Raw genomic sequence first — 72,089 nt, 5'->3', positions numbered from 1 at the left:
GGGGGTCATCAGTTGGGAAAGGGAAGCAGACAGCCCCGGGGGTGGCAATGACATTGCAGGAGGTAAATTGGATAGGGGTAGGGGCAGGGGCAGGGGCAGAGGTGAGGTTCCGGGTTTCGGGAGGCAAGCAGCTGGATGGTGGCACCTCCCGATCAGGCTCAAGGGTTAAGGGGGTGGGGAGGGAGCTCTCAGTGACACTGGGCACGTGCTCTGTGGTGGATTTAGCAGCCACAGCATCAGGAGGTGGATTATCTTCTGTAGGGCCCCCGCCTGGGAAGGAAGTCGATTGCTCCGCACCAAGGGGGGGGTGCCCCGGCGACTCATGTCCCAGCCATGTGGCACCAGCTGTCACCTGAGCAGGCTCGGTGGTCATCAGCTGGGTGCCATCAGCGGCTGGGTCGGTGGAGGAGTCCAGGGGCTCATCGGAGGTGGGAGTGGAAGCAGCAGTTAAGGGGAGGGAGCATGGGGAAAAGAGGGGTGAAGTGAGGTCACCCAGATTGAGATTTGCTGGCAAAAGGTCGTCCTCCCCTGGGCAACCGGGGTCAGATCTAAGGCCTCCATCTCCTCGAACATGGAGGAGAGGACACTTTCTGCCGCCCCGGGGTTCTCCCCGCCAGCACCCGCCACGACGGTTGCCTCGGGGTTCACGGGGGCTTTGGGTAGCATCAGGACAGAAGGGGCTTCCTCGAGGGTCTTGGAGGGGAGGGTCTCCCGTGGAGGGGAGACACTACCCTCCGGGGCTGCCGCGTCTTTCCCGGCTGACACTGGTGGATGGGACGCACTAGTGGGCAAAGCGGAAGGCTCAGCATCAGTGCCCCCCTTCCTGGTATTCCCGGGGGCCTCCGCCTCGGGTAGATGAGGTGGAGCTCAAGCCTTCCGCTTGCCTCATTTCCACTGGACTAGGGCCCAGCCCTCCATGGCATCATCTGGGGGCTGGTTAGCAGGGGTCATGTCAGGGGGTAAAGGCGATGGCTCAGGGACTTGGAGCAGGGGAACGGTGGGGCAGCATAAGGGAGGGAGGATTCTTCCTGGGGCACGCTCTCTCCCATGCCTGGTGGTATCTCTGCCACACCCTCCTCCATAGGCCCCGCTAGATTGTCAGCAGCGAGGGCGGGGCTCTCTCACTCCTCTGGGCGTTGTGGGGGAGGTGCCCCTTGGGCCTGAGCGGGAGTAGCGGTGATCCGAAGAGGAGGAGGGGGGCGGGCAGCTAGGGGTGTCAGCAATGACAGGGCCGATGTCCTGCCGGGTCTCGGGGATCCCAGATTGCCCCTCTTTGCCGGGCTAAGGGGCAGTCCTTCCGGACGTGCCCCGAAGTCCGGCAGAGGTAGCACCGGGCTTCCCTCGTGGGAAAGTACACCCAGTAACGGGCCCCATGATGGGGGACTAGGAAGGACCCTTCAAGTACCACTCCATCACGCGCCGCCAATGGCAGTAAAAGTTGCACTTGCCGGCGGAAGAAAAAAAATGTGACGGAGGGTGGGGTCTTTGCAGCTCAATGGGAGAGGGTTGATAACAGAAACAGGTTTCCCCGGGGTGTAGAGGGCGGGTAGCAGGGCAGCATTGGGGAGAAAAGGAGGGACAGAGGTCAGGACCAGGTGGACACCCAGGTCCTCTAGTGGCTCTAGGAGGACAGACACCCCCCCTCCACCTCCAGGCCCCTCTCCAGTGCTTCCTGGGCAGCAGCTTCTGATGCTAAGAAGAAGATGACCTTCCCGTACATTTTGGAGGCCGCCACAATGGCCGAGGTCCCCACCACCCTCGCCAACACCCGCACGTAGGTCTCCACGTGGGGCGAGGTGGGCACCAGGAGGCATTGGACACCGTGCTTCCTTGTCATGGTGGGGAAAGGGCCCTGGCCGCTATTGATGGTGCGGAGGTGGTGGGCAGGAGAGATGACAAGGCGGCAGGCGCGGGGGCTTCCGCCACCCGGGCATACATCCTGGGGGCTGAGGGAAGGACATCCGCAGAGCTGGTGGAGGGGACAGCGGGGGAGGATGCCGTGGTCGGTGGCGGGGCCGCAGCAGTGGGGGTGGGCCCTGCCATGAAAGGCCCGGTGGTTTTAGTGGGTCCCTTCTCCTTCTTCTTGCCCTGGCCTTTCCCACCGGCTGGGGGGGCTTCCCTAGAGTCTGGGGAGGCGATGGGTATGGCAGTGGCGGAGGTCACCCTGGTGCCCTCCATTGCGGATGCCCCAGCAGGGGTGGTGGCGGGTGATTAACAGGAGATGGGGTCAGGTAGAAAGGGACAAGCTGTGGGGTGGACAATTCGCGGGGAGGGGCACATGAACCACCGTACACTTGTCCAGAGAGTCCTGTTTGGTTGGCTGGTGCTTCTTGCTCACGCGGTGGAATCAGAGTGAGCAGCTGAGTCCAGAGGCAGATGTTAGACAGCCAGCAAAGATGGTGGAGTGGGGGGGTGAAGATCGTATTGTGGGGGTTGGGAGGACACAGATGGATCAGGGGGCAGCTCCGTGCCACACCCCTTGTGTCCCTACAAACACAGTTAAGACACAGTCAAGACCTCCCCCCACATGAGAGCACAGTTCAAAAGTTACTCAGTCTTAGGGCCCCTCTACAGCGATTTATAGATTCCCCGGGCGGTGTTCCTCCGGTGGACGGCTTTTTCTCTGTCTGTTCCGGGCTTTCTTTTTTGCAGCAGCAGCATTCCAGAAATGTCTGAGCAAGTGATAAGAGTCCTCTCGACCGGAGATGGGTCCGCAGACGAACAGCAAGCGGCTGGGTCTGGGGGCTGGGTCCTTCCACTCCCCCTCTCCAGGGAAGCAGGCTGGCAGGGATCCCCTCTCTCGGGGGGTGGGGGGGTTCAGCTGGAGCGGCAGCAGCATCCGAGGGTGGGCCAGGGGCAGGCAGGGGCTAATAGCCGGCCGGCAGCTGGCCAGCATTCTAGCAACAGCAGAAAAAGAAAAAAAGCAATGAAAAGAAAGAGGGGAGAGTGTCTGGCCCAGTCACGGGGGAAGCCGAAAGCAGGGGCAAAAAGCAAGGAAAGCCCAGGCCAGAGGGCAGCAGCAGGAAGCAGGCTAAGTAGGTCCTTTTTCCCTGGGTAAGGTAACAGGGAAGGTTTTTGTTTGTTTTTTTTGAAACAGAAAAGAATTTTATTTGTAACACTTACAAAGAATTACCAAAGAAAACAAAACAAACTATGCAACAAAACAACGCAAACAGACGGTATAACACAGCAGCTTTCAGGAGAGAGAAGTGTTCAGGCTAGCCTGGGCCCAGAACTGGGGGGCTTCCTTGACACTCGTGGTCTTCCACCCTCCTGAGTTACCTAGTGCCGTGCCCAGTGTCACCGATTATCCCTCTCCTGAGAGTGCCCGGCAAGATGGGCATGGCTGCGGGGTGGGCGGTTTAGGGTTGGGGGGGTAGACACCCATGTATTATAGGACCTCTCCTGATGACAGTAATGATGGTATCCACAGCGGCAATGGCTGGGGCTGGCATCTCTCTCTCTTCCCCTCAATCAAAGGGTCAGACGGAGGGAACCGGACTGGGTCACCGAGCAGAGAACCCCGGACAGCGCCCACCGCTCCTCAAAGGCGTCAAGGGAGTTGGTGGACGCCGCCCAGAGGAACTTCGCCCGGATACGTGAATGTACTGAGGATCAGAAAAAGGCCCTACAATCGCAGGACGCTTCATGGGCCAACCTCCCCTCTCTGGTTTTATAAATGGATGTTTTAGCCTAGGCTAGGAGGAGGTTAACCAGAAGATCCCGCAACTTTGTGGGGCCATGGATGGGAAGTGTATAGATAAAAAGGTGAAGGGAGAAATGAAGCCAAAAGCGCAATAGAATATTTGTGAGGAGCCAAAAAAGGGGCTGCAATCTGGCACACTCTAAATATACGTGTGCCAGGGTTTCCCTCACATTACAAAAAAGGCAAGTATCTGGGATGGGGTAAACCGTATCAGAAACACGCCCGTGCTCACAGCTCCGTGAAGGAGCCGCCAACTGATGTCCCCAACGGGTCTCGGGACCAAGGTGGAATACAGGCTGGCCCATCGAGGTTGCTCACCCTCCAAAGGTGGCAGGAGGTTCCGCCATTTTGTATCGGGGCAGGACACCAGGGTGTGGACGTGAAGGGGGTGAAGCGTAAGTGTGTATAAATATTTCTGTGCTGCGATTTGAAAACTGACCAGCTGCAGTTCATGCAGCCGGCTTGCAGTGAAAGGGAGAGGGTTTGTTGGGATCGGCAGGGTAGGGGCCCAATGGAAAGGTCTAGCAGGCCTGGGGTAGAGGATGGGCGGGGTGTGCCCTCGCGCAAGGCTCAGTTGACATAAGCCCGAGCAGCAGGGGTCAAGGCGGCCTTGACCTCCTGAAGTACGCGCCGGGGGGGTACGAGGGCTGGAGAGCCCCATGCACCGAGCGAGCATCAGGGGATCCAGCCAGTCTCTCCAGTCGTAGTCCAGGAGGTCTCCAACCCTCGTGACTTCCGCCAGGACCAACCTCTGGCGCACCGAGTGAGACTCCGCCACCTGCACACAGAGCTGGGGGTTGTGTAGCAGGGGCTCCGTGAGGAGATCTGCTCCCATGGTGGCCGCCACAGACCTGGTCGTTAGAAACAGTTTCTAGGTCCGAAGGAGGTCCTAGTAGAAGACCGGCAGCCCGGAGAGGTCTCGCGGAAAACCTCTTGGACAAAGATAAAAGAGCTGCCGGTCGTATCGGAGCCCTTGGAAGCGGCGCAGAAAGGCATGCGCCAATATGCTCCACGTCGAACTACCTGCACTATAAAGGAGCCTCTGCAGGGCCTGGAGGCGGAAACGCGGACCTGAGTATACAGACACTTCAGGCCCTGCCCTCCTTCCTTCGGGGTAAATGAAGAACTCCAACAGGGGCCGAGTGCATTCCTGACCAAAAGACCTCTAGAATCAATCTCCAGAGGTGGGTCAGGCAACCCGGGGCCGGGGCCAGGGTGTTGAGCCGGTACCAGAGCATGGACAGGACTAGTTGGTTAAGCACCAGCGCTCTCCCTCAGAGGGAGAGACATCTGAGTAGCCTTGTCCATTTCCGGACCCGCTCTATCACCCCGCCCTCTAAATTTTGCCAGTTCTCTGGCAGGGAAGGGTGCGTGGCGGAAAGGTAAACGCCGAGATAGAGCAGTGGACCCGCACTCCACCGGATGGTCTGAAGCGCGGGTGGGAGGGAGCTTACCTGCCGCCAGTCCCCTACCGCCAAGCCAGAGCTCTTGACCCAGTTGACTCGGGCGGAGGAGGCTGCCAAATAGATGGCCTGGCATGCCTCCACTCGCGCCAAGTCGCCCGGGTCCTGGACCTCGAGGTGTACGTCATCGGCGTACGCCGACAGGACTAGCCGCAGCTCTGGCTCCCGCAGCACCAATCCTGTCAACCTCCTGGAGAGGAGACAGAGGAAAGGCTCGATCGCCAGAGCGTATAGCTGGCCCGAACGGGGGCACCCCTGCCGCACTCCTTGCCCGAAGCTGACCAGTTCGGTGAGGGTCCAGTTGAGCCTAACCAAACACTCTGCGGAGGCACACAGCACCAGAGAAAACTCACAAACTGAGGTCCGAATCCAAATGCCTGCAGAGTGCTCAGGAGGTACCCATGGTCTACTCTATCGAACGCCTTTTCCTGATCAAGAGACAGGAGGGCGAACGACAGACCATCTCTCTGCCCGAGTTCCAAAAGGTCTCGGACTAGAAAGAGGTTGTCAAAAATGCTGCGACCCGGGACAGTATAGGTCTGTTCTCAGTGGATCACGTCCGCCATCACGGACCCTAGCCACAGCGAGATTGCTTTCACTACGATTTTGTAATCCGTGCTAAGGAGTGAGACGGGACGCCAGTTTCGTAAATCGCGGAGGTCCCCCTTCTTTAGCAACAAGGCGAGCACCACTCGCCTGCACGACAGAGGGAGGACCCCGCTCTGCAAGGACTCAGCCCAGACGGTGATTAGGTCTGGGCCGAGGATGTCCCAGAACGCGCGGTAAAACTCCACGGTCAGCCCGCCCATGCCCGGAGATTTATTGGTGGGCATGCGACGGAGGGCTTCCTAGAACTCGGCCAGGGTGAGAGGCAGCTCTAGTCGGTCTCGGTCGCCCACGCTGACTGTGGGGAGTTCCTCCCAGGGCATGCCGCAAGCGCCAGGATCGGTCGGATCAGGAGAGAAAAGGCTTGTGTAGAAGTCACAGGCCCTCTCACACATCTCCTCCGGATCCGTGAGGGGGGTGCCGTCTTCCGCAAGAAGGCAGGTTACGTGTTTCTTGGCCCCCCTCATTTTCCCCAGGGCATAGAAGAAGCGGGAGCCACAGTCCATCTCCCGAAGGAGGCGGATGCGGGACGAAACGAAGGCACCTCGGCCTGGTGGTCCTCGAGGGCCCGGAGCTCCTCCCGCTTCTCCCGGCACGCTCCGCAGAGGGACGGGTCCTCGGGGTTGGCGGCCAGGCACCTCTCCATCTCTAAGACCTCCCATTCCAACTGCTCTATCGCCACATTTCACCGTCGGCTGGTGCCCCGAGTGTAGTCACAGCAGAAGAGCTTGGCGCGCACCTTCCCGAGATCCCACCATCGCCGCACCGAGGGAAAAGCATGCCACTGCTCTCAGCAGGCCAGCCAAAACTCCTGGAAGGACATCACAAAGCTCTCATCTTCCAACAGGCTGTTATTAAAATGCCAATAGGCCGGCCCTGGTCTCTCTGCAAGGAGGGAGACCGTTACGGTGACTAAATGCTGATCGGACAATGGGGCCTGCCGAATGGCGGAGGAGTGGGCCTGTGAAAGATGGAAACGGGATAAGTAAATACGGTCCAACCGAGAGTGGTGTGACCGACGGGCCTCCACCCGGACAAAGGTGAACGTGGAAGTGTCATCTGGGTGATGGTCACGCCAGACGTCCACTAGGGAGTGATGTTCAACTATCCCTTGGAGAATATTCGCGGCGGCCGGGCTCGGCTCGGCCCCTCGGCTCGGTGTTAAAGTCCCCTCCTAGGACCAGGAACTCGTGCGAATCCAGGGTGCCGAGAAAGTCGGACACCCGCTGATAAAATTGTGGCCGCCTGGAGCTCATTTGCGGTGCACAGATATTAACAAGATTGACCACGAGCCCCTCCATACGGACTCGAAGGTGCAGCAGGAGGCCCGGCACGGCCTCAGTGACCCCTAGCACTTCAGGCCGTAGGTTGGGGGAGAACAGGGTCACCACTCCAGCTTGCCAAGTCATGAAGTGGCTAAAGGGTACCCCGTCCCCGCAACTCCAGCCGCCACCTGTCCTCGGCGACCGGGTCCGTATGGTTTCCTGCAGGAAAACTACAGAGTACCCCCCTTCCCGAAGGTAAGAGAGCACCTGGGACCTGCGGAGAGCCATCCAACAGCCCCTGGTATTCAGGATCGCAATAATAAGAGGCGTCATGTGGAGGGCTTGGGGGGTGGGGGTTTCTTGTTGGTGGGGGTGTTCAGGGCCCCCGGCAGGTTGTGCAGCAACCCGTGACCCATCCCGTGGATGAGTAGATCATTTCGGAAGCCAGGGGCTCTCTCGTAGGCCACAGCACCGCGCCTTCCTTGCCCCCTGCCCTCCTTTATAAGGGCCTTTCTGGCCTGGAGGATTTGGTCAAAGTCCCCCCATAGCTGAAGAGCCAGCTGTACCCTATTGCGGGCGCCACAGGTGTGTTCTAGGAACTTCCGTAGTGCATGCCGCAGCTCATGGGAGGGTGGGGTTACAATTTCCGGGGTGTTCCCTGGTGGGAACTCTTAATACAGCCTCGTGGTCCGCTAAGGCGGGTAAACAGGGTGTGGATCACCGACGGGGTGTCTGACAGGCTGGGGTTATTAAATTCATTTCACGCCTTGGGGTGGAGGGGGATGGCAGGGAAAAAATTGCAACTCCTAATGGGTCACAACTAGAAAGTGCAAAGACTGCTCCCTGGGGGGAATCTGCAAAAGGCGGGAAGGAAATAACCCCAGGGGTGGCATTAGCATTGCAGGAGGGGACTTGGGCAGGGACAGGGGTGGGGGCAGGGTCAGGGGTAAGGATCTGGGGTTCAGGAGGCAAGCAGCTAAAGGAAAGTGCCTCCTGAGCAGAGTCAAGGGTTAAGGGGTAAGGGAGGGGGCTCCCAATAATGCTAGGCACTGGCTCCATGGTGGTCTTAGCGGCCATGGCATCAGGTGGTGGACCACCTTCTGCAGGGTGCTCGCCCGGGAAGGCAATTAGGGGGAGGGAGCATGGGGAAAGAGGGGCTGGGGTAAGGTTGCCCAGCTCGAGGCCAGCCGGCAGGAGATCATCCCCTCCCTGGGTGACCGGGGTCAAATCTAGGGCTTTAATCTCCGCATACACGGGGGAGAGGCCAGCTCCTGCTACCCTGGAGGACTCTCCTCTAGGGCCCGACTCAACGATCGCCTCGGGGTCCAGGTGGTATCCAGGCAGAAGGGGTGTCCTCAGGAGTCTCGGAGGGGAGGGTCTCCTGTGGAGGGGGGATTCTGCCCTCCAATGCCAGTCCGTCTTCCCCTCCCGACACCAGCGGATGGATCTCACTCGTGGTCATAGCGAAAGGCTCAATATCAGTGCCTCTCTTCCTGGTCTTCCGGGGGACTTCCGCATTGGATGGGTGCAGCAGAGCTCGAGCCTTCCGCTTGCCTCGCTTCCCCTGGACTAGGGTCCAGCCCTCCATAGCGTCATCTGGGGGTTGGTTAGCAGGGGTCATGTCGGGGGGTGGAGCTGATGGTTCAGAGGTTCGGGGGGGTAGCGGTGAGGCAGCATGAGGGGCGGGGGTTTCTCCTTGGGGCGGGCCCTTTCCTATACCCGGTAATATCTGTGCCACACCCTCCTCTATAGGCTCTGCTGGATTGGTACTAGCAAGGGTGGAATTCCCTTGCTCGCCCGGGCGTTGTAGGGAAGGTATCTCTTGGGCCCAGAAGGGAGCAGCGATGGGTCAAGTAGGAGGAGGGTTGGTTTCAGGTGCCGGGCAGCCAGGGGCGTCAGCAGCGATGGGGCAGATGTCCTGCCGGGTCTCGGGGGTTTTGGGTGCCCCTCCCCCCTGAGCCAGAGGGCAGTCTCTGCGGACATGCCCCACTGAGCGGCAGAACTAGCACCGGGCCTCTCCGGTGGAGTAAAAGACCCGATAGCGGGCTTCCTGGTAGGGGACTAGGAAGGACTCCTCGAGCACCTCTCCATCACGCGCCCCTGCCGGCAGTAGAAGCTGCACTTGCCAGCGGAACGAAAGGATGTGATGGAGGGTGGGGTCCTTGCAACCCAACGGGAGAGGGCTGATGACAGATACAAGTTTCCCGAGAGTGGAGAGAGCGGGTAACAGGGCAACATCGGGTAGGAAGGGAGGAACGGAGGTGAGGACAAGGCGAATGCCCAGGTATTCTAGTGGCTCTGGGGGGACAAACAGCCCCCCCACCGCCAGGCCCCTCTCCACCGCCTCCTGGGCGGCAGCCTCCGAAGCTAAGAAAAAAACGACCTTCCCATACATCTTGGAGGCCGCCACAATAGCCGTGGGTCCTACCACCTTCGCCAATGCCTGCACGTATGTCTCCACGTGGGGCGAGGCGGGCACCAGGAGGCAATGGACACCGTGCCTCCTGGTCAAGGCGGGGAAAGGGCCCTGGCTGCTGGTGATGGTGGCGGAGGCGGGGGGGGGCGAGATGACGAGGCGGCAGGCAGGGGGGAGCCCGTCACCGCCCGGGCATATGTCCTGGGGGCCGGGGGAGGGACAATCACAGAGCCGGTGGAGGGAAACGCAGGGAGGGGCGCCACGGCTGATGACGAGGCCACAGCGGTGGGGGCAGCCCCTGCCATGGAGGGCTTAGTGGTTTTAGCGGGGCCCTTTCCTTTCATCCCGCCCTGGCCCTTCCGGCCAGCTGGGGGTGGTCCTAGAATCTGGGGGGGCGTTGGGCGCAGCAGCAGCAGTGATCATCCCGGTGCCTCCTGCTGCCGGTGCCCCAGCGGGGGGGGGGGGGTGGCAAGTATCTTAACAATAGTGGTGGGGGGAGGACCTTGGGGGTCGGGCATGGGAGGTGGTGGGGGAGGGACAACTGATTTTGTTGAAGGGGCCTCGCTCCTCTTATTCCCCGCCATTGTGAGCAGGGAGAGACGGGGAGACACCGGAAGGAGGAGGAGAGGAGGGGGAAGCAAAGTAACCGCTCCTCCCCGCTGGGCTGCAGGCGGCGGGGGGGAATGCCGAGGGGGGTTGGACTGGGGGGGGAACAAAATCGGGGTCCAGTAATAGGGGCAAGCTGTGGGATAAGCAATCCGGGGTGGGGTACAGACCCACACACATTTGTCCAAAGAGTCTCGGTTGGTCGGCTGTTATGTCCGGTCCGAAAGGCAAAGTTCAAAGCGAACAGCTGGATCCGAAGGGAGATGGCAGGTTGCCAGCAGGGACAGATGGCGCGGGGGGGGGGCCGTGACAGTTGTAGTAGGGGTGGGGAGTTAGCGGCACCGATGGATCGGGGAGGGGGGGGTCTCCACACCACACCCCCTGTGCCACCACAAACGCAAGTAACCACAGTCAAACTCCCCCCCATGAGAGTATAATTCAGAAAATTACTCAGTCTTATGGCCCCCTTCACGATGATTTATAGCTCTCCTGGATTATTTCTCCTGTCTTCTGAAATCTTCTTCTCCAGCTGTGTTGGCTGTGTTCCAAGGCTTCCGGCATGCTGAGAATGTTGTAAAGTCCGAGCTGCCAGCAAAACGGCTGGGTCTGGGGGTTTGCACTCCCCCCTCCGGACAGCAAAATCGGCAATCTTCCCCCACCTCCTCCAGGAGGCTCAGCTGAGGCAAATAGCTATGCCCGAAAGCAGGCGTCGGTGGGGCGGGGGGGGGGGGTTCTGGCGGCAAGCTAAGGGCCGACCAGCACATAGACGGAAAAAAAACCCCAAAGAATCAAAACAAAGCAAAAAAAGCATCTGGCCTGGTGGGGTGGGGCGACTAAGGCATGTTCAAAAAGTACGAAAAATTCAGGCCAGGGGGCTCTAGGAAAGAATAGAAAGCAGATAGCTGAGGAGCAAGCAAAGGACGTTCCGTTTCCCAACAGAGAAGGTTCCAGAATAATCAAGAACCTTCTGGAGACAATTAAGACAGACAGGCTGATTGGCTGCAGGTGTTCTAATCAAGAAGGTGCTAGAATCAATTAAGGCAGGCTAATCAGGGCACCTGGGTTTAAAAAGGAGCTCATTTCAGTTTGTGGTGCGTGTGAGGAGCTGGGAGCAAAAGGCACTAGGAGCTGTCATAAATATAAAGGGAAGGTAAATCCCTTTAAAATCCCTCCTGGCCAGAGGAAAAATCCTCTCACCTGTAAAGGGTTAAGAAGCTAATGGTAACCTCGCTGGCACCTGACCAAAATGACCAATGAGGAGACAAGATACTTTCAAAAGCTGGGAGGAGGGAGAGAAACAAAGGGTCTGGGGCTGTCTGTATGCTTCTTTTGCTGGAGACAGAACAGGAATGGAGTCTTAGAACTTTTAGGAAGTAATCTAGCTAGGTATGCCTTAGATTATGATTTCTTTACATGGCTGAGAAAAGAGCTGTGCTGAATAGAATGACTATTCCTGTCTGTGTGACTTTTTTGTAACTTAAGGTTTTGCCTAGAGGGATTCTCTATGTTTTGAATCTAATTACCCTGTAAGGTATCTACCATCCTGATTTTACAGAGGTGATTCCTTTACTTCTATTAAAAGTCTTCTTGTAAGAAAACTGAATGCTTTTTCATTGTTCTCAGATCCAAGGGTTGGGGTCTGTGGTAACCTATGGAAATTGGTGAGGATTTTTACCAAACCTTCCCCAGAAAGTGGGGTGCAAGGGTTGGGAGGACTTTGAGGGGAAAGACATGTCCAAACCACGTTTCCCAGTAAACCCAGATAAAGTTTGGTGGTGGCAGTGGAAATCCAAGTGTAAAATAATTTTGTACCTTGGGGCAGTTTTAACCTAAACTGGTAAAAGTAAGCTTAGGAGGTTTTCATGCAGGTCCCCATATCTGTACCCTAGAGTTCAGAGTGCGGAAGGAACCTTGACAGGAGCTGAGAGTGAGAATGTGGACTATTGAAGGACTGAGGTGAACAAGCATTAGCAGATATCAGGACGAAGGTCCTGTGGTGAGGATAAAGAAGGTGTTGGGAGGAGACCATGGGAAAGTAGCCCAGGGAGTTGTAGCCATCACACAGCTGTTCCAGGAGGCACTCTAGACAGCTGCATTCCACAGGGTCCTGGGCTGGAACCCGGAGTAGAGGGCAGGCCCGGTTTCCCCCAAAATCCTCCCAACTCCTGGTTAGACACAGGAGGAGTCAACCTGGACTGTGGGTTCAGAAAAATGGCCAAGCTGAGGGCTGCCGTGAAGCTCCAAGATGAGCAAATCCACCAATAAGTGGAAGACCCACCAAGGTAGAGCAGGAACCTTGTCACAATGAATAAAAGTGAAAAGTTACTCAGAATATAATAATCACATATTTTGCTCTGCAGCTCACTGGAATAACATTAAACTCTAAGAACTTAACAACATTTCCTTAAACATCTAACATATTAACACATATGTGCTATTTCTCTAGTGCAGAGAAACTGCAGGCACAAGGGATAGCTCAAAGGTTCAGAAAAGCCATTATAATTGGACATCTGTACTTTGATAGTGTTTTCATATAACTTTAGTTCACAGGGAATTATATCTTCCTTTCAATGTGTTTAAGGGGCACCACACTGCTGCTTGATCTGTAATTTGCAGTTACCTCACAGAGCAGCATAGAGCCTTGCAGCTTTCCTTTTAAATTTAATCAAAGATCAAATTGCCTCTTGATCTTTGGAGCAAACCTGCTTCTCAAAAATCACCCCAGACAACAGCAAAAAAGACTCACAGTTGCCCTGCATATCACACCAACTTAATTTTGATAGGGGGTAAAAAATACAAATGAATGAACCTCATGGACTTTTAGGTTTTATGAAGTAATTGGACTATTTTTTTTGCGGGGGGTTGCAATAAGAGCTTATGTTTACTAAACACTTTTTTTGTGATTTAAATTCATGTCTTGTTTCCCTCAAGGTAACTCTGTTTAAACACATTTTTAAATCTAAACAAAAATATAGTCTTTCTGAAGATTGAGGACCATCAGGCCCAGTATCCACAGTCACTCAAACTGAGTAAAAAGGGAACTTCACCACAACAAATGCAGTTTCCCTTAGTGAAAACTAGAGTAAGAAGATCCTCACCTTGTATGAGTATGCACGTGAATGCACGCACAAAATTTCTTCTTTTATTTCCCCCCACCACTAATCTTTTTCAGTCCTTCCTAAGCAAGATGTGAACCCAGTAATACTAGAGTTCAGACCAAGCTTTTAACCACATTGCCTGAATTTGATTAAGATCAATAATTTGGCCCATTTCTAGTAATCAGCAGCTGTCTTCTTCTTGGTCACATTTTCCTTTCCAATGGATATTAAAATCTTGCCACTGGCATTTTTAAAGCTTAAGTTGTCCTGCTTCCCAATAGCGTCTCTAAATTACTGATAAACAGAGTCCCAAAGAACATATCTAGCAGGAAATCACTGTGTGTTGCCAGCTACACAAGACTACCTTCACTATAAAGTCAATCTTCTCTAAAACTCACAGGCTTCACTATCAGGTCATTCTCCTCTTTGAGAAGATGTAGCCAGCCAAGTCTTGATGGCTCCAGTGCCTACTTACTAACGCAGAAGAAACTTCCACCGTCAAGTTAGCACAATGCTGAACGATAGTTTCCTGCTACATAGTGTTGTATTCAGCTTTCTTTAGACACAATAGTGCACATTTATTTTCAGTACTATAGAACTATCTCCCTTAGCAAATGGATTGCTTTCTTCTTGTTCACATGAGGTTATTTTAAGTAAGGTGCAAGTACTATGTCAAACTGATGTTTGTTTCTTTAACCTTAAAGTCTCTCTCGGACTTCAGTAGCATCAATGGGCCACAAATCAAGTAATAATTATACCTGGCACTTATCTAATGCAATTCATGTGTAGATTTATAGTGCTTTACAACACACCAGCAAGCATCATTAAGCCATTTTATACATAGGGAATTGAGGCATTCAGAGATTAAGCAACTTGTCCAAGGTCACAAAGAGAATCAGAGACAGAGCTGGAAATAGAATCTAAGTTTTTTACTCCTGTTCCCTGCCTATTGGGCTACTCTGCTTCAAAAATGATTAAATCACAAGCCTTTCTGTAGAAAATTGTCTTTCAATAATCTGTATGGGGCTGCACTACTATTGCCACCCAATACACCAGGTCCTGGCTGGATGTAGCATTGCAGCTGTATTCAAGGTGTAAGTATGTCCCGGCCCTTTGGCCACACAACTTTGCAGAAACCTACCCGTTCTGGGGCCAGAGTCCTTTACCAAAGTCCAAAGGAAAGGTAAACCAACCAAACCAAACCATTCAGTCTGGTTGGGCTCAGCTGGAAGCCATCTTGTCACAGGCATACCTCTGCTATTCTGTACTGCCCTCCTTTCTAACCACAGGCTTCTGTGTCTTGATCAAGCTCATGGCTCAGGGGCTCACTCCTCCCCTCAGTCAGAGGTATGGGCAGGCTACTGCTTTTCAGGGCCCCTACTTCCAGTCAGGCTTTTGACTCACCCCTGTATGCTTTGCTTCTCAGGCTGCTTCCCAGAAAGAGGGAATGCTCTACCTCCTCTCCTCTGGATCACCCTGCTCTGTAAGGCAACAAGACTTGCTCTTCCTCCAGATGGGTTTCTCTCCCCCCCTCCCCCCCCATTAGGTCTGTCCCACCCTCCAGGGGCGAGCAGACAGGTTAATTGGCCTCAGACCCTCATTAACCCTTTTTCAGCAGATGTGGGTGAACATTTCATCACAGGAACTTTTCCCTGCTGGTTAACCCCTGCACTTGGCTCTAAATTTATTTCATTTTCTCACAGTAAGTTTTAGACCCATTAAAGCCTCTCCCAACCTCAAACCTGCAATTAGGATGGTTCTGAACTCCAAGTACACTCACAGGCTGCCTCTTGGCTATATCACTCCATCACAGTTAGGAGCCATCCTTTTCCTCATGCACATTCCCGTGTATGAGTGTATTTAGGGTTCAGGAAAGGTGCTGGATCCACAGGCAAGATGAACTAAGTACTCACTAGCCCCAGAACAAGTATTCAACAGCATAGGTTATAGAAATACAAGCTTTTTTCTTGTAAACCCCAGGATGCTCAAGCAGGAGGAATCACTTCTAAAGGTGAGACAATAATCTGGTCTCCATGCCCATCCAGCTCTCACACTCTCTACTGCGACTCCCAGTCACACTAGCAGTTAGTACCAAGTGTAGTAATCATTTTTGTAATATGGATAATCACGCTCTGGGAACCAAACTCAGACTCTGATAACCAAACACATTTTTAATAGGCCACCAAATGGCAGCAACTTGCAGTCACTACTGACCGGGGATTAACTCAAACCGGCAGTTTACAGATGAAAGATATAATATCCCATTACAAATCCTTGAGTCATCCCTTCTTTTACACTGGCAAGGACTTTTTTTCCCTTGAGATTTCTGTCTTCACCCAAACACTAATAGGCCTGCTCACAAAGAATTAATTGACTTGACTATTATATGAACTCTCCCCTCTCCAAGTCATCCTGGGGCCCTGGTTTTGAAAAACTACTAAAGATGAACCATGATTTAACACAGTTTTGACCAGCCACAATGGACAAAGCCAAACAACATTTAAACATGATTCAGAAACAATGTTTGAGTCAATATCGGAGACTAGACATGCACATCAGCTTTGCGGACATGTCAGAAACAGATTATAACCATATATAATCATTCTTTGAAGCTGAGTAGCCCAGTAAACAGGGCACAGGAGTGAGAAAGAAAACTTTTATTCTGTTCTCATTTGCAGCTCAGTTTATACATTGGGGAAATTGAGGAATGCAAACGATAAACAACTTGGCCAAGGTCACAGAGAGAGTCAGAGCCATCACTTAAGATGTCTAAGGTTGGGCAACCAAAAACTGAGCCACCCAAAAACACTGGTCAGTTTTCAAAATCTTGGAGTAGAATTTGATGTCATGTAATTCTTAATAATAGCTTATTTTTCTACTTCCTCAGTTTACAGTCCCTGCAGTGATCTAGCACCAATTTGGTTTCTATGAAGCAAAACACATTTTTCATAAGTGGTTTACCTGCTGTTATACAGGCTGGGATTTATTTATTTTTTTAAAAAAAGGGAAAATATTATAAAGAATTCCTAAAGGAAAGGGTTTCATTTATCCATTTTGGTACAAGTTTCTATAGGACAACATGATTGGCTTTACTCAGCTGAAATGTCATATTTGCAAGTTGATAAGTATGACAAAAAAAAATCCACATTTTTTTAAATGCTTATCTGCCGTGCAAGTAATAATAATAAAATATAGGCCAGACATATCTGCCTCATTATTTTTTTTTGCAATTGACCTTTTACTGATTCATAATGAGACATTTCAAAAATGTTTCAAGCCTTAAAAATAAATAAATAAATTGAACTGGTCTGTGGACCAGCGATGATGTTCACAGGAGACTTTAACTACTGCTTGAAAATATGTCAATGGGTTATTGAGAATAATGTACAAAGGGCCTGATTCTCAATTCACACTTTTTATACTAATGTAACAGCACTGACTTCAAGAGAGTTACCTCTGATGAACATTGAAAGCAGTGGACATGTTGTTCCTTGATTTTAGCAAAGCTTTTGACACGGTCTCCCATAGTACTCTTGCCAGTAAGTTAAAGAAGTATGGGCTGGATGAATGGATGATAAGGTGGATAGAAAGCTGGCTAGATTGTCGGGCTCAACAGGTAGTGACCAATGGCTCCATGTCTAGTTGGCAGCTGGTATCAACTGGAGTGCCCCAAGGGTCGGTCCTGGGGCCGGTTTTGTTCAATATCTTCATTAATGATCTGGAGGATGGTGCAGATTGCACCCTCAGCAAGTTTGCGGATGACACTAAACTGGGAGGAGAGGTAGATACCCTGGAGGATAGGGATAGGATTCAGAGGGCCCTAGACAAATTAGAGGATTGGGCCAAAAGAAATCTGATGAGGTTCAACAAGGACAAGTGCAGAGTCCTGCACTTAGGATGGAAGAATCCCACGCACCGCTACAGACTAGGGATCGAATGGCTAGGCAGCAACTCTGCAGAAAGGGACTTAGGGGTTACAGTGGACGAGACACTGGATATGAGTCAACAGTGTGCCCTTGTTGTCAAGAAGGCCAATGGCATTTTGGGATGTGTAAGTAGGGGCATTGCCAGCAGATCGAGGGAAGTGGTCATTCCCCTCTATTCGAAATTGGTGAGGCCTCATCTGGAGTACTGTGTCCAGTTTTGGGTCCCACACTAAAAGAAGGATGTGGAAAAATTGGAAAATGTCCAGCGGAAGGCAACAAAAATGATTAGGGGACTGGAACACATGACTTATGATGAGAGGCTGAGGGAACTGGGATTGTTTCATCTGCGGACGAGAAGAATGAGGGGGGATTTGATAGCTGCTTTCAACTACCTGGAAGGGGGATCCAAAGAGAAAGGTTCTAGACTGTTCTCAGTGGTAGCAGATGACAGAACGAGGAGTAATGGTCTCAAGTTTCAGTGGGGGAGGTTTAGTTTGGATATTAGGAAAAACTTTTTCACTAGGAGGGTGGTGAAACACTGGAAGGAGTTACCTAGGGAGGTGGTAGAATCTCCTGCCTTAGAATTTTTTAAGGACAGGCTTGACCAAGCCCTGGCTGGGATGATTTAGTTGGGGTTTGGTCCTGCTTTGAGCAGGGGGTTGGACTAGATGACCTCCTGAGGTCCCTTCCAACCCTGATATTCTATAATTCTATGATTTGTAACTCAGAGCAGAATCATACTGAAGCAACCCAGGAAAATATGAATGTTATTCTTTATATAATATCATTTTATTAGACTTCTGTTGAAATTCTCATACATTCACATATTTATGTGGTTACACAAATGACCAAGTTGTCCTCTCAGTTATTGAGTGAAAGCCTTTGAGTCATTGCTATTGCATAGGGGTACATTAGGGCAGTATTTGGTCTGGTCTTTTAAATCACAATATTAATCACCTGATTTTGCCCCCTTTACCAATGTTGAAAAGCATGAGTGAACCTATAAATCTCACTATGATCACTTGCAGAAAGGTGTCATCCTACTCAACATGAGTAAGGGCAGCAGAGTTTCAGTAAAGGTATTTTTTTTTTATCGTCTGCTTTCACACTGAAGAATCTCTGAACAGAGATGCTCCAACTTCAAAATCAATACTGTCTGTTTGTATCTGCAGATAATTACAACCATTTAGGAGATTATTCACTTTGTCAAAGTTCCACAACACTAAAGTTGGATGTTCAGAACCTAATTTAAAGTTACCCCATGTAGAGTAGACAGAAAAACAGTTTCTCAGTTTTAATTTGGTGCTTCTTGCAAAAGTCTTTGTTGTCCTTTTTAACCTGCCATATGAAATCAACTGTAATGCCATCAACACAGCAATCATGTTCATATCTGATACTGTGCATCATATTTGAGCTCTAATTTAAATGGACCAAGCATGTTTCCTCCTGAACATCCATGGCAATGGAAATTTAGGCGACTCTGTATTTAGTTCCAAATATGAATCAAACCTAAAATAGAGCGAGATATGAATTCAAAATGTAGGGAGTTTTTCTTTCATATTTTGTACAACACAGAATAACGCACACATAATCTCTGTAAAGAAGTTTTTTACTGAGCACAAAACTGATACAAAGTAACATTCCTTTGAATAGCAACTTGCATAGCCAAGTCAGAAAAGTCCAAACAACAAAATACCCCAAAACATAAGGTGGGAGGGGTATTTGGCTCCTTTTTTGTTTCTAGATTCTTTTCCGATAATTGGAAATTCCCAAATGACAGACTGTCAAGGTTTCTTTCCCACTCTGAACTCTAGGGTATAGATGTGGGGACCTGCATGAAAAACCTCCTAAGCTTATCTTTACCAGCTTAGGTCAAAACTTCCCCAAAGTACAAAATACTCCACCCCTTGTCCTTCGATTGGCCGCTACCACCACCAAACAAATACTGGTTACTGGGGAAGAGCTGTTTGGAAATGTCTTTCCCCCCAAAATACTTCCCAAAACCTTGCACCCCACTTCCTGGACAAGGTTTGGTAAAAAGCCTCACCAATTTGCCTAGGTGACTACAGACCCAGACCCTTGGATCTTAAGAACAATGAACAATCCTCCCAACACTTGCACCCCCCCCTTTCCTGGGAAATGTTAGATAAAAAGCCTCACCAATTTGCATAGGTGACCACAGACCCAAACCCTTGGATCTGAGAACAATGAAAAAGCATTCAGCTTTCTTACAAGAAGACTTTTAATAGAAATAGAAGTAAATAGAAGTAAAGAAATCACCTCTGTAAAATCAGGATGGTAGATATCTTACAGGGTAATTAGATTCAAAAACATAGAGAACCCCTCTAGGCAAAACCTTAAGTTACAAAAAAGATACACAGACAGAAATAGTTATTCTATTCAGCACAGTTATTTTCTCAGCCATTTAAAGAAATCATAATCTAACACATACCTAGCTAGATTACTTACTAAAAGTTCTAAGACTCCATTCCTGGTCTATCCCCAGCAGAAACAGCATATAGACAGACAGCGACCCTTTGTTTCTCTCCCTCCTTCCAGCTTTTGAAAGTATCTTGTCTCCTCATTGGTCATTTTGGTCAGGTGCCAGCGAGGTTACCTTTAGCTTCTTAACCCTTTACAGGTGAGAGGAGTTTTCCTCTGGCCAGGAGGGATTTTAAAGGGGTTTGCCCTTCCCTTTATATTTATGACACAGACCAACCAGAACAGGTCTTCAACAAACAGAAATTAAAATATTAAACTTCCATATTCAACAGGATCTAGGAAAGTATTGAGGTCCCAAATGTTCTCTTGTTACCTGATGTGTTGTCCCATCAGATCTATTTAGCTACTGGTTGCCCAGCAAAAAGTTCATTAAAATTCCAAGGCAACTATTCCATTTGGCCAACTTCAGCACCTAAGCATAGAAAATAAATATCCGTAAATCAAACTAATATTTTCTCAAGCAGCAATTTTCCTACCTTGCCTATCTGTCCATTTCTGTTACTATCAATGGAGATATTTTTGTCCATTTGTGTGTGTGGGTACAATGAAATCAATGTTTATTAGTATTTACCAATAATTCTCCTCCAGGCAGGATCCACAAATAGACAAGGACTGTGTAGCAGAACATCATGTTTTATTAGTTTGCAGAATTGTGCTGATATTCTGCTTGGGATCTGCCCATTGAAGAAGAAAAGAAGGGGAGACATGAATCCCCATGCTGAAGTCTGTTTATGGAAGGCTGGAGGACAAGCACTGGAATAGGGAGCGTGGGAGAGGCACATGCTTTTCTATTTAGATGCATGAGCATCCATCTTATAAGGCTCTGAGACATGTTCATATTCAATGATGAGGATGAAGGGATCATGGCTGAAAGGGATAGTGATTGGACTGATATATGTAAATAATAGGTCAATGGATAAAGGACCAGTAGCATAGTACCATAGTTTATGGATTTTGTAGGACCAATAACAGTTGTTTTTATGCACTGCAAATGACTTCTTCTGGAATCCAGTGACATCATCACTTAATAAGAGGAAGGCTGACAAACTCCTGACTGTTCTGACCTTTTGACAGTAGTATTCTGTGTAGGCAACTGCCCCAGCTGTTCTGTGTGTGTATATGTGTGATCTCATACCATGCACCTACGTGGTGATCATTTTCAAGGCTGGCAGGCAGCAGAGAGTGGCAAGATGAAGATTTCTTTTTTTTTACCTTCTTGGGTTTCTCTTCCATGTTGTGTGGTGTGTCAATCTGCACAGAAGAGGAGGAACAATGAGAGCCTCCAAAAATGCCCTTTAACATAGCCAAAAAGGCTCTCATTGCCCAGAAAAAAAGGAAGAGCTCCCAAATCCCAACATAAGTGAGAAAAGCATACATCTGTTCAACTGTTAGAAAAAATATGATAAACATTCTAATTCTGTGCATGAAAGTCTGGTCCTTGACTGCAATCACACTGTGGAGGTGGAAAATTCTGGGAGGCTGTCCTCATCAGTTAGCAAAGATAGAGCTGTAGAAATATGTTCTGTGCCCGTGTTACCAAGGAAGAAGGAAAACATAGTGTATCATCATGGGATGTGACTTTCATAGTGAAGTTCTAAAGAATTTCATAAAAAAGGAAAACCATTCTGTAAGTTTTTTGAATCGTCTGATAGGATTTAATAGAGATTCATCCCAGCAGTAAGATTCTATTCAGTAGTTCTAAACAAAATAAAATAAATCTGTGGAGAGTTTTAAAAGTAATTTTTAAGAACTCCACAATGGTAGGATGCAGTTAAAAATAGCTTAGTTTAGTTGTGTAGCTTTCTTTTTTTTTTTTTTTTTTTGGGTGGGGACAGAGTAGCATAGATGGAAAAACACATGGGAGGATCAGTAATGCGTAAGAGTGGGACAACCTGACAGGCTTGCTTTTCTGCATATTATCTTGTCCTCCCATTGAGCCAAGATTCATGACCTTCTTTGGCTTTGAAGAATACAGATGCTTGTAACAGGATTGGGTATTGTCAGTAGATGCTTATTTAATAAGACAGTGCAGGGAAATGACCCAAGTGTTCAAATGGAGATTGAGTTAGAATGAAAAGAGAAACAATGTGGTTCATGTTGCATTTTAAAAGCCTGAATGTGTGTGTAACTTTCATGTTGATCAAACAAAATAGAAATAAATGATTTGGAAAAAAAAAACCCTTTGGTAGTGTTCCAAAACACTGTTTCATCTTGTGTATTAATATGGAAATTTAGATGCTGTGAGCTTAAATTCTATGTTCCCCCTACTAATCTTTACCATGTAGAGTGCTTCCATTAGAGCACAGAGTGAAATATGGAGAAGTCTTTGAAGTTTGGATGTAATGATTTCAATCATAAAAAATGCAAGCTTTTGACACAGTAAACCTCAGCTCTAGTTGCATCTCTCTTTCAAAACTTGTTATGAACACAAGAAAAAAAAAAGGAGAGATTTTATCTGTTTAATACCCATTATTTAAATGGAAAACATATTGCTCATCAGTTAGATAGCTCACTCTTTAAATAGCTTTACAGCATTGACTATTTGAAAATTAGTGCTGCAAACAAAAGTTTTTACTATAAAAAGCTTTTTAACATGCCACAATCATTCTTTTTAATGTTATATTTAGGATCTTCAAAGATCATAATGCTTCAGGGAACAGACCACCAGGTTCCTGTCCTCCCAACCCCTCATTACAGCCTCCAGGACTAGGAATCTGGCTTTCCTCCTAACCTCAGAGTGAAAGAAGGAACTAAGTTTGTTTGGGCAACAGGAAAAAACAGGATACCAGCCCCCTGCCTCTGACCAATGAAGTAAAATGATCAGCTCCCTTCCATTAGGGAATGTAAGAAGAGCTGCTGCATGTTGTTGTCTGTGGCAAGGAGACATTCTGAGAGTCTTAGGTCTGTTTTGGGTGGTGATCAGAATTTTTTTTAATGAAAATGTTCTCTGGGATACATGTTAAAACTATGCAATAGAATCATAGAAATGTAGGGCTGGAAAGGATCTTGAGAAGCGATCAGATGCCTGTACTGTGGCAGGTCCAAACAAACTTAGACCATTCCTGTTGGGATTTTATTCAACCTGTTTTTATAAACCTCCAACTATGGGGATTTCACAACCTCCCTTGAAAGTCTATTCCAGAGCTAAACTACACTTACATAGCAAGTTGTTCCTCATATCTGACCTAAATCTCCCTTGCTGCAGATTAAGCCCATTACTCATTTTACTACCTCCAGTTGAAATAGAGAACAATCGGTCACCATCTTCTGTGTAACAGCCCTTAACATATCTGAAGACTATTAGGTCTCCCTCAGTCTTCTTTTCTCAAGGCTAAACATGCCCAGTTTGTATAACCTTTCCTCATAGGTAAGGTTTTATTCACCTTGTATCATTTTTGTTGCTCTCCTTTGTACTTTCTCCAATTTGCCCACAACCTTCCTAAAGTGTGGCGCTCAGCATGGGGCACAGTACTCTAGCTGAAGCCCCACAAGTGCTAAGCCTCACCAGTGGTGCGTAGAGTGGGAGAGTTACCTCCTGCATCTTACACATGACACTCTTGTCAACATATTCCAGGATGATATTAGCCTTTTTCACAACAAAAGGTAGGCACCACAGCAGCTGGATATTAGGGGCTTGATTGAAAATGCACTGAAATCAATTAGAGTCTTTCCATTGATTTCAATGAACTTTACATCAGGCCTTAAGGCTACAGGCAGTCAGATCCTACAGTAAAGGTATCCCTATAAATACCCAGGTAGATACATCAAGATTTTTTTTCGAAAAGAGTCAGTCTATTTGGCTTATACTAAGAAGGGGAGAAAATAGCAAAATAGCCACAGGTTTTAAAAGAAAAAGAAAAATGGCTGTTTTTTCCTCATATAAATTGTCTTGTGCTGCATTGTTCTTTCCATTCTCTTGTCTGTATGCTAAGCATTTAGATTATTAACGGTTCAGAACAGGGAGCTGTTTCCTTTCATCTGTGTGAAATGCATATCACATTTGGGCAATATAGAAATCATCATTATTAGTAGTCATCATCATCATGTTCCCATTAAGACTCTGGTGTTTAGGGCAGCAACAAAGCTCCTCCACTCCTGTCTGTTTCTGGCAAGTCTTTCAATGGTTCCCCAGCTCTGCCCCAGGTTTTTCAGCTCAGCTTCCACAGCTCTTCACCATGTTGTTTTCGGGCAGTCTCATTTTCACTTGCCTTGAGGAGTCCATCTTATTGCTACTCTGGTGATGGAATCAATTTCCATTAGAAGCATATGGCCAATCCGTCTCCAACGCCCCCTGGCAATGATGGTGCTCATGTCCTCTTGGCTGCACTGTGTCAGGAGATCTTGGTTTGAGATTGTTCTGGGCCAAAAGAGACAGAGCATTTTTCTGAGGCAGGTTGTATGGAATGAAGACAGTTTGGACATGTCATACTTTCTCATTCTCCAGCATTCTGCACTATAAAGTAATGTTGAAAGTACGCAGCTCTGATAAATGTTGAGTTTGGTTTTGGTGTTATATTTTGATGATTTCTGGACTGCATTTAAGCTCCTGAAGGTGTTCCTGGATTTACTGATTTTGTTCCAGATGTCCTGACTTGTTCCACCATCCCGGTTGATGGTGCTGCTGAAGTATATGAATGTTTCTACACTGGTGGGAGTATAATAATCTATCCATACTCATGATGGTGAGGCAATATTAAAGATCATGATATCTGGCTTATTGTGGATGATTTTCAGTCCAATTTGCTGGCTGAATGCATTGAGTCGAGTTGTTGTATTCTTGTATTCTTGTATATGGTGTTGTGTATGTGATAGGAGAGCGAGATCATCTCTCTTCAAGCGATGAGAAGGGTATCCATTTAATGCCTCTTGGCATGTCTTCTGCTGCTGTAGTAATAGTGCTAATATAATATATAGTACCTAAAGGACTAAACAACTAGGAATGTAACATGAAGCCTTTCCTTAAATTATTGGTGGTTCAAATCTAGAACAAACTAGAAATGATTGAATCATTGTCGTCATCGTCGTCGTCATCATCATCATCATCTGGCAGTTTGTTAAATGAGTTAGTGGGTCTCAGTCTAGTTCCTAATAGATAGACATCCATGCTACAAAAATCATTAGTAGAACTGATGCACAGACATACCACCACAGTTGCCAACTTTCATGTGGTAAATAAGCACTCCGACTTTCACAATAAGTCAAAAATCAAGCTAATCCCATTCCAAAACAAGGCCAAAACAAAGCAATCCCTAAGAACCACAACACTGTATGTGACTAGATCCCACTGGCATGCAGTCTGGGACTGTGGTGGGCCCACTATGCACCCCTGACTCTCTCTCCCCCCATTACCCCTGCTTGCCCCCCATTTCCCCGTTTGCCTCTGCTTGCTGAGAGCCAATAAAAAAAAAAGAAGAAACAAGCTACAACAAGTAGCAAGCTACAAGCCAAACAAGCAACAAGGTACAAGCCAAAAACTAGCAAACAAGCAACTCACAAGCCAATTAATCCAAAAAACAAACCCAATTTCTGCGTTTTGTTTGCAGGTTTGGCATGTCTGCATACCACCAGGGTAACCATAAAACAATTGAAAAATCATGAAGATTGGGCTACATTCTCAGCCCAAGAGCTTCAAGCTTTGGCTCTGTATCAACGAAGTGTGGGGTAGCCTATGTAGATACAGCTCATATTATAACTTTTTTGTCCACATTATAACTCTCTGTGAAAATTGAACTTCAGTGCAATCAATCCAGCACAACAATAAATTCATTTTTTTTTCCAAAATTACCATTATAAACTCTCAAAAGTAGTTTTACTGCTAATGTAAGCAGGCTTCAACTATGGAGGTTTTAAAATAACTAGCTTTGGTATATTTACTGACCTTGTTTAAATCACCCGAACTTTATGGGCATTCATATTGGATAGAGTGGATTACAAAACTTTAATTAGGTTCCAGAATAAAGTACTGCTATAGATACATAACAATCCCACTAACACTAATAAGTCTGTATGTTGAGGAAAACTAAAACCATATATATCTCCACCCAATATCGCTGATGTCCACAAAACAAACAACAACAAAAACTAATTCTAGGCTTTAGGTATTATGGATCCAAAATGTCAAACACAAAACTACGTGTGTGTAACATTTTGGATCCATAATACCCAATGCTTAAGAACTTGATTTAAAATAAAAATATTGCATGAAAAGTACAAATGTTAGAATCAAATCTAGAGCAAATACACTCTCTGTGCCAGATGCTTGGCTCCTGTGTATTAACAGATTTCCAGTTTATACCAGCTGAGGATCTTGCACTGTTTATATTTTAAAGCTGTTCCCCTGACTCTAATTATTTATGAATGTCAAAACAAAGTCTTGTAATGGAAAGAGTAGCATTATGAATTTGTAGAGCAAGATTTGAACTTCCTCATTCAGAAACTCTTTTGAAGATTCTGATATCGTTCATTCTACCAAGTTGGTCTGTCATAGTAAAACATGCTAATGTCCATTCGTCTTGTGGATAGAGAGGGTTTCAACAGCTAGTCTAAAATATATCAAATGCTGTATATCACATTGGACTTTATTTAATGGGAAGGATTCTATGGAGACAACTGACAGAACAAAGGGATAAATTCTATTATAATTTGAGAAATAGCTGGCATCCTGCCATTTTTAATCTAAAAATTTCAATAAATCCTCCATGAATTGAGAATCTATTTTCAATTATCCTTATTTACCATCAGTTAAAACCACAGTCTATACTAGTAGCCAGATAATGCTCTAGGCTCTACTAGAGATACATTTCAAGACTAAACAGCTGGAAGAAAACTAGAACTGCATCAGTAAATGACATTGAAGGTCTTGTTAGCAGACTCTTTGTGCACTGAATGCTACTCACTTAATTTACAAATTTAGTTATCAGTTAATAGCTTCAAGGCATTTCACAATAATCTCAGGCAATCAAAATATTCACAAAATGTAAAGTGATCAGACAGATTTGCCCATGCTTCTTTATTGGTTCTGGAATCCTAGTAACAAGGCCCCTGCAGGGTAACTGCATGTTTATCACTCCCTGCATGGTCCACTCCAGGAATGCTCAGTCAGGAATCATCTGTCTCTGAACAGGGACCTTTTTGTCCCCTGCCTTTCTGACTGGGGTTTTTTAAGGTTGCACAGTCCCCTTCCACTGTGCTATCCCCAGCCAGCCTCTGTGCTGTGCTTTCTCTCCCAGGGCTACAAACAGTGTATTGCTAATTGTTACAAGTGACCACACAGACCACGAGGCAAAGCACATTTATTTCAAGAACAAAAGAATCACAGAGAAAACACATAAAAACAATAAAAGATTCTACATGATTCCTAAGTATACCAGAAATTGTCCATCGGTTGAGTGGGCATTCTGGCAGGTTAAAGTCTTTCCTGCTCTTCAGTAGGAGTGGTGCCCCTTTGGACAAAAAGTAACTGTCCATCCCCTGATCAGAAAGAAGGTCCTGGGTCTGTTTAAATTTAGCCCTTTGTAACCATAAATTCTGTTTTGTCTTCCACCCCCTAAAATCAGGCAAAACCAGTCCCTCCTGCTATTCCCCAGGAGGTCAGGCTTCAAAGCCTGCACTGGGATTTTGCATTAATCCCCTCCCTCCGACTGTGATTCCAGATTCTGCAAAAAAAACCCTTCACCACTCGGTGGGCCAGGAACACAGAAATACACATCACCTGTATTGATTCAAAGGGCAATGAATATTTTACATCTCATACTGTCTGCACTATCTGAGTATAATGAGTATCATGGTGTTTTGAAGTTTTTATGCATGCTTTAAACACAAAATACAATATTGTACCAAAGACGCTACATGTGGTTGCAATATCTGCCGTGGCCCTCAGGCCACTCTTTGGCAACAGATCTCCAATGCAAGGACACCTTAAAATAGAGGATCACCACCAAAGAAGTGGTTTCATGGAAAAGGAGATGTGTACCCAGCCCTTCCCACCCTCTCCAGTACAAGGTTGCTTGACTCAAAGTGCCCAGTCACCTCAAGCAGATCCCATCTTAATATAGTATCCTTTGTGAGATTATGGGGTGAGTACTGCTGGTAAGGTTGCTTACGACAGCCCACACCCTTCAATATGAATAGGGGAGGTCCACAACTCACCCAAATAAAGTTATTAAATGTTTGAAGGATGAGGCCTGTCCAAGATATTCTCATAGATGGGCCTGATTTTCCGAAGTATTAAGGTCCCAGAACCCCAAATGAACTCAAATGGAGCTGAGGGTTCTCAGGATATCTGAAAGCCAATAGCTTCGCCCAAACTGCAGCTACATGTGAACACTAATCAGTATCACTTTTCTCCCATGCCATCTCAGGGGTTTAGAATCTTGAGGGCCTACTTTTCCAGTAAGCACCATCTATCACAATTATTAATTATTATTATTATTATAGTACCCAAAAGCCCCAAATGAGAATGAAGCTCCATGTTGGTAGGTGCTGTACAAGCACACTGTAAAAGACAGTCCCTACCTACCCTGAATGGCTTACAATCTAAACAGATAAGACTGACTCAGAGTAGGATGGGAATCAGAGGAACAGAGTGGTGAAGTGACTTGACCCAGGTTAAAAAGCATGTCAATGACCGAGTTGGGAATAGAACACGTCACCTAATTCCCAGTCCAGTACTTGATCCATAAATACAAGGCTACCTCTGAACTAAAATGAGTATTTTTCTTCAAAGAGAGTCCACTGTTTTTTTAAACCTTAAATCATCATGGACTATATAAAAACTTGGAGGAGTTTACATGCGATTATATGGCTAGTAATAGCAGGGTAGATGTGGTAGCATAGGTTTTAGCATGGCCTGTACAAACATGCTGGGGCCAGTGAATGTTTTTCTGAAGCCTATATCGCCACATCTACGCTGATATTTTGAGGCCTTCAAGTGCAGGTATGTCTACCCAAGCTGGGATCATACTTCAGTTTACAGAGTAGATCTACCCTCAAGCTACTTAGTTTGAAATGAGATATGTCTGCCATATTATTATTTTTATTAAAGTATATTTCTAAAAGAAAAAAAAAGTGCAATATTGACAAGCTTGTGTAGTTGAGAAATAAAAGCCAGGAAGATGAACATAACTACAATATTCATTGGTTTTAATTTTTCATGAATTCAGTTGAAAAAGCTTATATAATCTGAATTCACAGATGTCTTCAAATAGAGCATTTCTAGGAAAATTAAAAAGAAATATGCTTATGCATAAAAAATGGATCACCAGTGCATTTTTGACAAATATCAGCAGTTTTCCCCAACTTTTCCTAAACTACATTTTGCTCCATTTCTTTTTTCAAGTAAAGCATCTTTAGCTGGATCCTCAGTTGCTGTGAACCAGCACGCCCTCCTTGAAATCAATGGAACTATGTCAAAGTATACATGTAGCGGATCTAACCAAAACTATCCACGTAGCTACTGAATCCTCAGTTAACCCCAATGTCATCATCTCTGCAGTTAGCTAAATGTATTTCTACATTCACTTTTCAACAATACGAAGCAATGGCTATTTTTAACATTACCACACCTAAAAATAGTTAATCTTGTGTCAAATTAGATAGAATGAAACAAAATCCTCTTGAGCGTGTTTCTCAAAATGCCACAGTCTATGGATAATTAGCTAATAAATGAGGAGTAGGCAAGAGAGAAGATGTCATAAGATTTGCAGAGAGATTTGTTTGCACAACATGGGTTTTTAAATGACTCCATTATGTGTGTAAGTGCTACACCATGTTAGGAATGTCAAAGGTTTCCTGGATATTTAAGCAAAATTAAGCCCTTTCCAAGCAGGAAAACCGCAGAGCTCATAGGGCTAGATCTTCTGTTGGTCTAAATATGCATAATTCTACTGAGTCAATGGAGCTATGCTGACATACACCAACTGAGGATCTGGCCCATAATTTGAATAATTACTGCTGTCAGGTTTACACTGAAGTGATGTTGTTAGAAGGGTGGGTATTAGGAAAAAGAGGTAGAGATTTCAAAAACAAGTCACATTCTTCTACACTGCATTCCAAATGCTCACAATGAAAGATAAAAATACCATGTTTAATCTCAGTTTTAACCCTGGATGAAAATTGTAGCTCATTCTCCCCTAGTTCCACAAACTCATTTTTCCTTTGACCATAGAGATGTAAAAACTTAAAATGGAAAACACCAAACCATAGATTATCTTTCCCAACTTAGGCCCAGTGTCAGCAAATCACCTAAACACATGCTCATCATTAACCATCTGAGAAATCCCATCTCTATTCAACAAGGCAATTACATTGATAGATTACAAACACCAGAATTTAAATTTTGTTTCTATTTTCCTATCTCTGTAGCAAAATCCAACTCCTATATGTGGACTTGGTGGACTATGAATATTAATATTATTATTGTGTTACATTAATTATTACATTAACATTAATATTATAATCACATGAAGACCATGGCAATCTCTGGGAGCCTCCAGCAGGATTTTGTAGAGTGCTAGGAAAGCCACTTAATTCTATCAGACAAGGAATCCAAGATAGTGTCTCTGTTTCCTGTGATCAGAAACATAAAAAATATGTCTTTTAAAGCATTATTGAATACATTTGATCACCATATCAGAAAAGACATTACCACCACTGCAGAATCGCTTCTTCCAAGACTGCCAAGAATAACTTTAGAAAACTAATTGTTTGCAAAATATGCTTTTGTGGAAAATAACCTTTAAAAGAGATGAACATCTTGAACTCAATGGTGTGGTAATATCTGAGGACTTCTATTATGTGCATGCACATTTTTAAAGTAACAGCCCTGTAGATATCAGTTGTGGAATCAGGAATAATGTTATCTCCAAGGAAGTTTAGCAATCATTTCTACCCGGATGACTTTATTAAAGGAGAAAAATAATTAATTATGCAATCATAGAGACTGGGGAGGGAAAAAGATCCTTTTGTCCATCTCACTGACAATGCAGGATTCGCAAAAAGAAAAGGAGTACTTGCGGCACCTTAGAGACTAACCAATTTATTTGAGCATGAGCTTTCGTGAGCTTTTCACTTCAGGGTGTTCTCCCTTACTTTATTCAGTTCAGTTTGAAAATAACTCAGTTTGTGTAGCTTCTACTATTCCCATGAGAATACTGGTCTGCAGTCCAGTAGACATCATTGTTACATTTTTTTTTTTCCTGATAGTAAACCAAGATTTTCATTTGCACAGTTTTAATCCCATTGTTTATATACCCCTGGAGCAATCTGAACACTTCTTCTCCCTCTGTTGAAATCCTTGAGATACTTGTAAATAGTAATGATAGCCTCTCCCTCAGTCATCAATTAGCTGGGTTATACATAAACATTGTAATCATTTTTTTAGAAATCAGTCACTCCAACACCTTGACAGTAAATCACATTTGTTCTTTTTGTCCCCTCAATTTGCTTCAGTTGTGTCTACATCTTTCTTGTACTGATGTCCCCAAATATGTACTGAGGTCAAGTCTAACACTTTACTACTTAGATTCCCATCCAACTTTCTTTCTCTGCGTCTCTCTCAACCTACTAAAGACAAAATTTAGGAAATAAAGTGTGACAAAGAACGAATGTGTGGCAGACAACACATGTATACAGGAAATTTAAAATACTGCAAGATTATGTCCTTCAGTGCAAATAACTCTCAGTTTCATGATTCTTTAATTCTATTTTGAATTATTCTGAGCAATCAAAGAGATGGGACATCAAATGTGCACGAAAGTAAATTTGGGACAAAATTGAACAAATAAGGGCCAGTTAGAGAGTTGTCTTTGCTCCACTGATCTGTTCAAATTACTTCAGCTGCTTAAACTGTCAGCATCATTACCGAGCATCCTCTGTCCAGAAACAGTCTCCCATTCATTGTTCTGAAGGGGAAGTAATCGGAGTGGTTGGATTTTCTGTGAAATATTTTTATGGACATAAGCTGGAAAAGACAATGGTAGAGGGAATATTCTGGTAGAGGGAAGGGATTTTCTTTATTTTAAATATGACCTTGTTAATCATAGATACAAAGAGGATTGTAGCTGGGAATATGCAGAAGAAAATTGGGAGAGACTCAGTGAAAATAAAATTAGTATTTTATCCACTTAATTGTCAGTGATTTTTTAACACATCTGGGTGCTACACAAAAAAATCATAAAATGACAGATTTCAATGGAATGTTAATGGAAAACTTTATAAACATATATATATATATATATATATATATATATATATATATATATATATATAATTTATACATATATATGTATATATGTATGTTTATATATATACATATATATATAAATTATATACATATATATATATATATTTATGAAGTTTATATATATAAACTTCATAAATATATATAATACTTTATAACTTTATAAAGTATGATAAATATATATATAATTTAACCACAAATGTGAATGTAGGAATGGGGTGTGCGATTTGATTTTGGAAAGGAAGATCGTAAATAAGAGTATATTTAAGAAAATATTTAAATACTAGTCACAATCTTAGTACCTTCAAATGTTCCTTTCATATATATATATATATATATATATAGTCTCTTTTTAGCCTTCCTTTCATCATCAGCAAAACCCCATCCAGAGTCCATTCAAGCCTATATATATATATATATATATATATATATATATATATATATATATATATATATATAGGGGCTTGAATGGACTCTGGATGGGGTTTTGCTGATATATATATATATATATATATATAGGGGCTTGAATGGACTCTGGATGGGGTTTTGCTGATGAGAAAGGAAGGCTAAAAAGAGAATATTTCCAAACAAGTAAACTTAAAGGAAATTCCCAGTGGCTACTTCTACCTTAGAGCTAAAATAAATATTTAGTGTATATAGATATGTGTATGTGTGTGTGTATAAGAAAATATTCAAATACCTATCATAGTCTCAGTGTCTTCAGTAAGTAAATAGTTGGAAGCTACCATTTTAAATATACTTCTCAGCAAGTGCCTTGTTTGACTCCATCATACAGCAGTATTGAAAGAATCATCTTTCTCTTTTGAAAGCATTAGAAATTAGACTGTTTCAAAGTTGTGGCTTAGCAGGTTTGACACCTCTGAGAGGCAAATTTAATATCTAGATACTTGGGTACCAGATATGAAACCCTGGGAGTTTGGCCATTGACTTCAGTGGAGCCAGACTTTCATTCCACATATATAAGCCCGTTTGTGAGAGAACAAAGTATTTTAGAGAGATTCCAGATTAGAGACACAAGGTGGGTGAGGTAATATCTTTTATTGGACCAACATCTATTGGAGACAGACAAACTTTCCAGCTCACACAGAGATCTTATTCAGAGATATAATTAAAGGAAAGCTTTAAAAATACATATAAAATATCTCATGAAAATGAATCATAAATTGCCTAATAACAAGAAGCGAGGTCCAGAGCCTTAGCTGATATAAATCAATGTCGCCAACAGAATCAATGCATTTATGTAGATTTATACCAGCTGTCACACCCCCTGGCTTGAAGTGGTTTCCATTATATACAGGGTTTACAGTTTGGGTCAATGGCTCACAGCACCCCCACCACACAATTTGTTTCACCACTCCTGGAAATAACTATAAAGAATATTGCTAGAATTCTGTCTTTTCATGCTGGTGCATAAAAGTTTCCTTTCTCCTTTTACATTAAGATAACCCCATTTTCAAGGTTTTTTTCAGGGAGGAACAAAAGAAGCAAAGAATCTCCAACCTACTTGTATAAGAAATGCTCATTAGTGGATCCAAAGGAAGGAATCTGAGGCAAGGGAGGAAGCCCAGAAGCAAGAGAATATAAGAATAATGTGTGGTCCTATCACCTCAGAGCAGTTACTCGTGGCAAGATTTTGATCTTTTTCAAGATTATGCTTCAGTACTCTGGGCCAGATTTTTAAAAGGTTTAGGCACATAACATGTCTGCCAATTGCATGCTCAGTTAGTGTGTGAAACTGCATTTACAAATTGGATGCTGAGTTATACAAGTGGTCAACTCTGCCCACTTGTAAGTTCATTTCTGGAAATTGCTTGCAAAAGTGAAGGGCTGAATGGTGCACAATCTTTGCCTGTGAAAATGTGCAGCTACTCTTTTTTAAAAAATATCTGTCTCTTGAAGAGCAAATCAAACAAACAAACACACATACAACAAATATTTTTTTTCAAGAGAGGAGTCAGACTGTCAGAAAAAAGGTAAAAATTTATATATATATATATATATATATCCATGAGGAAGTCTTACTTATATCTCTTAATTAACATGTCTGGACAGTAATCTTTTGGGCAGTTGTCTGGAAGTTCAAAATGTCAGTGTGAAATATCATCCAGTTATATGGATTTTTTTAAATAAACATAACTAAAGTTGGAGTGCACTTAGCAACAGTGCCCTAGTTTTCTTTGCAGTAGTCTCCTTTCCTAACAAAATGCTAGCAGTGCTACCAGAATAATAACTGTAAAAGTACAGTATATTAGTTCCAGAGACATTTCAGTCTAAAAGTCATTTGATATAGTACAAGTACTGATAAGGAAACCTTACAAGAGATTTGAAGGTTTGTGTAAGTCAAAATTCACATAAACCTTTGGGTGAATGATTCAGGAAACTGGATATTAACAGTTTTGTGTGATTTTCACCACCTCCTGATATCAACTGGGCTGAAAATTGTATAAAAATAGCTTTTCTTTAGGTATTTTTGCTTCCAGAAATTTGTTAAATGTCAATAAAACATTTGGGATTTGTTTCTATTTTGGTCAGAGTTACAGGTTGATTTTTTTTTTTTAAATCCAAACCACTTTGCCCACCCCTAATAATTAAGGAATAAGATAAACGACTAGCTGATCATCATCAAAAAGTCAAGAACAGATTGCCCACTGTTCTTTGGCATTAGGGACGTTGCATGTCATGCAAAGACTGGCAAGCATCTGCTTAAAAATAAGAGGCTGGTTCTGTACATCAATTGTGCTATTCTTGAATCAGTCTCTTTCAATGATTGAATTTATTGTTAGGAAAGAGGGACTTTGGGACACTGTCTAGAGAGAATCATAATTTCCTCTTCTGCAAAATTCTCTACCGTACATTCAAGGCTGGGTAAGAGTAACAATCAAACCTATTAATATAGCACAATAAATGGAGCCTTAAACATTTCCCTTTCTCCCTGTATTATGGCACAGATGCTTGCATTTTCATATACAGGAAAACATTTTCACATAATTTTTGTGTATTTAAAGAATGTTTGTATGTAAAGATTAATTTTTCAAACTTTCAGGAAGCCATTGTTCTTAAATTATAGCACAACTAGGGAGATCATGTCTTACTAATCTATTAGAGTTCTTTAAGGGGGTCAACAAAACATGTGGACAAGGGGGATACAGTGAACATAGTGTACTTAGATTTCCAGAAAGCTTTTGACAATGTCCCTCACCAAAGGCTCTTATGTAAATTAAGTTCTATGGGATAAGAGGGAAGATCCTTTCATGGATTGAGAACTGGTTAAAAGACAGGGAACAAAGGGTAGGAATCAATGGTAAATTTTCAGAATGGAGAGGGGTAACTAGTGGTGTTCCTCAAGGGTCAGTCCTTAGACCAATCCTATTCAACCTATTCATAAATGATCTGGAGAAAGGGATAACCAGCGAGGTGGCAAAGTTTGCAGATGATACTAAACTGCTCAACATAGTTAAGACCAAAGCAGACTGTGAAGAACTTCAAAAAGATCTCACAAAACTAAGAGATTGGGCAACAAAATGGCAAATGAAATGTAATGTGGATAAATGTAAAGTAATGCATATTGGAAAAATAACCCCAATTATACATACAATATGATGGGGGCTAATTTAGCTACAACTAATAAGAAGAAAGATCTTGGAGTCATCGTGGATAGTTCTCTGAAGATGTCCACGCAGTATGCAGCAGCAGTCAAAAAAGCAAACGGGATGTTAGGAATCATTAAAAAAGGATAGAGAATAAGACAGAAAATATCTTATTGCTCTTATATAAATCCATGGTACTCCCATATCTTGAATACTGCATACAGATGTGGTCCCTTCATCTCAGAAAAGATATACTGGCATTGGAAAAGGTTCAGAAAAGGGCAACTAAAATGATTAGGGGTTTGGAAGGGGTCCCATATGAGGAGAGATTAAAGAGGCTTGGACTTTTCAGCTTGGAAAAGAGGAGCCTGAGGAGGGATATGATAGAGGTATATAAAATCATGAGTGGTGTGGAGAAAGTGAATAAAGAAAAGTTATTTACTTGTTCCCATAATATAAGAACTAGGGGCCACCAAATAGAATTAATGGGTAGCAGGTTTAAAACAAATAAAAAGAAGTTCTTCTTCACTCAGCTCACAGTCAACCTGTGGAACTCCTTGCCTGAGGAGGTTGTGAAGGCTAGGACTATAACAGGGTTTAAAAGAGAACTAGATAAATTCATGGAGGTTAAGTTTATTAATGGCTATTAGCCAGGATGGGTAAGTAATGGTGTCCCTAGCCTCTTTTGTCAGAGTATTGAGATGGATGGCAGCAGAGAGATCACTTGATCATTACCTGTTAGGATTCACTCCCTCTGGGGCACCTGGCATTGGCAACTGTTGGTAGACAGGATACTGGGCTGGATGGACTTTGGTCTGACCCAGTATGGCCATTCTTATGTTCTTATGTTCTTTAACTGGTTGAGAAAAAAATGGTAATTTGCTTCCATTTTTTCTCTCCCCCAGTTATGTCCTTTTTGTCACCAAAAAGTTTCAAATGTTGATTTTTGCAACCATCTCTATAAACTAGATTTAAAAACTATGTCTTCAGGCCTGATTTTGCAAAGTGATTCACTTGGAAAGACCCTTATTCTCAGAAAGAAGCCTTTGCTGGATTGCGGTCTTTGATTGCATATTCCATAGGACAGGGAATGTGACTTCTTTTTTTTAGGTGCAAAGTGCTATATAATGGTATGTCTTTCTATACATTATTTTATGTTTAAATTAAATACCATTAAATGCAGGAGATTCTGGTTCTGCTGTATGTGCAACATTATTTGTTTACTCATCTCACAGCTATAACCAATCTTGAATGTACATACACAATATTAGTACCTAGCATAATACAATTAAAAATGCTTTTTAGTTCTACATACTTTACAGAACTTGGTTTTGTTTGCTTTAATATGCAACATTAGGAAGACATCTAAGGTTTGTGTTTTTTCACCTCAGACTGGGTGTTTTCTGGAGTCAGATGTTTCCACATTAAGTTGCCAGCTTTTCTGACCTTATAAGCCTGCCACTTTATATCTTCATACTTAGAGATATCTCTTAGCTCCAACAATGTCTGCTCCATTTTTGTTGCTAAATAATGCTTCAGGGCTATCCCTGTAAGGTATCCTCTTGTTTTCTATATTAAGCTATTAGTCTTCCGTTACCTCGCTTGGAGGCATTTCATACTGCTAGCAAATTATTCTGTGAATCATTGACTCTGCGTTTTTGTTGTTATGTTTTTTTTTGTTGTTTTTATAGGCAGTTGTTTGTGAAGTGCAGTTTAGCTATAGTTGGTGGGCTATTCAATTAGCTTTTGTGATTGACAGTTATACATTTCCTTACACTATTCTGATCTTGTACTTTGTCATATTTACTCATATTTCTTTCATATACTGAGATGGATTAAACCCAACTAAGATCCACATCTGATACAAACAGAGTGCCCAAGCATAAATTTATCAGGATCAGTGATGACACAATGGGGGGAGAGATGGCTCGGTGGTTTAAGCATTAGCCTGTTAAACCCAGGGTTGTGAGTTCAATCCTTGAGGGGCCATTTGGGGATTTGGGCCAAAAATTGGGGATTGGCTTTGCTTTGAGCAGGGGGTTAGACTAGATGACCTCCTAAGGTCCATTCCAATCCTGATATTCTATGATTCACAAAAGTTAGTTGGATCCTCCCACTGAGCTATTCTGATAGCAGAAGTTGCAACCGTGCATAAATCTGCTGAGTAAATTTTGTTGACTCACTGTGTCATGTGCAGTTCAATTACTTCACAAGGACATAAGAGAAGAGGACATAACTTACCAGGAGCAGAAACAAGAAGGTCCTGCAGGAAACTCTTAGCATAACCAAGTTTAAGGGGAGATTTTAGGCTGAGGTTGATGAGGTTGTGAGGTTGTTTTTCTTTTTCAGTCACCATTAAAGCAAACTTTGAGAAGGTGGATACCCATGGGCAGAATCTGCTGAATGGTCTCACTTTAACACTTTTAGTATCATAATTTATCAACTGTATTTTGAAAAATCAGATCTAAGGGCTCACTCCTAATCTCCTAGGGGGGTGGGGGATTTAGCAGTAGCAGCTGAACATAATAATGAGTAAATGAAGTATATGCCAACATATTTTTCCTTTGCATCCATTCTTTGAGTTTTAGGAAAGCAGGCTGTTCCCCATCCCCCATTTTATTGCTTATTGACTTGTCAGATTTGGAAATTTACTTAATTAAGCCACTTCTTCTGCATATTTTATTGTTGGGATCTACAAGGTTATAGTTTATTGCTGAGATGATGTGCTTACTCTGAGAAAGATTCAACGTTATTATTAATTGCTGGTGATTGTATAAATGGGAAGTTTGGTGGGGGATGCGGTGAATAGCAATTTTCATTATTCAACTAGTGCAAGCAATATTTGTCAAACAGCAATGTGAATAATTATTGACCTTATGAGACCTTCAAGGCAGAATTTTGTGTGTGTGTGTGCAGATGAATACAATTGTGCTTCCACAAATAAATAGTCAATGGACTAAGAACTTGTATTGATGGTCTGAACATATAGAATCTAGAGTCTGGACTTTGCTATAAAAATTTAAAAAAAAGCAGACTTTTGTTAAATTAAAAGGTAACTTTCACACACACACACACACACACACTCCCCTCCTTCCCCCGGTTGCAAAGAAAAACTTTTCAAAAGTTAATATTGTGTGAAGTATGTCATCTTCCTGGGTCGGCAGATAGCCTGAAATACTGACTGAGGGGTATGAACTTCACTGAATTTGAATCATCCAGCAAATCTAGTGGAGTTGCTTTAGTCTGCATATTTTTCATAAACCAAAACTTAATAGATTCAAACAGCTGACCCAAAATGCTTCTCAGCAGGAGCAGTTTCTAATTTCTTTAACACCGTTTTTCCCCCTCCCCCATTACTGAAGACTGAAGTGTAAGAGATGGAAGTGCACAGTGAATGCTGCAGCTGATGAAGTGGGAATTTTAGTTTCAAACTCATTATCACTGATACAGACTGAATTGTGAAGATAGAGAGATGGTGCCCTTCCCCCAGTCCTATGACAAATATTGAGATGATTTTAAGTATATTTTTAACGGCAAGCAGAGCTGGTAACACAGCTGGGATGCAAGCCAAGTTATTAAAATGGCCAGTGAATTTCCGACAGCTTGCAGTTATGTCAGCAGACCACTGTGCATCCATCAAAAAACTCATGCAGTGGTAGCAGCCAACTAGAGTCCTTGTTACAGCAAGAAAGGACAGAGTGAATATTTTAGTGAATTTCTCAGGCACAGGGCCATTTTAATTAGAAATAGTTGTTCCAGAAAAGTTATGGTCATGCTTGATCTGCAGGTACATCAACACACTGCTAGCATTTTGTTTTACCATGCAGACTGTCAGAGACCAGGACATGGAGAGTCATATCTAGTGGTATGAGCAGGATTATCTGGAGTGAGGCAGGACAGGGGCAAGACTGGGAAAAAGCACAGAAGCTATCACACCCATGAGCAAATGCTTTGAGCAGCCACCACTCTGGTGTTGCTGCTCAGCTTTAGAGGTGGTCTACTGACACTTCCTACCAATTAGGTGATGTAGCCAATCAGGACGCTTACTGCAGACCAGCTGTGCTTGTTAGGTTGTGTGGTGCCTGCACCACTAAGTACTTTTTAAAGGGTAATTTTTACCATGCTGCATGTAGTGGAGTCAGCTGGCATTCATATGAATGGCCCATTCCACTGGCCTGTCTACTTGTTTAAATTGTCCTTCATTGGTGAGCTCCTCAGAGCAGGGATCATCCCCCGTTATATATCTAGGAATCGCACAGTACATTGTGGGCACTACTACAAGCAAATATTAAATAATGAGCATAGGTATTTGTGTCATTCCCTAGGGTGTACCCTGAAGTGCTGAATACCCCTAGTTCTCCAGCCTGGGATATCTTTTGCATTGTTTTGCTACTGAACAAACCTCTCCAGACCCTGATCACTCTCAGCCGCCAGCATGCAAAGTCACTGCCATCTGAGTACATGAATGTTATGCCCAGTCATTTGTGAATAGATAAAGGGTGACGCCAGCATATCCCTCAGCCCCAGCCTTTCCACCCAGAAATGTGTATCTTGTACCATTCAGTAGCCCACTGGACCATATAAGCTCATAAATTAGTTTGTCATTCCAGCAAAGGGTAATTAATATGTCCCAGATCGATTGACCTGAATGGAGATTTCCCAAACATGTCAATCAAATGCATTGGTTTAGAGAAAACAGTAAAACAAGTTTATTAACTTGAGAAAGATAGATTTTAAGTGATTATAAGTGATAAGGTATATAAGACAGAGTTGGTTACAAAAGAAATAAAAAGATAAACACACAAGCTATTTCCTAAACTTTACCAAAGCTAATAAGCAAAAAGGTTTCTCACATCCAAAAGCTTTCCACAGTCTGTACTGGCTGGAAATCCTCCAGGCCAGGACAACTCTGCCTAGTTCAATGATACACCTTTGTCTTTCAAGTGATCTTCCTGCCGTGAGTAGAGATGAGAGAGGCAAGGTGATGAGGAGGCCACTGTCTCTTCTTTTTATAATATGACCATTTGTACTGGAAAAGTCTTTGCTGGATCATGGGAGCAGGCACTTCCATGGTGTACATCAGTTGCCAACTGTTAGGGGGCTTATTCCTTCACCCACTTACTTCCCTGGTCCTTCTCGCATGAACAGAGATCAACAATACCCGAAGTCCAAAGGTGCAAACAATTCAATGTTTATTGGGGTGAACTTCCAGCAAGCATGATTCCAGTTTCCTTCCTTAGTATCCTCCTTCCCAGCTCTGACACCACAGAGCCTTACACCTGTGTCCCTGTTCCCATTCCTACCCATAGCCAAACATGATTCCAACTTCCTTACTCCCATTCCCTGTTCCCATTTCCCCCTTTAGCAAAACATGATTCCAATTTTCTTACCCCCATTCCCTGTTCCCATCTCCCCCTTTAGCAAAACATGATTCCAATTTTCTTACCCCCATTCCCTGTTCCCATCTCACACACCCACATGCCCACCCCCACCCACTCCCACACTTCCTCATTGACTACAGATTATATAGTAAAACTTTAGTTCTGCTTTGCTATACCTTAACCAATCATTTTCCTGAAATTTAACTAACCAATCCTAACATATTGTAACACGATTATGTAACCAATTATATCCCACCACCTCAATTAGTTTACACCCAGCAAAATTAATTATACAGCAGACAGGAACAATCACAGAACCAGACAGAGATTATACAGACAAACAATAGCAAAGTGGGAACTATAATGACAAGACAATACAGAAGTGAGGATTTCACATCCCAGCTATTGATAAGTGAGTTCTTGCCAGACAGGATGCTATCAAACTAAGTTTCCTTTTACATTTTCTAGGCACTTCCCTTTCTCTGGAGGTGATAGGAATTATCAGGACAGGATTGTTTTCCTAACAGTCGAATAGCACCTTATTTCAGTGTGACTAGTTTGGAATGTGAGGATGTGACCGTTCGCTTCCCAGCTTATGGCTGCCTCTGCTGCTTAGCCAAAGGCCTTAGCCTAAGAACAGGGCCTCAGACTGTCACAGTAAGAGAAGGCCCTTACACCAGCAGACAGTGATTTTGATTCTTCTTTTATACCTCTATAATTAGCCAAGTGATAAGAATACACCTAAATTCTTAGAGTATAGGCCTTTACAGACAGGCCTGAATATCTATATCCTAACACCAACCATCCTTCAGGTGACTTGTAAATTTATTGTTTACGACATCACTGCTGGTGAATTTCCAGTTAAGCAGGTCACTGACATTTAGCACCTAGTCGGTGTGCCAATGTGCCTTTTTCTTTGAGAAAATGGCCTGAGGATGGTACCCAAAACTACAGCATATTTCAGTAACAATCATAAGTAAAATCTCATAGCTCCATGTACACTGTTGATACACACATTTTAACAGGACAATGATGTTCATTATATTATGCATTTTCAAATGATGCCTCACAAGACCTACTTTTACAAAAAGTATAACCATATAAAAATGATGAATGTGGGGTAGATGGTGTTATAATACCTATATCTTGAAGTTTCCATAATGAAAAATTTTGGATAGTTTGTTCTGCTGGGCATTTTGAAATTTCATTTTTTTGTCCTGATTCAGAACAAAGGGAAATTTCAAAATGTCAGAATTTCCCACATGATGCAAAATTCTGCTTTCTGTCTAGCTCTGTAAAGCAGCAATGCTCTGAGTACTTTATACACATTCAGATAGTTACTTTGAATAAGGCTATCAGCAAGGAATTCCTGCAGCCAATGTAGTAGGGCAGGATGAGGAGCAAGAAGGGAAAGGGTAGAATCAGGGACTTCCTCATCTGATGTCCTTCAGAAATGGGTTGATGTTTGTGTGTGTGTGTGTGGTGGGGGAGGGACGGACGGGACATTGGTAGTCAACATACGATCCCCAGAGTAGGAACAGAGCTAGATAAGGCATAGGCACTATAACCTATCCCTAGTTCCCTGGGTCCTGGAGTCATGTGATTAGTTCATCTTCTAGAGGAAAACCCACTATTTTTCTGCCCTCATGGTTGAAAAGAAAAGCTTGAAAAGAAAAGAAAAGTATAACCAATTCAGTGACATCTGCCTGAGTCTGCAGACATCCATAACACATCCATCCTGACACAGGGAAGAAAGGAGAGCAGCAGAATATGGACACTGGACTTCAGAAAAGCAGACTTTGACTCCCTCAGGGAACAGATGGGAAGGATCCTCTGGGAGAATAACATGAGGGGGAAAGGAGTCCAGGAGAGCTGGCTGTATTTTAAATAATCCTTATTGAGGTTACAGGGAAAAAACATCCTGATGTGTAGAAAGAATAGTATATATGGCAGGCAACCAGCTTGGCTTCACAGTGAAATCCTTGCTGATCTTAAACACAAAAAAAGAAGTTTACAAGAAGTGGAAGACTGGACAAATGACCAGGGAAGATTATAAAAATATTGCTCGGGCATGCAGGAGTGAAATAAGGAAGGCCAAATCACACCTGGAGGTGCAGCTAGCAAGAGATGTTAAGAGTAACAAGAAGGGTTTCTTCAGGTATGTTAGCAACAAGAAGAAAGTCAAGGAAAGTGTGGGCCCCTTCCTGAATGAGGGAGGTAACCTAGTGACAGAGGATGTGGAAAAAGCTAATGTACTCAATGCTGTTTTTGCCTCTGTCTTCACGAACAAGGTCAGCTCCCAGAGTACTGCACTGGGCAGCACAGCATGGGGAGGAGGTGAGCAGCCCTCTGTGGAGAAAGAAGTGGTTCGGGACTGTTTAGAAAAGCTGGACGAGCACAAGTCCATGGGGCCAGATGCGTTCCATCTGAGAGTGCTGAAGGAGTTGGCGGATGTGATTGCAGAGCCATTGGCCATTATCTTTGAAAACTTATGGTGATCGGGAGAAGTCCCGGACGACTGAAAAAAGGCTAAAGAAGTGCCCATCTTTAAAAAAGGGAAGAAGGAGGAGCCTGGGAACTACAGGCCAGTCAGCCTCATCTCAGTCCCTGGAAAAACCATCGAGCAGGTCCTCAAGGAATCAATCCTGAAGCACTTACATGAGAGGAAAGTGATCAGGAACAGTCAGCATGGATTCACCAATGGCAGGTCATGCCTGACTAATCTAATTGCCTTCTATGATGAGATAACTGGCTCTGTGGATGAGGGGAAAGCAGTGGATGTGTTAGTCTTTGACTTTAGCAAAGCTTTTGACACGGTCTCCCACACTATTCTTGCCAGCAAATTAAAGAAGTATGGGCTGGATGAATGGACTATAAGGTAGATAGAAAGCTGGCTAGATCATCAGGCTCAATGGGTAGTGATCAATAGCTCCATGTCTAGTTGGCAGCCGGTATCAAGTGGAGTGCCCCAAGGGTCGGTCCAGGGGCCGGTTTTGTTCAATATCTTCATAAATGATCTGGAGGATGGTGTGGATTGCACCCTCAGCAAGTTTGCAGATGACACTAAACTGGGAGGAGAGGTAGATACGCTGGAGGCTAGGGATAGGATTCAGAGGGCCCTAGACAAATTAGAGGATTGGGCCAAAATAAATCTGATGAGGTTCAACAAGGACAAGTGCATATTCCTGCACTTAGGACGGAAGAATTCAATGCACCGCTTCAGACTAGGGACCGAATGGCTCGGCAGCAGTTCTGCAGAAAAGGACTTAGGGGTTACAGTGGACGAGAAGCTGGGTATGAGTCAACAGTGTGCCGTTGTTGCCAAGAAGGCCAATGGCATTTTGGGCTGTATAAGTAGGGGCATTGCAGCAGATCGAGGGACGTGATTGTTCCCCTCTATTCGACATTGGTGAGGCCTCATCTGGAGTACTGTGTCCAGTTTTGGGCCCCATACTACAAGAAGGATGTGGAAAAATTGGAACACGTCCAGCGGAGGGCAACAAAAATGATTAGGGGACTGGAACACATGACTTATGATGAGAGGTTGAGGGAACTGGGATTGTTTAGCCTGCAGAAGAGAAGAATGAGGGGGGATTTGATAGTGATCCTGAAAAGTGGTTCCAAAGAGGATGGCTCTAGACTGTTTTCAGTGGTAGCAGATGACAGAACAAGGAGTAATGGTCTCAAGTTGCAATGGGGGAGGTTTAGGTTGGATATTAGGAAAATCTTTTTTACTGGGAGGGTGGTGAAACACTGGAGTGCGTTACCTAAGGAGGTGGTGGAATCTCCTTCTGTCAAGGTTCCTTCCCCACTCTGAACTCTGGATGTGGACACCTGCATGAATACCTCCTAAGCTTACTTTTACCAGCTTAGGTTAAAGTTTCCCCAAGGTACAAACTATTTTACCCTTTGCCCTTGGACTTCCACTGCCACCACCAAACGTTTATCTGGGTTTATTTTATTAGGAAAGCGTTTTTTGGAAATGTCTTTCCCCTCAAAATCCTCCCAACCCTTCCAACCCACTTCCTGGGGAAGGTTTGGTAAAAATCCTCACCAATTTGCATAGGTGACCACAGACCCAAACCCTTGGATCTTAAGAACAATGAAAAAAGCATTCAGTTCTTGAAAAGAAGAATTTTAATAGAAGTAACAATAAAAAGAATCACCTCTGTAAAATCAGGATGGTAAATACCTTACAGGGTAATTAGATTCAAAACATAGAGAATCCCTCTAGGCAAAACCTTAAGTTACAAAAAGACACACAGACAGGAATATCCATTCTATTCAGCACAGCTTATTTTCTCAGCCATTTAAAGAAATCATAATCTAACACATATCTAGCTAGATTACTTACTAAGTTCTCAGACTCCATTCCTGTTCTGTCCCCAGCAAAATTATCACCCAGACAGACCCAGACCCTTTGTTTTTCTCCCTCCTCCCAGCTTTTGAAAGTATCTTGTCTCCTCATTGGTCATTTTGGTCAGGTGCCAGCAAGGTTATCCTAGCTTCTTAACCCTTTACAGGTGAAAGGATTTTTCCTCTGGCAGGAGGGATTTTAAAGGTGTTTACCCTTCCCTTTATATTTATGACACCTTCCTTAAAAGTTTTTAAGGTCAGGCTTGACAAAGCCCTGGCTGGGACGATTTAGTTGGGGATTGGTCCTGCTTTGAGCAGGGGGTTGGACTAGATGACCTCCTGAGATCCCTTCCAACCCTGATATTCTATGATTCTATGATTCTATAACCAATATTTCTAAGAGGTGCAACCCTGCCCCCCAAGCACCTGAACAGGATGTTAGTTCTGAGACCCACTACTGTGGGTATGGTGCCCACGCTACTCTGAAAGAAGACTCTGTGAGTGGCAGAGTTGTCCCATCCCACCCATCCAGGTGGAAACATCCCAGCTACTACTTTGCCCAGATCTCATGGGCAGCGAGACCTCTGCTACTATTTCTATTGGCAATAATGAGTGCAACTGTTGTTGCCCACCTGTGATAATAAGGTACCCCGACTGACACCACCATTCCAGATGGACATCACATTCCATGGTGCAATCCCGACCAGTGAGGGGTTGTGTCTCTACCTGCCTTGCAACCTTGGGTGCCTTATAATGCTTTGCTTCTGTAGCTCCCAACCTGGGACACTCACAGCCAAACAGCATGCCAGTCACACCCTGAGTGTCTGTGTATAGCTACAGCCCTGAACCAGAAGTTCTGACCCCAGCAGCCTGTCAGCAACAGACCAACCACGCTCTGGCTACCACCTGCCTTAGTTTCTAACTGAAGGGTGACCCCCAACACATTTTAGGTGATCCCCAAGACTGATTTTTCCCCCAAAAAATGTGTACTGCACTGTCCAGCCCTCTCCCTGACAGTTGAGATATTAGAGGTTCTAAGGGGTCAATATGCAATAGTTTGCTACTTTAACTGGAGTTACCAAACAGTTTAGTTTAAACTGGATTAGTTTAGATTAAAAAATGAAACAAGTTTATTTAGCTACAAAGTGATAGATTTTAAGTAAGTACAAGGATAAGAATTAAAGTCAGAAATGGTTACAAGACACATAAAGATAAAAAGCTTTCCAATATTTAAAACTTAACAGACAAGACTTGATTCAAGGTAAAATCCCTACCATGTATTCCCAGCAACATTGTTGACCAAATTCTGAGGTCAGGACCCCTACCAAAGTCAAAGGTCTGATTCCTTTGTCTTCATATATAAGAAAGAAAGAAACTGTTTTGCCCCTCACTTTTGTAGTCTAGTTACCCATTGAAATTCGTTTTCCTGAGCGAGTTGCATCAGCTTATTCTTTGTCCTTGAGAAAATTATTTACTCCCTCTTGCTGTTCCAAAGACTTTGCTTACTACTTATATATAAGCGGAGGTAAACACACATTCCTTTGTTTAAGATAGACCTATTTAACATCTTCTGCCTAGTCAGGGCTATGTGGATTGCAACATGTGCTAACACCACCATACAGGAGGGATTCATAACTTTACATATAATGTTGCTACATACATTTCAGCATGATATTATTGCCAAGTGATTTATTAGTTTTCAAATGATACTTCAGAAGGCATATTGTGTACAAAGATTATTACAATGGGTATAGGGTGTGAATACAGGGTGCATTCGGTCACAGTGGGGCAGTATCATAGTTCAGGGGTGGAGAGCCCTTGCCAATGATCTCAAGGTCCTGGATTTTATGAATTTGCACCTGGGCAGGAAAGGGACCTGATATATCTTGAGTTTAGTAAGGCTTTGGACACAGTCCCACATGGCATTCTCATAAGCAAACTAGGGAAACTAGGGAAATGTGGTTTAGATGAAATTGCTTTTGGGTGTGTGCACAACTGGCTGAATGATCATACTCAAAGAGTATCAATGGTTCACTGTAAAACTGAGGCAATGTATCCAGTGGAATCCAGAAGGGGTCAGTCCTGGGTCCCATGCTATTTAATATTTTTATTAATTATTTGGATAATGAAGGGGGGAGTATGCTTATAAAATGTGTAAATGGCACCAAGATGTGAGGGCTTTGGGCAGGATTAGAATTAAAAACTACTTTGACAAATTGGAGAATTGGTCTAAAATCAAGAAGATGAATTTAAATAAAGACAAATGCGAAGTACTTTACTTAGGAAGGAAAAATCAAATGAACAACTGCAAAATGTAGAATAAGTGGCTTTCTAACTATAAGGATAACTAAGTACTAGAAAAGGCTTCCAAGGGAGGTTGTGGAATCCCCATCATTGGAGGCTGAACAAGCATGTAAGTTTTCCTCTAAGAGATTTGTACTGGAATTGGTGTGGGAACTCAGCAATTTCAACTGTAATGTGTGGTCCCTGCATGCATGCTCTAATGAATTATATTTGTTCATGTGAATTCCGTATCCTTAAGTGTTTAGGCACTATGACTCCAAACAGATGGTATGATGTAATTTTAAATCCTTTTTAAAAGTCACCAGGCCCAAGGCCTAGCATTCTTGTGCTTGAAAGTGGAACAAAATTACCAATGATGTCTGAAGAAATAGAACAAAACATAATCTGTGACACTCCAGTACAAATAAATGACTGATGTATATGAAAAGTGACTTAGTTCAATTTACTCCAAACTCAGCTGCACAGATTTCAGAAGGAAGCTGTCAAGTAGCAATGAAGCTGTTGTACATACAGATGGCCGTGTTTCCTCCTAGGCAGGGACATCTGCACCTGTCCCATCCTTAGTAGAAAGTACTCATCTGGTTACCAATTACCCTTTCAATGCATTCTGATTATTCTTAATTGTTCCCACTAGAAAGCCATTTTATTTTGTGTTAGCTGTGTAAAATTCATTTTCTTTTCAAAGTTTGTTTGTATAAATAAGCACCAAAAAATGGTTTTTATAGGACACAAGCAATTTCTAAAATCTCACAAAACACTTGTCTCTAAATTATTATAAAATGTAGCTTTTAAATCTCATTTTAACAAGTGTTCAAATCCTAGAATCACCAACAATAAATGATTAATAACTGAACAATACTGACTTCAACCCATGGAAATTTAAGAAGGTAAACATCTTCCTCTTACTAAGCTATTGTTAAGTATAATCAAATCTCCTGCTTCAATAAAAATTGTACTTCTGCAAGGGTCAGGGTCACCCATCACACCCAGCATTGCACAAGTGCAGTGGTTCTCAAAAGTTTGTACTGGTGACCCCTTTCACATAGCAAGCCTCTGAGTGTGACCCTTCCCCCCCCTTATAAATTAAAAACTCTTTTAAATATTTTTAACACCATCATAAATGCTGGAGGCAAAGCGGAGTTTGGGGTGGAGGCTGACAGCTCACGACCCCCCCATGTAATAACCTTGCGACCCCCTGAGGGGTCCCGACCCCCAGTTTGAGACCCCCCTGCACAAGTGCTTAGATAATTTATGAGTCAGAGGCTGGCTTGCCTTGTAGCATTTGGAGCGAGGATACACAATAGTCTTTATCCAAGATGGCATTTTTTTCTTCTGCCTGTGGCTCTTCGTAAGGTCTTTGCTGTGCTCATCCTACCATAATGGGGAGTTGAGTGTAGCGGACCTGGCTGATATTCTGGACAGTTTAGCCAGCATGATATGATGCTGAAAGCAGCTACTCAGCCCCTCTGTATATCCAAGTCCCTCAGGCCCAGAAAAGGCAAGGACCTCAGTGAACTATCCATTCTCTCTATTAGGCTACATCAGATTCAGATCCCTATTTGTTCCCCTTCTTGGGAACTCTGAGGTTACTTCAGGCCTGGAGCAGCAGTAATTCTTGCAGAATCACCAGTAAGAGAAGAGAAAAGAGTTTGGTGATAGTTAAATTCAGTGGGAGCTACTGTTGATAAGGCGAGTAGGAGCCAAACTACTCCTTCTTCCCTTTTATTAGCTGCGTAGCCTGACAGGCCACCTTTTGGAGCTCACAACCCAGCTGACAGGTGGGAACTGGTCTACTTCACTGCCTTCTTAGAGCTATCTCTTGCTATTCCTACACTGGATCATTCCTCCCTCAGCCAGATATAAGGCTTAAAGCACCTTTATGCCTCTCTGGTCCCTTTAGTCAGCATAAAGGAGCCAGAGTGGGTGAGATCTGTCCCTCCCCAAGCCTAAATGACATGTTAACAAAAATAGGCATAGGTACAAGAGTCTTGACTACATTATACTAGGGAATTTTTCTAATGAATTTTCTTTGTGTGGACATGGCCATCGAGGACAAACTGTCTAAGAAGGATGGTAGATTACAAAAGAAAATGAGTAGGATTCTAATCAGTTTTATTTGGCTGTCTCTTATCCCATTCAATTTTTTTACCCTCATAGGAGACAGCAAATTAGCGAGGTCCCCAAAGAGCTTGATACTGAAGTAAACCACCTTGGAGTAGCCAAGAATCTTAACCAATTTCCTTTTGTATGATCTTCTTCAGGGTACTGTTTACAAAGAGAGAACAACTGCAGATATAGGATCCTACCCAGTTTCTCTTTGCAGTCTGCTAGCTCCCTATAAAATTTGATATAGGGAGTTGTCAAGGTTCCTTCCCCACCCTGAACTCTAGGGTACAGATGTGGGGAACTGCATGAAAGACCCCCCCCCCAAGCTTATTCTTACCAGTTTAGGTTAAAAACTTCCCCAAGGTACAAACTTTGCCTTGTCCTTGACAGTATGCTGCCACCATCAAGAATTTTAAACAAAGAACAAGGAAAGAGATCACTTGGAGACCTCTTCCCACAAAATATCCCTGCCAAGCCCTACAATCCCTTTCCTGGAGAAGGCTTGATAATAATCCTCACCAATTGGTACAGGTGAATACAGACCCAAAACCTTGGATCTTAAGAACAATGAAAAATCAATCAGGTTCTTAAAAGAATAATTTTATTTAAAGAAAAGGTAAAAGAATCACCTCTGTAAAATCAGGATGGTAAATACTTTACAGGGTAATCAGATTCAAAACACAGAGAATCCCTCGAGGCAAAACCTTAAGTTACAAAAAGACACAAAAACAGGAATATACATTCCCTCCAGCACAGCTTATTTTACAAGCCATTAAACAAAAGAAAATCTAACACATTTTATAGCTAGATTACTTACTAACTTTGCAGGAGTTGTAAGACTACATTCTTGATCTGTTCCTGGCAAAAGCATCACACAGACAGACCAAACCCTTTGTTCCCCCCCTCCAGATCTGAAAGAATCTTGTCCCCACATTGGCCATTTTGGGTCAGGTGCCACCCGGGTTACCTTAGCTTGTTAACCCTTTACAGGTGAAAGGATTTTGCCTCTGGCCAGGAGGGATTTTATAGCACTGTATACAGAAAGGTGCTTACCCTTCCCTTTATAGGGGACATATTTCCTGGTGCAAGTGCTAGAGGAGCCAACTGGGGGGGAGGGGCTATTCTTGACCTGCTGCTCACAAACCGGGAAGAATTAGTAGGGGAAGCAAAAGTGGATGGGAATCTGGGAGGCAGTGACCATGAGTTGGTTGAGTTCAGGATCCTGACACAGGGAAGAAAGGTAAGCAGCAGGATACGGACCCTGGACTTCAGGAAAGCAGACTTTGACTCCCTCAGGGAACAGATGGGTAGGATCCCCTGGGGGACTAACATGAAGGGGAAAGGAGTCCAGGAGAGCTGGCTGTATTTCAAGGAATCCCTGTTGAGGTTACAGAGACAAACCATCCTGATGTGTCGAAAGAATAGTAAATATGGCAGGCAACCAGCTTGGCTTAACGGTGAAATCCTAGCGGATCTTAAATATAAAAAAGAAGCTTACAAGAAGTGGAAGGTTGGACATATGACCAGGGAGGAGTATAAAAATATTGCTCGGGCATGTAGGAATGAAATTAGGAGGGCCAAATTGCACCTGGAGCTGCAGCTAGCAAGAGATGTTAAGAGTAACAAGAAGGGTTTCTTCAGGTATGTTGGCAACAAGAAGAAAGCCAAGGAAAGTGTGGGCCCCTTACTGAATGAGGGAGGCAACCTAGTGACAGAGGATGTGGAAAAAGCTAATGTACTCAATGCTTTTTTTGCCTCTGTCTTCACGAACAAGGTCAGCTCCCAGACTGCTGCGCTGGGCATCACAACATGGGGAACAGATGGCCAACCCTCTGTGGAGAAAGAGGTGGTTAGGGACTATTTAGAAAAGCTGGACGTGCACAAGTCCATGGGGCCGGACGAGTTGCATCCGACAGTGATAAAGGAACTGGCGGCTGTGATTGCAGAGCCATTGGCCATTATCTTTGAAAACTCGTGGTGAACGGGGGAAGTCCCGGATGACTGGAAAAAGGCTAATGTAGTGCCAATCTTTAAAAAAGGGAAGAAGGAGGATCCTGGGAACTACAGGCCAGTCAGCCTCACCTCAGTCCCTGGAAAAATCATGGAGCAGGTCCTCAAAGAATCAATCCTGAAGCACTTACATGAGAGGAAAGTGATCAGGAACAGTCAGCATGAATTCACCAAGGGAAGGTCATGCCTGACGAATCTAATCGCCTTCTATGATGAGATTACTGGTTCTGTGGATGAAGGGAAAGCAGTGGATGTATTGTATCTTGACTTTAGCAAAGCTTTTGACACTGTCTCCCACAGTATTCTTGTCAGCAAGTTAAAGAAGTATGGGCTGGATGAATGCACTATAAGGTGGGTAGAAAGTTGGCTAGATTATCGGGCTCAACGGGTAGTGATCAATGGCTCCATGTCTAGTTGGCAGCCGGTGTCAAGTGGAGTGCCCCAGGGGTCGGTCCTGGGGCCGGTTTTGTTCAATATCTTCATAAATGATCTGGAGGATGGTGTGGATTGCATTCTCAGCAAATTTGCGGATGATACTAAACTGGGAGGAGTGGTAGATACGCTGGAGGGCAGGGATAGGATACAGAGGGACCTAGACAAATTGGAGGATTGGGCCAAAAGAAATCTGATAAGGTTCAATAAGGATAAGTGCAGGGTCCTGCACTTAGGACGGAAGAACCCAATGCACAGCTACAGACTAGGGACCGAATGGCTAGGCAGCAGTTCTGCGGAAAAGGACCTATGGGTGACAGTGGACGAGAAGCTGGATATGAGTCAGCAGTGTGCCCTTGTTGCCAAGAAGGCCAATGGCATTTTGGGATGTATAAGTAGGGGGATAGCGAGCAGATCGAGGGACGTGATCGTTCCCCTCTATCCGACATTGGTGAGGCCTCATCTGGAGTACTGTGTCCAGTTTTGGGCCCCACACTACAAGAAGGATGTGGATAAATTGGAAAGAGTCCAGCGAAGGGCAACAAAAATGATTAGGGGTCAGAACACATGACTTATGAGAAGAGGCTGAGAGAACTGGGATTGTTTAGTCTGCGGAAGAGAAGAATGAGGGGGATTTGATAGCTGCTTTCAACTACCTGAGAGGTGGTTCCAGAGAGGATGGTTCTAGACTATTCTCAGTGGTGGAAGAGGACAGGAGAAGGAGTAATGGTCTCAAGTTGCAGTGGGGGAGGTTTAGGTTGGATATTAGGAAAAACTTTTTCACTAGAAGGGTGGTGAAACACTGGAATGCGTTGCCTAGGGAGGTGGTGGAATCTCCTTCCTTAGAAGTTTTTAAGGTCAGGCTTGACAAAGCCCTGGGTGGGATGATTTAATTGGGGATGGGTCCTGCTTTTGAGCAGGGGGTTGGACTAGATGACCTCCTGAGGTCCCTTCCAACCCTGATATTCTATGATTCTATGATTCTATATTTATGACAGGAGTAAATTAAAAGGGAACAAGAATTTTTGTATGGTAGTGTACTTTTGAAGCTGGCTTGCACAGATGCCTCATTTGACACAGCATTCTAGGGCGATATCTGTGCATCCTGCACCTAAAACTGGTACTAAAAGACTTTGGGTTTGATCAGATCAATGATCTCATAAAGACTCAGGATACGTAAACATTTTCCACTTGATGCAGAGAGAGTGATTGAAGCAGCATGTCCCTTCCCCCATCAGATGCAGTATGTGTGGCCAATATTTTAATGTATGCCTTATTAGTTTATTTTTAACAAAGGCTTCTGGCAGGTAAACAAGGCATACAACAAACAAGGCAGCAAACAAGGCCTCCAACAGTAACACATAAATTAAATAAAATTACCCTTTAAGAGAAAACTATACACGCACTCTCCAGAATGCCCAATTTTCAGTGATCTCAATTTGTGTATGTTGGGTGAGAATACCACATATGCAGATTCAAGATACTTGGGTTTATTAATTCAAAACTTTATTTTAATCAAAAGCTTTCCTTGTGATTACAATTCCTATTAAAGTGAGAATTGATAGACACAAGAAAAAAGCAATGTCACAATGGATTATTCCTATGAAACTCCCAACTGCCCTTTACAATCTCCCACATATTATACACATCCAAATTGCATATTCATTAGTTCTCTTCCAAACACCATTAAGCATTATGAACAAGTATCTTATGTAACTCATACACTATGCATGCATGAAGTTTAAATAGCATAGCTTTGGTGTCCCTTGCTATTTTCATATTACGCTGTAATTGTGCTTTCTTGAGCCAGGTCACTTTGACCTGTTTCTCTGCATGAGGGCTTTTGGGGGCTTTGCAATCTTTTTTTTTTTTCCAAATTGCCTTTTGGAAGTACATTTTGTAGATCTGTAGTCCTTCAATATAAGCACACCCCGTGTTAAAAACATCCCCCTTTGCCCTTGACAGTGGTTATAAACAAGTTTACCTAATTAGGTCACTAAAGCAACATTTTGCTCATATCAAAGGCAACTTTGCAGTCTACCCTGAAGCAGCAGACAGGACTGGTTTTAACAATTCTCAATATATACAAACCCTAAGTGTGAATAAAAAATACATTCAAGTACAGAAATTGTCTCCCCTAAGACGTCTCCCCTAAATATAGAAGCAAATATGTGCATGTAGAAATTTTACACACATGTACATGTAAGGTCTAAGGATGTTTCTACCAAACTATCAGTGTGCACTAAATTGCTAAGAGCAGACAAAGTCATGAGAGAAGGTAGGCGGAGAACAAGAAGTTAAGCAGCTAAATGCTTCTCCCCCACAAAACTCTGCATATGAATGCGTTTCAGATACTAGCGTGGTGAGTGCAGTATAGGAACCTACCTAAAACAAAAGAGAATGACCACACCACAGATTAAGCAGGGGAGCAGGAGCATTGTCTGCCTTGCTGGAGGATGATGTAGAGGCACACAGAGTGATTTTGCAGCAACCACAGAGCAGATCAGCTTGGGGACATTGACCCATCCCCTCCAGGTGACAGGAAGAGAGGGATAAGTATATACATACATGCCAGGCAGGAAAAGCCCTCTTTCACCTTGTCCAGGAGGAGCAGCACCCACCCTCCCACCCATGGCAGTGGCAAAATACCTGGTCAGGATCTGCTGTGGCCATTGCGCTAGTTGCTCCTCTCTCTGAGGGCTGGGAAGGAATTTTTTGCTCCCTGTCAGATTCTCTTAGGTTAAGTGGGTTTTTTTTCATCTTCCGCATAACAGGTTTGCGGGGGGCGGGTGCGGAGGATGGCGTGTTAGTTGCGAGAAACATGAAACAGGAGTTAGACTATGATTTCACAACTCATTATGCTGACGTGGGGCGGATCTCCAGTGCAGGTACTCCACAGGGATGGAATACAGCAATCAGATAAGTGGTTTGGCAAAGGATTTAAATGAGTCTTTTCTGAAGGAGTGGATATGGGGGGAGGGGGCAATTCAGGGCTCCTACGACTGGCACAGTAGGGAGCCCCCCACCTTTATAACCAATTTTAACCCTCATTTGGGGGGAGGGCATGGGGGAAAGTACGGTCCCAGAAGTGGGTGGACAGGGGACCAGGATGGGTAAGAGGGAAAGCCAATGGAAGCCTTCTGGATATATATTGAAATTATCATGGAATTAGTGACACTGTGTAGTTTTATCTGCCAGGTACTCCCAAACAGTTAATAATAAAGTTGTAGCCTAATTAAATCACATCCAGTGTGTCCTTTCCTTCTTCCGCCATAGTCAGATAACAGAACATGACACAGGAAACCACAAATGCTTCCCCTTCCCAGTTGTATTGATAGTCTGAGATTTACATTACAAGGAAGAATTGCTCTTAAGGGGTGTCAGTTTAGCCAACAAAGGCTCTCACTTGGTATCCAATTTAATTGCAAGCTAAGTAGCCTTCTATTTAATCTAAGGAACAAAGAATGTTAAATTTTATACACAAAATAATAATCATGCATTGTATTTAGAGTATATAATCTGATAGTATGTTTGGAGTTATTAAAGACTATTAACTTGACAAATTATCCTTGTATAACTTACCTATTAAAAATTATTATGCATTAGCTACAAGATCTTCTCCAGTTTTTCCCTACACTGCATGCATTTGATATTCCTTCATTTTTTTAAAGCTGGTAAAGTCATTATTAAGAGAAGATTAATGGTTAACATCTAAGGCAAAGTTTCATGTTATTTTAGAATCCAGATGGACATAATTCATATAAAACCTTAAGATATCTCTCATGCAGCTGTGGGAAAACACATTTGTATTATAAAGTGTATCACATTTATGCTTCAGCTAACTCCCTTCTTTACGTGCAGGTTGACAAGTGATATGGTGTTCCTCATGGAACACCCTGTGAACATGCTAGTTCTCCAGTATGTCAAAGAATGTAAGTTACTCAGAATCACCATTGAGATACTGGAAATTATCAAGAAGATAATTGAGGTTTCTACAAGGGTATCAAAAAGGTATGGCAATATATTGAATTAGTCAGCTATTTCACCTGAGTTCAATGTTAAGGTACAATGATAAACAAATTGTAAATATGACATTATGGAGCATGGTTTGTATTGTCTCTTGCTGACTCCACTTTGAATTTGCTCATTTTACAGAAAAAATAATGTTTGTTTTTCACTTAATTGCTAGCCCTGCAAACTAAAGTTCAGATCTTAAAGTGAAACTGTTTTCTTTTCAATTTCTGAACCACGACCATTAGGAACTTGTAGTCAGAATGTAGGTTAACAATTCTGTTGATGAGGCATGAGCCAGGAAAGAATGCTTTCCAACCTGCAATGGTTGTATTGGCTCCATAATGGTACCAGAAGTTCTTAAAAAATTATTCAAATACAATTGATCACCCTAACAATGAGAAATATACAATGATGTTAAAACAGAAACAGTCAATATTTTTCTAACATAAACGTTAAGAAGTTAATAAGTTAAGAAGCGGGGAAAAACTGGATTTTTGTTGTTGTTGCAAAAATGTTGAAATTTATGTTTATATTTGCAGTATATTCATGAAATTAGACTCAGGAATTTGTCTCAAAACAGAATTTTTGTATACTTTTGCACTAAAAAACCAAAAGTGCTCAAACACTTGTTCAATCCAAATGAAAATAGTCTCACTTTACACACAAAATTATTTTAAAAAAAATAAGATTCATCTTAAATCCACAATTTGAATGAGACAATATTCAAATTTAAAACTGTGTAAAGTGGAGCATTTATTTCCACAAATTCTAAATTATAGAAAATAATATGTGATTTTCTGACTCCCAAGAATCCTTTTATCTCTCCTTCAGATCACCTAGGTTCATATGTGCTGGAACTAGGAGTGGGACATCACCCCCTGGCTTGAAGTGGTTTCCATCATATATGGGGTTTACAATTTGGTTCAATGGCTCTCAGCACCCCCATTATGCAAATTGTTCCAGCATCCCTGCATAAGTTTACTTTTCCCTGCTCTCCCAAGAGCCTGAGGCTACTCTGAAGTCTAAGGGAGTTTTAGTCACTGAAATCAACAGCAGGAGGACTGGGCCCTAAATGCCTGGTCACTGAGGGGCCCATTTTACAGGTCTTATTCCTGCAAATCTCTCATTGAAGTGCATGGCAGTTTGTGCTAGATTGGGCATATAGGATCAACCCCAAAATCTCTGAAATATCATTTTAGTAGCAGGAAGAAACTGCACAAACATATCAAAAATTGTCACTCCTGGATACTGTTTTGCAAAGGCAGTATGAGCAGTTGATAACCTTAAAAGACTAGATTAAAAAAATCTACATATGCATAGTTACACTGTCATTTGCTTTGTGTAAGGGCTTATCTACACGACCAGCTGGATCAATGGGCAGCGATCAATCCAGCGGAGGTCGATTTATCGTGTCTAGTGTCAACTGCAGTATTCCAGCTCAGTGAGAAGCGCAAGAGGAATCAATGGAAGATGCTCTCCCATTGACACACTGCAGTGAAGACACCATGGAAAGTAGATCTAAGTATGTCAACTTCAGCTACGTTATTCACGTATCTGAAGTTGTGTAACTTAGATGGATCTGCCGCCCCATAGTGTAGACCAGTCCTAAGTAAAACAAGCTTTATGAATTCTTTTTGCCAATTTGCACACATCTGCAGGCACCAGGTAAAGTCCCAGTACTTATGCTTCCAGCAAAAGTGCTCAGACACCAGGTTTAAGCTCATAGGATTTGGAGGGATGTAGGTGAGACTATGATCACATTTTTTTTGGCACAATTTAGAAATATCAGGCTGCTATGGTATTGGGGATTGAAAATCACTTCTACTCCCCCCCCCCCCCCCACCTTCTGACTTCTGAGTAAAAAAAAAAGTTCAAAAGAGTTGGGTGAGGAAAGCAGGGGAGGAGAGAGAAGGAAGAGAGATAGCAGACTGAAAGAATCTAGGCGATTAAAACGCACTTGAAATACTGTATTTCATACCTCTTTTATCATGTCTCTCCAACAGAGAACAAAAGGGACAAAGGTTTAAACTAAATAGCAGTGAGTCAAGTGCAACAAAGGTATTTTATACCTGAGAAAATTCACATGGGGGTGGGAGAGGCAAGGGAAGAGCAACATGAAAGAGACTCTCATGGGCAGGGATTTAATTTAAATAAATCATTTCTTTCTATTTCCTAAAAAAGAGGCAAGAGAAAGACAGACAGATTTCCCTGTGTTCCTACTACAGAAACTGGAGAGCAGAAACAAACATTAAGCTCCAGCAGCTCAAGACCTTCAAAAGGAAACCTCATGCAAGAGGGTAAAGAATTGTAACTTCTTTTTAGCAACGCTGACACAACCTTTGAAACGTTATCATGTTCTTACCTTTTGTATTGAGCAATTTCATGCTCCAGAAGTTTTGCATTTCCTTGAAATTTCAAAGTAAAATTATTTTTATTCTTGTTATTGTGCATCTGTATTATAGAAGTTCTGACCAGAGGCCCCAAGCAAGATCAGTGCCATGTTGCAATGGGAGCTGTCAAATATCTAAGAGGCAGTTCCTGCTCAAGAAGACCTTGTAGTCTAAGCCCTGATCCTGCAATTGGCAGAAACTTACAGAGATCCACTGAAGTGAATCAGGCTCCAAAAATGTTCAGTTCACCAATGTAGATTATAAATGCAGAAGGGGCCATAGTGATCATCTAGTTGGACAGGCCAAAGGAATTCCCTTTATTTAAATTTTTGTTTGAACTAGAGAATATATTTTAGAAAAACATCTAGTCATGACTTTAAAAAATTCAGAGATGAAAAAATTAAGTTGTTCCAATGGTTAATTACCCTCACTTAAAAAGTTTTGTCTTATTTCTAGTGTGAATTTATGTTGCATCATCTTTCAGCCACTGTATCTTGTTATTTCTTTTTATGCCAGACTGAAGAAGCTTCTATCAAACATCTGTTCTCCATGTAGGTAACTTATACATTCCTCAAGTCACCCCTTGACATATTTTTTTTCTTAAGGGTATGTCTACACTACCCATTGGATTGGCAGGCAGCAATCGATGCAGCTGGGGTCGATTTATCGCGTCTGGTCTAGATACGATAAGTCAATCCCCGAGCGCTCTCCCATCGACTCCTGTACTCCACCACTGTGAGAGGCGCAGGCAGAGTCGACGGGGGAGTGGCAGCAGTTGACTCACCTCAGTGAAGACACCACGATAAGTTGATCTAAGTAATTTAACTTCAGCTACGTTATTTACGTAGCTGACGTTGTGTAACTTAGATTGATGCCCCCCCCCCAGTGTAGACCATTTTGCTAGGTGTTGTACTTTTTATTTCTTTATAACAAATTCTGAATTTTATTCCTCATTATTTGTAATCACTTAAAATCTCTCTTCTATAATTAATAAACTGGTTTTATTATTTTATGCATGTGTTTGGATTGTAGTATTTGGGAAACTTCATTTGAGATAATAGGGTTTGTGCATATTATTTTCTATTAATAAATGATGGACTTTCTATGAACTTCTATTTTCCAGAAGGAGAGAGCTGGGCCCTATAAAATGTACATTTCTGGAGGAAGTCTGGGACTGCGAGTTTGCTGGTTTTGCCCTGCAGTGTAATTCAAAAGTGGCTCGCTCTACTGGGATTAATTTATATGTTGGAGACTGTGTGTAAACAGACCAGGAGTGATTACTCTCACAGTGAAGCAGTGTAAAAGGCACCCTGGGTTGGAGAATTGAGGATATACAGCAGCTATCAGTCCAGATGAACCCTGGGTAATGTCACAATGAAGTCAAGGTAATTCCTAAATAAAATGTCACCCTATGATTTCTTAGCTGCTTATTCTACATATCCATAACCCATGACTATAGGGAGAAGTTCTAAAAAGCAACATCCATCAAAATATTCCATCTCCTCTAAAATTTTGGACAATTTTCTACAGAAGGGGAAGTCTTAAAACAGTGTGCAAAACCCATCCTTCTTGACACGCCTGTAAGTACCTACAGCTATAGCAAGGTGGTTGCAGTGGAGTTGATTCTGCTTTGACTGATTTTGAACCATTAACTGAAATTTATTTATAACAGTATATTATAATGACAGGTTTCAGAGTAGTAGCCGTGTTAGTCTGTATCTGCGAAAAGAAAGGACTTGTGGCACCTTAGAGACTAACCAATTTATTTGAGCATAAGGTTTCATGAGCTACAGCTCACTTAATCGGATGTAGCTCACGAAAGCTTATGCTCAAATAAATTGGTTAGTCTCTAAGGTGCCACAAGTACTCCTTTTCTTTTTGAGTATATTAAAATGTTTCAGAGAAACCAAGTCTTGTCATCTGTGCTTCTACTGGTGCTCTGGCAGACAGTCATGCATGTGTGTACTGGGCCCACTGATGCATAAGTAGAATCCGCCTAACCTTCAACTCTTTATTATTACTAATTATTATATTAATTATTATTATTATTTACAATAAATGTAATTTCCATTATTTTCTCTGTTCCTGTCTATAAAGTCTTTCGAAACAGCGTTAAACTTGTCCTGAAATAGGACATATTTTGCTACAGCTTATTATTTCTATTCACAATTGCTTTTGTTAAGTCATCAGGATGTATCTCCTCAAATCAAAATAGCCTGATTCCCAAAAAGCAGTAAAAGTCCTCTTATTTCATAGTAGGTAATATTTCCAACATATCTTCTCCTTTATGCATTCTGGTATTTTAATTTTCTTGCAATGGCTGACACAGAGGCATTTTGTGATCACTCTCAAGAACAAATTAATGAAACAGAAAACAGAACAAACCACATGTGTGAATCATTCATAACCTTATCCCCTGTGGCTGTATGTTGTATCTCTTTTCCTCATACCTTTGTAAATTCTGCAGGGCAGTGACCATTTTCCTATATATCTAGACAGTACATAGCACATCCTGGTCACTAATATCTTATATAAATAACTATGGTAAATTAAATTTTCAGTAATCCTGAAGATATAGTCTCATCTATGATCTGATGTTCCACTGACTTTAATGGTCCCCTTGTTTCATTCCCACTGTTGCATTTTATCTGTTTCCCTTCTATTTCCTTGTTCTTTTTCTTTCTCCTGCCACCACATCCTGTTCTTTTTTTTTCAGAATTTTTAGATTTTTTATCTAGATCAATTATTTCATGCAAACATTTTTTTCACATCCCATTGTGTCCTGTGTTTTCCTTTTTTCCCCCATTCATCCTTATTCAGTGATACATGGATTTTTTTTAAGTTTCTGTTTTATATTTATTTTTTCAATTATGACTTTAGAGTAATACAATGATCCCTTAAAGATATTTTTCAGGTTTTCATTCAGTAACAACAGAGTGTGTTTTCAACACCTCAGAGACTTATTACTTGCATTTGAGTGCCACAAAGTTACCTGCTATAAAAAAAATAAATGGAGAATTCCAGATATACTCCTCTATACACTCAATCCATGCTGATTTAATTGAGCAATGACAATAGGAGGATTGAAGCACATAAAATAAGACATTATTTTGCATCTGTCTTACTTTTAAGATAAAGTGATATGGCATAGGAATTAATAAATGTTGAAAATGGAAGATTTCTAGCAAACACTAGTAATTATGGAACTAACAACTCCTACTTTCTGCCTGTGAAATAGCCATTTATATATCAAATTTGAAAGCATGTGTACAGTGCTCATAAATGATGCTAATCAAAACATACAGATATGTTATTAGTGAAAATTTGCATTACATTTGAAAACAAGCTATTTTTTTTAAAAATATATGATCATTATGAGAGCCTCCAAAGGCATAAATGCTTTACTGGAAGTCTTGATAGATACATATTTGTTGACTCACACAAGCGATTTCTTGTTAATGGAAAGAGCATTCCCCTTTTAACAAAAAACAGTAGAATTAACTAACACCATATTTAGATATTGAGAAGGAAACTGTGACAGTGCACCCAATAATATGCTTATGAATGTATATATATGACATAACTGGAATATGTTTATGCTACATATGCAATGTAACAAATCTATGTAAAGGTTATGAACTACTGAATATATTCATCCTATTTGTATGCATGTGTCATTGTTGTATTCAAAGTTATGAATATTGTCCGTATACTTGTTTGATTTTAAATAGCCTTAGTAAGGCATTTGGTCAGCTTCTTGAGAAAGGAATGTGCAAGTTAAGTGCCCAGTCAAGAAGCAATTAACAGACAATGGATCTTGGAGGTCTCCAATCCAAATAAGAAGTCGACATGAGGACATTCAAGCTAGCATGTGAACCATAGCTCCTACCTGTAAGTTCTGAGTCTTGCATGAACGTGTGACTTGCCCATGTGACTCCAGAACTCCATCTTGTAGCTGGAATTCTACACGGGGGAGGGAGGGGTATCCACCCACAAGAGAAAGTCTATTTAAACCCCTGGGAGACCCCTCCATTTTGTCTTTAGCTAGCTAAAGAGAGAGCCTCTACACCCCGAAGGATACCTGAAATAAACTGGAACAAAGGACAGTAACTACAGGGGGTGTTAGTGATTGCTGGACCCAGACTAGAAGGAGACTAGTCTGTGAAAGGAAGCTTACTGGAATTCCTCTGAGGGTGAGGTTTTTATCTGCATTCAGTTTTCTTACTGTATTAGACATAGAGTTGCGTGTTCTATTTTATTTTGCTTGGTAATTCACTTTGTTCTGTCTGCTACTACTTGGAACCACTTAAATCCTACTTTCTGTATTTAATAAAATCAATTTTTACTTATTAATTAACCCAGAGTATGTATTAATACCTGGGGGGGGGGGCAGCTGTGCATATATCTCTATCAGTGTTATGAGGGTGAACAATTTATGAGTTTACCCTGCATAAGCTTTATACAGGGTAAAATGTATTTATTTGGGGTTTGGACCCCATTGGGAGTTGAGCATCTGAGTGCTAAAGATGGGAACACTTCCTAAGCTGCTTTCAATTAAGCCTACAGCTGTTAGGGGATGTGGTTCAGACCTGGGTCTGGGTTTGCAGAAGGCTAGCGGGTCTGGCTCAAACCAGGCAGGGAACTGAAGTCCCAAGCTGCCAGGGCAGGAAAGCAGGGGCAGAAATAGTCTTGGCACATCAGTTGGCAGCCCCAAGGGGGTTTCTGTGATCCAACCCGTCACAGAAACATCATAGTTTTTTCCCAACAGAATACTTGGCTTTTGCAGGGATCAAGGGATGTTAAAGGGCACCTACGGGGTTTACTTGTGATGAAAACTACCAGTAATTTTCCCATCAGAAATGAAGTGTTTAACATTTCTCCTTGTTCATGTGCAGACATCTGAAATTAAAATTTTGCTTTTTTTATTTGCCTTCTTTATAAACTCCATTTCTATATCTAAAATACTGTAACTGAGTTATGATTTTCTACATTTTACAAAACCATTGCTTCAGTTAAATATGCAACCACATTTACACTGTAGGACTATTTTGTTACCAACATTTCTAGATCCCTCCCCCACAAAAAGTCCTCTGTATTTGCACATTTTGCATATATATTCTTTGTCTAGAGAAACATATCGAGAGACATTTGGAGATATTTAGACTTTTATTAGAGATTACACTTAGGGGACAATATTGTTCTTTATTTTTTATTTTTTGAAAATTCAAATAGTTTCTTGCCATGTCATATCTCAAAAATAATTTGGTTTATCAACTTCAAATACATTTTATTCAAGAATTCTTGAGAGCCTATACTCCATAGGACTAGCTTTGAAAGGACTGGCTATTCTAGAATTTTTCTCTAGTTACTTTTCAAAAGGTTTTAAAACTTCATAATATTAAAGTCCTAGCTCTTTCTTATCTCCCCCTAAATTTGTCCTTCTCTTTTCCCCTGCACCACAACACTCAAAATAAAAACAGTGTACTCTCTCGTTAGGAACTTCTAATTTTCACAAGGATTAAATACAGTCCTTATAAGAGATCACCTGATTCACAGACATTCTGAAGCACACAGACTTCTCAAGTCCACATCTTACTAACAGGGTTGAAAGAAGACTGTATATGCAGGTTTGAAGAAAATTGTGGTGCAGCTGTACCAAGATGAAGCTCAATTATGCTAATCCTCATTTGTAATCTTAGATACAATGTAATTTATTACTTTGTTCCGTATGGAAAGGATCCCAATAATTTTATTTGACAACTTTTAGAAGATCCTATAAAACAATTTTTTCTTAAATTGAAGTTTAGACTGAGAAGGACCATTAATCAGAAAGCAAATACCATAAGAAGAATCTAGTTTAAAAAATTAACCAAGATCTATAAAGCCAGTACATTCTAATTTAAGATTAAATTTAAAAATACTACTACTATTGTAAGTATAGAAATTCATAATATACTAAATAACTTTAATCTCTCCTTTAACAATTCCACTGGTAATTCAAAATACTTGTCAACTTTTGGCTTTTAAGTTTATCTGCCTCTCAGAGACTGTAATATGAGTAGGAAAAGCCTTGGGGAACATTTTCTAATTGCTCTTCAGAGAGTTGATTGGATGGTAGCCATGGTTGGATTGTAATTTCAGGTGTAGCAAGCTGTGCTGAAACTGTCATATTAACTGTCTTTTGTGAATGGTAAATGTTTATGGTTACTCAGACCACAGGTCAGGTGTCATGTCTATCAATGGCAAAATTGGGCTTAAAGAATGATTGTCACTTTTCATTGAGTACATTTTTTCCTGCTCTATTTATAAATGCGTTCTTATCTTCAGAAATAATGCAAAATGATGTCATGAGAATAAGTCATTATCAAAATATATTTAAAGAATAACTTATTAAATGAGAGTGGTTTAATATAAATGCAGTACATAGCAAGATTGCTTAGCCACAGTTAATAAAATAAATAAATAAACCATGTATTGTTTAGCCTGGACTGTGGTAACAGAATATTTCAGAACTTACTTCTGTGGATAATGGGAGAGGGTTTGTAGGCCTGGGTTTGTAACCCAGCCCCACAGAGGGCTGGCCACCATGCAAGGTCCCCTCACATCCTTACCTCTCCAAAACACCTAAGACCTACATAAACTGAAAACCTCTACTGAAGACAAAACCTCTACTTGGACAAAACACTGAAGGGGAAAAAAGACCAGTATATGAACACATGCTGTGGTTCAGGGAGGAGATGAAAAACACAATGAGTATTAGAGAAACCAGATTGTCTAAACCAGTGGTCCCCAACCGTTCTTATGGGAATAGCATATTGCTATTCCCAGAAGACTGTGGTAGGTGACGAACGCCCCGCCACTGAAATGCCACCGCAGAGAAGTGGCAGCGGGAAGAGGTGGTGCTGCCGAAATGTTGCCAAGGAATGGTAACGCTTCTTGGCGGCATTTCGGCAGCAGGGTGTCCTGCAGGCACACAAAAATGCCCCGGCAGGCACCATGGCACCTGCGGGTACCACGTTGGGGGTCCCTGGTCTAAACCAGCAGTTCTCAAACTTTTGTATTGGTGATCCCTTTCACCTAGCAAGTCTCTGAGTGCGACCCCCCAGCCTGATAAATTAAAAACACTTTTTTATATATTTAACACCATTATAAATGCTGGAGGCAAAGTGGGGTTTAGAGTGGAGGCTGACAGCTCGTGACCCCCCATGTAATAACCTCACAACCCCCTGGAGGGGTCCCAACCCCCAGTTTGAGAACTCCTGGTCCAAACCAAAGGTGTGGTATGATGAAAATACTTGGAAACGGCTACTTGTAATAAAAGATTTGCCAGTACTCTTGATTCTGATGCAAAGTTTGTTGTTAATGGTAAACTTTGTAACAAAGAATTTGGTACTGATGGTAAATCCTTTGCAAAGGTGTAACATGCATAATACTTGTAAAAAGCTTTTAAATATGCTAGGAGTGGTATCCAGGAAGTCCTATAATGATACTGCTTGTCAGCTAATACCTAGCTTAGAGCTTGGCATAGCAGGGTAAGCATAACAAACCTAGTCTGCTGTTTGGAAAGGGAAACTGGGGCACACCACCTCATGGCATTAGTGGCTAAATGCCAAGACACATAAACATTAAAGATATTGATAGCTGCATTATGTTAACAATGTTACACACACAAATGTTTTCAGGCAACCCAGAAAAGGGAACACAGAACTTTGCAAGAAGGTGGAGGTGACCAGCCCTCTGTGGAGAAAGAAGTGGTTCAGGACTATTTAGAAAAGCTGGATGAGCACAAGTCCATGGGGCCAGATGCGCTGGATCTGAGGGTGCAAAAGGAGTTGGCAGATGTGATTGCAGAGCCATTGGCCATTATCTTTAAAAACCCATGGTGATCGGGAGAGGTCCTGGATGACTGGAAAAAGGCGAATGTAGTGCCCATCTTTAAAAAAGGGAACAAGGAGGATCCGAGGAATACAGGCCAATCAGCCTCACCTCAGTCCCTGGAAAAATCATGGAATAGGTCCTCAAGTAATCAATTTTGAAGCACTTTGAGGAGAGGAAAGTGATCAGGAACAGTCAGCATGGATTCACTAAGCATGCCTGACTAACCTAATAGCTTTCTATGATGAGATAACTGGCTCTGTGGATGAAGGGAAAGCAATGGATGTGTTATTCCTTGACGTTAGCAAAGCTTTTAATATGGTCTCCCACAGTATTCTTGCCAGCAACTTAAAGAAGTATGGGATGGATGAATGGACTATAAGGTGGCTAGAAAGCTGGCTAGATCATCAGGCTCAGCAGGTAGTGATCAATGGCTCCATGTCTAGTTGGCAGCCGGTATCAAGCAGAGTGTCCCAAGGGTCGGTCCTGCGGCCAGTTTTGTTCAATAGCTTCACTAATGATCTGGAGGATGGCATGAATTGCACCCTCAGCAAGTTTGCAGATGACACTAAACTGGGAGGAGAGGTAGATATGCTGGATAGGGATAGGATACAGAGGGATCTAGACAAATTAGAGAATTGGGCCAAAAGAAATCTGATGAGGTTCAACAAGGATAAGTGCAGAGTCCTGCACTTAGGATGGAAGAATCCCATGCACTGCTACAGACTAGAGACCAAGTGGCTAGGCAGCACTTCTGCAGAAAAGGACCTGGGGTTACAGTGGATGAGAAGCTGGATATGAATCAACAGTGTGCCCTTGTTGCCAAGAAGACTAACAGCATATTGGGCTGTATAAGTAGATTGCCAGCAGATCAAAGGATGTGACCATTCCCTTCTATTCGGCATTGGTGAGGCCTCATCTGTAGTAGTGTGTCCAGTTTTGGGCCTCACACTACAAGAAGGATGTGGAAAAATTGGAAAGAGTCCAGAGGAGGGGAGTACATGATTTATGAGGAGAGCCTGAGGGAACTGGGATTATTTAGTCTACAGAAGAGAAGAATGAGGGGGGATTTGATAACTGCTTTCAACTACCTGAAAGGGGGTTCCAAAGAGGATGGATCTAGACTGTTCTCAGTGGTAGCAGATGACAGAACAAAGAGTAATGGTCTCAAGTTACAATGAGGGAGGTTTCGGTTGGATATTAGGAAAAACTTTTTCACTCGGAGGGTGGTGAAACACTGGAATGGGTTACCTAGGGAAGTGGTGGAATCTCCTTCCTTAGAGGATTTTAAGGTCAGGCTTGACAAAGTCCTGTCTGGGATGATTTAGTTGGGGATTGGTCCTTCTTTGAGCAGGGGGTTGGACTAGATGACCTCCTGATGTCCCTTCCAACCCTGATTTTCTAAGATTCTATAGTATAGTTTGGAGTTATACTCCAGAGGGGGTGCATGACTAAGGAGTTAGTATTTGCTCTAGCTGTAGCCTTCCCATGCAGGAGCTGGTCAGAGAGCCTGCATGTAACTGCAGCTGGCTGTGTCCCTACCTGTATATATGCTGATGAAAGTGCAGGCTAGAGAGGTATTTGCAGCTTGTCACAGCAGTGCAGTGTAAAAGGAACCCCACGCTGGTGGGTTAGGAGGCCCAGTTGTATCCCAGTTCCAGGTGGCACCCTACAGGGAACCTGTCACAGTTTGGTTAGAGGATTTTGGTGTGAATGGTCCTGTGGATCCCCCATGATCTACCAGATTCAAGTTTGGATGCTGTGGCCTTCTGTGTAAGGAGTGTGTGTGTGTGTGTGGGGGGGGGGGGACTTGTTTCAGATCACCACAGCACTGGGGAAAGGAAAACTCAATGAGGGGATTCATCTGGAGAATTCCTTCCACAGTGTTTGAATTAGTTGTTATGTTGTATATACTCTTCAACTGACAAGCGAAACCACTCAGTAAATTGAGAATACATTTGAAAAACTAGATCTTCTCTCACATATCTGATCCTTATTGCAGTATCTTCCCCTCTCCCACCCTTTGCCACCCCAAAAGTCCTCTCCTCCTATTCTCACATACCGTCCCATCTTCCTCAGTCCCAAATACTTGGACCCCACGCCAAGATTTACCAAAAAAGACCTTTGTTTTTTAAGCAACCTGTATACATTTTAAAACAATGTATGTGCACACCCTCTTGAGCCATAAAGACAAGTCCATCATGTATAATTGCACAATTATAATTTTGTAAGCCTTTCCTATCTCTACTATTTTACATATTGCCACAGTTTGTTGCACTTGCTTGAGTCTTGTCTAAATTTAGTGTCCTTTTTTGAAGGATTGACTTTTTTCTTTAAAATTTTAGACATCATCCTATTTAAAGACAAAGACTGGCATAATTTATAAAGTTGCCAGCTATACTGTAGCTATTTTTTTTTTTTTGCTTCCCCTTGCAAGGAGGTTTGAATTAGAAGCTTTAGCTTTGAGATTAGTGTTTTTCCAGGTCAAACACAAAGGCTTTGGTTTTGATTGGTTGCCACACACTGCTTTTTATACTAATTCAGACTTTTCTTGAGTTCTTTCCTCAACTATTTTACACCAGGGAACTGTTAGCGGTGTGGCCAACAAAATGTTTCATTCTTCCTCCTTCCTTCCTCCCAGTGAAGATATTATACGGCTTCAGTTCATCCAAGCAAGTGGCTTAAGCCTGGATTTTACAACAACCTGTGGCATGGGTAACTTTCTACCTGGAACATTTGCAATTGATCTCCCAGTATCTTTTATTCAAAATCAATCTATTTTTCCCTTTCACTTAGCACTGAAATTAAATGAACTGGATATCAGACTATCAAGTCCTCAGAATGATGCAGTCAAAGCTAAAACCCAACATTTCAGGCTTTCAACTATCTGGTGGCTCTTGGGAGATCATCTTGTTCTTAGATTAAGACTAATCATTGAAAGAATTAATCTCAAAGACATTTATGTTTTCTTTTCAAATATAAACATTTTGGACACTTACCTATGTAACTCCAGATCAAAAATAAGTTTTTATAGCAGGATAGAAGTGCAATATTTTTCTAGAATTAATAATCCAGTTATAATACAACAATCTACCTCTACTGCCAAAGTTATATAGAATGGAAAGAGGGGATTGGTAGAAAAACAACAACAACATTCTCATCCTTAACTTAAGCTATCCTATCACCTCTTGATAGCTGCCCATCCCAGTCCAAATGTTTGACTGCAATTTTGCTTCCCCTTCAATTGTAGGTATAATTATGTAGAAAACTGATAGCAATTAGATCTTCAATTGATTGACATACATGGACCACAGTTCAGTAAAATACTTTTGCAAATTATGGACCCAAATTTATGGTTGCAAAATTGGAAGATGTTTTAAAAGTTTCATAGATTCATAGATATTAAGGTCAGAAGTGACCATTCTGATCATCTAGTCTGACCTCCTGCACAATGCAGGCCACAGAATCTCACCCACCCACTCCTGCGATAAACCTCTCACCTATGTCTGAGCTATTGAAATCCTCAGATCATGGTTTAAATACTTCAAGTTTAATCATATCTATAAAAATAAACCTCTTTCTTTTTTATTTATATACCTACATCTATCTTATACACAAGAGTTGTTGTTTTCCCCCCTGTAGCTCACTGTGTTCCCACTGTCAATCACCAACTAACAGTGAAAAATAACAAGGCAGATCCCAGGCTCCCTTGACAGGCCAGTGCTCATTAACACAGAAGAAGTCTGAGAGTTTTCTACTTTTTTGGTCACGATGTATATAAGGGTAGGAAGGAGACTATTTTTAAAGAGTAACAAAAGAGAAGAATGTCTGTTTGTATTAGATGGTAAGAGTTATTATGATGAAGGGAGGGGACTGACTTGTTAGTGATTTGGGACTTTATAATCTCTCAAAAAGAAAAGGAGTACTTGTGGCACCTTAGAGACTAACAAATTTATTTGAGCATAAACTTTTGTGAGCTACAGCTCACTTCATCGGATGCATTCAGTGGCCATTACCCTCCGATCCCACTGAGGGTTACCAAAAGAAACTACAGCATTTGCTCAAGAAACTTCCTGAAAAAGCACAAGAACAAATCCGTACAGACACACCCCTGGAACCCTGACCTGGGATATTCTATTTGCTATCCAAGATCCAGAAACCTGGAAATCCTGGACACCCCATCATCTCAGGCATTGGCACCCTGACAGCAGGATTGTCTGGCTATGTAGACCCCCTCCTCAGGCCCTACGCTACCAGCACTCCCAGCTATCTTTGAGACATCACTGACTTCCTGAGGAAACTACAATCCATTGGTGATCTTCCTGAAAACACCATCCTGGCCACTATGGATGTAGAAGCCCTCTGCACCAACATTTCACACAAAGATGGACTACAAGCCGTCAGGAACAGTATCCCACTGAATGCACCCAATGAAGTGGCCTGTAGCTCACGAAAGCTTATGCTCAAATAAATTTGTTAGTCTCTAAGTTGCCACTAGTATCATTTTCTTTTTGTGAATACAGACTAACACGGCTGCTACTCTGAAACCTATAATCTCTCAGTTTTACACCTTTGCAAATCTAATGTCTTCAAGCAAGTCACCGCTGATTTCTAACATTGGAGTTTTTCATTTTTCAAATCTCCCATTGGCTTCAGTGGGAGCACTGATTTAGAAAGAAGTGCAGAATGGACCCTTATTCTCTGTTTACATCATACAGTGAGTCAGAGATGGAATAAAAGAAAAACTAGTGAGGCGTTGTGATATTAAGATACACCATTCTATCTCTGAATTTTCTTTCTTGGGGCATTCAAGTGAGATTATGAATACCATTTTTCTTTTAAACATACTTAAAATTTGCTCAAAACAATTCTATGAGCAAAGTAAAGGGTTAAGATAAATGAAGGAGTAGAGGCAAAATGGTGCTGATTGTGTTCTCCCATTTATTTTCATACTAGTGCTCAGAAAAAACAGTAAAACAAAGCAAAGAACAAAATTCATTAAAACAACTTGGAACTTCTCATTAAAGCTTGTCGTTCAATAATTCTCTCTGCAGCAGTTTACTGACAGAATCTGTACACGGTCAATAAAGAAACAGGACTGAAATGCTCTCTAGACCTATGATTTAAAAGTGAGAGAAAAAATGTGCCAAGAGCACTTGAGGATAGTTTATGAGGTGTTTCCACTGAAGAAATTAAAAATGCTATTCCAAAGAGAGCCTTTTTATTGAAGGGATATTATTTGTACTTTAGGAATGTGATCTTGTTTTCCCTCGTCTCACAGATTTTACATTTCCAAAATGTAAATTTGTAAAGAGTCACACATAGATTTTAATGCATATATCACAAGACTATGTGACATAAATCTCATGTCAGACAATGGGAAGAATAAAAAACCTGGAGAACTGGAATAATTATTTTAGTGATGACTTACAGTGAGCTTTGTGCATGGGCATTAGAGCATGGAGGGAAACATTTGTTCTGCTAACAGGATTGAATGAAAGCAACACTCTTACCGTAAGATATGGCTGACAGTTCCAGAACCTTTTGTACAGATTCTGTTTAGGTATAGAGATAAGCCCCAAAGACAACACCCTGATTTGCTACACTTCCCTCCCTTCCACCAGAAATCTGAAGCCTGCATCCAGAACCAGATTATGAATTTGAGTAAATATAAACTTGTAGGCCACCATTTCTTGATTTTTGGATTAGGAAATCCAACCTTGACTTTCTTTCCCTGGGCAAACTGATTACAGATCTGTAGAAAGAAAGAAATTTTGCTATTATTTA

This window comes from Lepidochelys kempii, chromosome 1, assembly GCF_965140265.1.
Source record: "Lepidochelys kempii isolate rLepKem1 chromosome 1, rLepKem1.hap2, whole genome shotgun sequence".
NCBI lineage: Eukaryota > Metazoa > Chordata > Testudines > Cheloniidae > Lepidochelys > Lepidochelys kempii.
This window is presented reverse-complemented; position numbering follows the sequence as displayed.